At 42.8% G+C, this 72,089-nt stretch overlaps 2 protein-coding genes across 4 annotated transcripts; one reads left to right on the forward strand and one right to left on the reverse strand.

The window, feature by feature from the left end:
• Window positions 1-20,905: 20,905 nt before the first annotated feature.
• On the forward strand, window positions 20,906-23,441 carry LOC106566359 (neuropeptides B/W receptor type 2-like). Its single transcript, XM_014134293.2, has 2 exons — window positions 20,906-21,061; window positions 21,207-23,441. The coding sequence occupies exon 2, from the start codon at window positions 21,371-21,373 to the stop codon at window positions 22,403-22,405; it is 1,035 nt and encodes a 344-aa protein (XP_013989768.1). The 5' UTR covers window positions 20,906-21,061; window positions 21,207-21,370; the 3' UTR covers window positions 22,406-23,441.
• Window positions 23,442-24,045: 604 nt separating this feature from the next.
• Window positions 24,046-44,334, reverse strand: LOC106566358 (protein LKAAEAR1). 3 transcript variants are annotated; one of them, XM_014134291.2, is made up of 4 exons: window positions 44,250-44,334; window positions 43,610-43,970; window positions 42,484-42,606; window positions 33,558-34,253 (listed from the first exon to the last, which is right to left on the reverse strand). In XM_014134291.2, the coding sequence occupies exons 2-4, from the start codon at window positions 43,955-43,957 to the stop codon at window positions 34,194-34,196; spliced, it is 531 nt and encodes a 176-aa protein (XP_013989766.1). In that variant the 5' UTR covers window positions 43,958-43,970; window positions 44,250-44,334; the 3' UTR covers window positions 33,558-34,193. The 3 variants fall into 3 exon arrangements, with proteins under 3 accessions (XP_013989767.1, XP_013989766.1, XP_013989765.1); XM_014134292.2 differs by lacking the exons at window positions 33,558-34,253; window positions 44,250-44,334 and adding an exon at window positions 24,046-24,829 and having other exon boundaries at window positions 43,610-44,242; XM_014134290.2 differs by lacking the exon at window positions 44,250-44,334 and having other exon boundaries at window positions 43,610-44,242.
• Window positions 44,335-72,089: the final 27,755 nt, after the last annotated feature.

Raw genomic sequence — 72,089 nt, forward strand, 5'->3', positions numbered from 1 at the left:
ACACACGCACACACACAAAAATAAACACACTAAACCTGAAAGGTTCCAGTCATCTATCAAGTTGAATAAAAGACAAACAGCATTTATCATCCAGCCAGGTGAGTGGTCCACTACACTACTATAGTAAATACCACATCACTATGGTCCACTACACTACTATAGTAAATACCACATCACTATGGTCCACTACACTACACTACTATAGTAAATACCACATCACTATGGTCCACTACACTACTATAGTAAATACTACATCACTATGGTCCACTACACTACACTACTATAGAAAATACCATATCACTATGGTCCACTACACTACACTACTATAGTAAATACCACATCACTATGGTCCACTACACTACACTACTATAGAAAATACCATATCACTATGGTCCACTACACTACACTACTATAGTAAATACCACAACACTATGGTCCACTACACTACTATAGTAAATACCACAACACTATGGTCCACTACACTACACTACTATAGTAAATACCACATCACTATGGTCCACTACACTACTATAGTAAATACCACAACACTATGGTCCACTACACTACTATAGTAAATACTACATCACTATGGTCCACTACACTACTATAGTAAATACCACATCACTATGGTCCACTACACTACTATAGTAAATACCACAACACTATGGTCCACTACACTACTATAGTAAATACCACATCACTATGGTCCACTACACTACACTACTATAGTAAATACTACATCACTATGGTCCACTACACTACACTACTATAGTAAATACCATATCACTATGGTCCACTACACTACACTACTATAGTAAATACCACATCACTATGGTACACTACACTACACTACTATAGTAAATACCACATCACTATGGTCCACTACACTACCATAGTAAATACCACAACACTATGGTCCACTACACTACTATAGTATATACCACATCACTATGGTCCACTACACTACACTACTATAGTAAATACTACATCACTATGGTCCACTACACTACTATAGTAAATACCACATCACTATGGTCCACTACACTACACTACTATAGTAAATACCACATCACTACGGTCCACTACACTACTATAGTAAATACCACATCACTATGGTCCACTACACTACTATAGTAAATACCACATCACTATGGTCCACTACACTACACTACTATAGTAAATACTACAACACTATGGTCCACTACACTACACTACTATAGTAAATACCACATCACTATGGTCCACTACACTACTATAGTAAATACCACATCACTATGGTCCACTACACTACTATAGTAAATACTACATCACTACGGTCCACTATACTACTATAGTAAATACTACAACACTATGGTCCACTACACTACTATAGTAAATACCACATCACTATGGTCCACTACACTACTATAGTAAATACCACATCACTATGGTCCACTACACTACCTACTTTGTAAATACCACATCACTATGGTCCACTACACTACACTACTATAGTAAATACTACATCACTATGGTCCACTACACTACTATAGTAAATACCACAACACTATGGTCAACAACACTACTATAGTAAATACCACATCACTATGGTCCAATACACTACTATAGTAAATACCACATCACTATGGTCCACAACACTACTATAGTAAATACCACATCACTATGGTCCACTACACTACTATAGTAAATACCACATCACTATGGTCCACTACACTACTATAGTAAATACCACAACACTATGATCCACTACACTACTATAGTAAATACCACAACACTATGGTCCACTACACTACACTACTATAGTAAATACCACATCATTATGGTCCACAACACTACACTACTATTGTAAATACCACAACACTATGGTCCACTACACTACTATAGTAAATACCACATCACTATGGTCCACTACACTACACTACTATAGTAAATACCACATCACTATGGTCCACTACACTACTATAGTAAATACTACATCACTATGGTCCACTACACTACTATAGTAAATACTACATCACTATGGTCCACTACACTACACTACTATAGTAAATACTACATCACTATGGTCCACTACACTACACTACTATAGTAAATACCACATCACTATGGTCCACTACACTACTCTACTATAGTAAATACTACATCACTATGGTCCACTACACTACTAAAGTACTACATCACGATGGTCCACTACACTACACTACACTACTATAGTAAATACCACATCACTATGGTCCACTACACTACACTACTATTTATTTATTTTTTATTTATTTCACCTTTATTTAACCAGGTAGGCAAGTTGAGAACAAGATCTCATTTACAATTGCGACCTGGCCAAGATAAAGCAAAGCAGTTATACAACATACAAAAACACATGTACCATAACATGTACTATAGTAAATACCACATCACTATGGTCAACTACACTACACTACTATAGTAAATACTACATCACTATGGTCCACTACACTACTATAGTAAATACTACATCACTATGGTCCACTACACTACACTACTATTGTAAATACCACAACGCTATGGTCCACTACACTACTATAGTAAATACCACATCACTATGGTCCACTACACTACACTACTATAGTAAATACTACATCACTATGGTCCACTACACTACACTACTATAGTAAATACTACATCACTATGGTCCACTACACTACTCTACTATAGTAAATACTACATCACTATGGTCCACTACACTACTATAGTAAATACCACATCACTATGGTCCACTACACTACTCTACTATAGTAAATACTACATCACTATGGTCCACTACACTACTATAGTAAATACTACATCACTATGGTCCACTACACTACTATAGTAAATACCACATCACTATGGTCCACTACACTACTATAGTAAATACCACAACACTATGGTCCACTACACTACACTACTATAGTAAATACCACATCACTATGGTCCACTACACTACTCTACTATAGTAAATACTACATCACTATGGTCCACTACACTACTATAGTAAATACTACAACACTATGGTCAACTACACTACTATAGTAAATACTACATCACTATGGTCCATGACACTACTATAGTAAATACTACAACACTATGGTCCACTACACTACTATAGTAAATACCACATCACTATGGTCCACTACACTACTATAGTAAATACCACATCACTATGGTCCACTACACTACTATAGTAAATACTACATCACTATGGTCCACTACACTACTATAGTAAATACTACTACACTATGGTCAACTACACTACTATAGTAAATACTACATTACTATGGTCCACTACACTACTATAGTAAATACCACATCACTATGGTCCACTAAACTACTATAGTAAATACTACATCACTATGGTCCACTACTACACTACTACAGTAAATACCACATCACTATGGTCCACTACACTACTATAGTAAATACTACATCACTATGATCCACTACACTACACTACTATAGTAAATACCACATCACTATGGTCCACTACACTACACTACTATTTATTTATTTTATTTATTTCACCTTTATTTAACCAGGTAGGCAAGTTGAGAACAAGTTCTCATTTACAATTGCGACCTGGCCAAGATAAAGCAAAGCAGTTCGACAACATACAAAAACACATGTACCATAACATGTACTATAGTAAATACCACATCACTATGGTCCACTACACTACACTACTATAGTAAATACTACATCACTATGGTCCACTACACTACTATAGTAAATACTACATCACTATGGTCAACTACACTACACTACTATTGTAAATAACACAACGCTATGGTCCACTACACTACTATAGTAAATACCACATCACTATGGTCCACTACACTACACTACTATAGTAAATACCACATCACTATGGTCCACTACTATAGTAAATACTACATCACTATGGTCCACTACACTACTATAGTAAATACTACATCACTATGGTCAACTACACTACACTACTATAGTAAAAACTACATCACTATGGTCCACTACACTACACTACTATAGTAAATACCACATCACTATGGTCCACTACACTACTCTACTATAGTAAATACTACATCACTATGGTCCACTATACTACTATAGTAAATACTACATCACTATGGTCCACTACACTACACTACTATAGTAAATACCACATCACTATGGTCCACTACACTACACTACTATAGTAAATACTACATCACTATGGTCCACTACACTACACAACACTACTATAGTAAATACCACATCACTATGGTCCACTACACTACACTACTATTTATTTATTTTATTTATTTCACCTTTATTTAACCAGGTAGGCAAGTTGAGAACAAGTTCTCATTTACAATTGCGACCTGGCCAAGATAAAGCAAAGCAGTTATACAACATACAAAAACACATGTACAATAACATGTACTATAGTAAATACCACATCACTATGGTCCACTACACTACACTACTATAGTAAATACTACATAACTATGGTCCACTACACTACACTACTATTGTAAATACCACATCACTATGGTCCACTACACTACACTACTAAAGTAAATACCACATCACTATGGTCCACTACACTACACTACTATAGTAAATACTACATCACTATGGTCCACTACACTACACTACTATAGTAAATACCACATCACTATGGTCCACTACACTACTCTACTATAGTAAATACCACATCACTATGGTCCACTACTATAGTAAATACTACATCACTATGGTCCACTACACTACTATAGTAAATACTACATCACTATGGTCAACTACACTACACTACTATAGTAAAAACTACATCACTATGGTCCACTACACTACACTACTATAGTAAATACCACATCACTATGGTCCACTACACTACTCTACTATAGTAAATACTACATCACTATGGTCCACTACACTACTATAGTAAATACCACATCACTATGGTCCACTACACTACACTACTATAGTAAATAACACATCACTATGGTCCACTACACTACACTACTATAGTAAATACTACATCACTATGGTCCACTACACTACACCACTACTATAGTAAATACCACATCACTATGGTCCACTACACTACACTACTATTTATTTATTTATTTATTTCACCTTTATTTAACCAGTAGGCAATTAAACAAGTCTCATTTACAATTGCACCTGGCCAAGATAAAGCAAGCAGTATACAACATACCACATGTACAATAACATGTACTATAGTAAATACCACATCACTATGGTCCACTACACTACACTACTATAGTAAATACTACATAACTATGGTCCACTACACTACACTACTATTGTAAATACCACATCACTATGGTCCACTACACTACACTACTAAAGTAAATACCACATCACTATGGTCCACTACACTACACTACTATAGTAAATACTACATCACTATGGTCCACTACACTACACTACTATATTAAATACCACATCACTATGGTCTACTACACTACTATAGTAAATACCACATCACTATGGTCCACTACACTACTATAGTAAATACCACATCACTATGGTCCACTACATTACACTACTATAGTAAATACCACATCACTATGGTCCACTACACTACTATAGTAAATACTACAACACTATGGTCCACTACACTACACTACTATAGTAAATACTACATCACTATGGTCCACTACACTACACTACTATAGTAAATACCACAACACTATGGTCCAGTACACTACTATAGTAAATACCACATCACTATGGTCTACTACACTACTATAGTAAATACCACATCACTATGGTCCACTACACTACTCTACTATAGTAAATACTACATCACTATGGTCCACTACACTACACTACTATAGTAAATACCACATCACTATGGTCCACTACACTACTATAGTAAATACCACAACACTATGGTCCACTACACTACACTACTATAGTAAATACCACATCACTATGGTCCACTACACCACTATTGTAAATACCACATCACTATGGTCCACTACACTACACTACTATAGTAAATACCACATCACTATGGTCCACTACACTACTATAGTAAATACTACATCACTATGGTCCACTACACTAAACTACTATAGTAAATACTACATCACCATGGTCCACTACACTACACTACTATTGTAAATACCACATCACTATGGTCCACTACACTACACTACTATAGTAAATACTACAACACTATGGTCCACTACACTACTCTACTATAGTAAATACCACAACACTATGGTCCACTACACTACTATAGTAAATACTACATCACTATGGTCCACTACACTACTATAGTAAATACCACATCACTATGGTCCACTACACTACTATAGTAAATACTACATCACTATGGTCCACTACACTACACTACTATAGTAAATACTACAACACTATGGTACACTACACTACACTACTATAGTAAATACTACACCACTATGGTCCACTACACTACACTACTATAGTAAATACCACATCACTATGGTCCACTACACTACTATAGTAAATACCACAACACTATGGTCCACTACACTACTATAGTAAATACCACAACACTATGGTCCACTATACTACTATAGTAAATACTACAACACTATGGTCCACTACACTACTATAGTAAATACCACATCACTATGGTCCACTACACTACTATAGTAAATACTACAATACTATGGTCCACTACACTAAACTACTATAGTAAATACTACATCACTATGGTCCACTACACTACACTACTATTGTAAATACCACATCACTATGGTCCACTACACAACACTACTATAGTAAATACTACATAACTATGGTCCACTACACTACACTACTATAGTAAATACTACAACACTATGGTCCACTACACTACACTACTATAGTAAATACCACAACACTATGGTCCACTACACTACTATAGTAAATACTACATCACTATGGTCCACTACACTACACTACTATAGTAAATACTACAACACTATGGTCCACTACACTACACTACTATAGTAAATACTACATCACTATGGTCCACTACACTACACTACTATAGTAAATACCACATCACTATGGTCCACTACACTACACTACTATAGTAAATACCACATCACTATGGTCCACTACACTACTATAGTAAATACAACAACACTATGGTCCACTACACTACTATAGTAAATAGCACATCACTACGGTCCACTATACTACTATAGTAAATACTACATCACTATGGTCCACTACACTACACTACTATAGTAAATACCACATCACTATGGTCCACTACACTACTATAGTAAATACCACAACACTATGGTCCACTACACTACTATAGTAAATACCACATCACTATGGTCCACTAAACAACACTACTATAGTAAATACCACAACACTATGGTCCACTACACTACACTACTATAGTAAATACTACATCGCTATGGTCCACTACACTTCTATACTAAATACTACATCACTATGGTCCACTACACTACACTACTATAGTAAATACTACATCAATATGGTCCACTACACTACTATAGTAAATACCACATCACTATGGTCCACTACACTACTATAGTAAATACTACATCACTATGGTCCACTACACTACACTACTATAGTAAATACTACATCACTATGGTCCACTACACTACACTACTATAGTAAATACTACAACACTATGGTCCACTACACTACACTACTATAGTAAATACCACATCACTATGGTCCACTACACCACTATTGTAAATACCACATCACTATGGTCCACTACACTACACTACTATAGTAAATACCACATCACTATGGTCCACTACACCACTATTGTAAATACCACATCACTATGGTCCACTACACTACACTACTATAGTAAATACCACATCACTATGGTCCACTACACTAAACTACTATAGTAAATACTACATCACCATGGTCCACTACACTACACTACTATTGTAAATACCACATCACTATGGTCCACTACACAACACTACTATAGTAAATACTACATCACTATGGTCCACTACACTACACTACTATAGTAAATACTACAACACTATGGTCCACTACACTACACTACTATAGTAAATACCACAACACTATGGTCCACTACACTACTATAGTAAATACTACATCACTATGGTCCACTACACTACTATAGTAAATACCACATCACTATGGTCCACTACACTACTATAGTAAATACTACATCACTATGGTCCACTACACTACACTAATATAGTAAATACTACAACACTATGGTACACTACACTACACTACTATAGTAAATACTACACCACTATGGTCCACTACACTACACTACTATAGTAAATACCACATCACTATGGTCCACTACACTACTATAGTAAATACTACATCACTATGGTCCACTACACTAAACTACTATAGTAAATACTACATCACCATGGTCCACTACACTACACTACTATAGTAAATACCACATCACTATGGTCCACTACACTACACTACTATAGTAAATACTACATCACTATGGTCCACTACACTACACTACTATAGTAAATACTACATCACTATGGTCCACTACACTACACTACTATAGTAAATACCACAACACTATGGTCCACTACACTACTATAGTAAATACTACATCACTATGGTCCACTACACTACTATAGTAAATACCACATCACTATGGTCCACTACACTACTATAGTAAATACTACATCACTATGGTCCACTACACTACACTACTATAGTAAATACTACAACACTATGGTACACTACACTACACTACTATAGTAAATACTACACCACTATGGTCCACTACACTACACTACTATAGTAAATACCACATCACTATGGTCCACTACACTACTATAGTAAATACCACAACACTATGGTCCACTACACTACTATAGTAAATACCACAACACTATGGTCCACTATACTACTATAGTAAATACTACAACACTATGGTCCACTACACTACTATAGTAAATACCACATCACTATGGTCCACTAAACTACTATAGTAAATACTACAATACTATGGTCCACTACACTAAACTACTATAGTAAATACTACATCACTATGGTCCACTACACTACACTACTATTGTAAATACCACATCACTATGGTCCACTACACAACACTACTATAGTAAATACTACATCACTATGGTCCACTACACTACACTACTATAGTAAATACTACAACACTATGGTCCACTACACTACACTACTATAGTAAATACCACAACACTATGGTCCACTACACTACTATAGTAAATACTACATCACTATGGTCCACTACACTACACTACTATAGTAAATACTACAACACTATGGTCCACTACACTACACTACTATAGTAAATACTACATCACTATGGTCCACTACACTACACTACTATAGTAAATACCACATCACTATGGTCCACTACACTACACTACTATAGTAAATACCACATCACTATGGTCAAATACACTAATATAGTAAATACAACAACACTATGGTCCACTACACTACTATAGTAAATACCACATCACTATGGTCCACTATACTACTATACTAAATACTACATCACTATGGTCCACTACACTACACTACTATAGTAAATACCACATCACTATGGTCCACTACACTACTATAGTAAATACCACAACACTATGGTCCACTACACTACTATAGTAAATACCACATCACTATGGTCCACTAAACTACACTACTATAGTAAATACCACAACACTATGGTCCACTACACTACACTACTATAGTAAATACTACATCACTATGGTCCACTACACTACTATACTAAATAATACATCACTATGGTCCACTACACTACACTACTATAGTAAATACTACATCAATATGGTCCACTACACTACTATAGTAAATACCACATCACTATGGTCCACTACACTACTATAGTAAATACTACATCACTATGGTCCACTACACTACACTACTATAGCAAATACTACATCACTATGGTCCACTACACTACACTACTATAGTAAATACTACAACACTATGGTACACTACACTACACTACTATAGTAAATACTACACCACTATGGTCCACTACACTACACTACTATAGTAAATACCACATCACTATGGTCCACTACACTACTATAGTAAATACCACAACACTATGGTCCACTACACAACTATAGTAAATACCACAACACTATGGTCCACTACACTACTATAGTAAATACCACATCACTATGGTCCACTACACTACTATAGTAAATACTACAACACTATGGTCCACTACACTAAACTACTATAGTAAATACTACATCACTATGGTCCACTACACTACACTACTATAGTAAATACCACATCACTATGGTCCACTACACAACACTACTATAGTAAATACTACATCACTATGGTCCACTACACTACACTACTATAGTAAATACTACAACACTATGGTCCACTACACTACACTACTATAGTAAATACCACATCACTATGGTCCACTACACTACTATAGTAAATACCACAACACTATGGTCCACTACACTACACTACTATAGTAAATACCACATCACTATGGTCCACTACACCACTATTGTAAATACCACATCACTATGGTCCACTACACTACACTACTATAGTAAATACCACATCACTATGGTCCACTACACTACTATAGTAAATACTACATCACTATGGTCCACTACACTAAACTACTATAGTAAATACTACATCACTATGGTCCACTACACTACACTACTATTGTAAATACCACATCACTATGGTCCACTACACAACACTACTATAGTAAATACTACATCACTATGGTCCACTACACTACTATAGTAAATACTACATCACTATGGTCCACTACACTACTATAGTAAATACTACATCACTATGGTCCACTACACTACACTACTATAGTAAATACCACAACACTATGGTCCACTACACTACTATAGTAAATACCACAACACTATGGTCCACTATACTACTATAGTAAATACTACAACACTATGGTCCACTACACTACTATAGTAAATACCACATCACTATGGTCCACTAAACTACTATAGTAAATACTACAATACTATGGTCCACTACACTAAACTACTATAGTAAATACTACATCACTATGGTCCACTACACTACACTACTATTGTAAATACCACATCACTATGGTCCACTACACAACACTACTATAGTAAATACTACATCACTATGGTCCACTACACTACACTACTATAGTAAATACTACAACACTATGGTCCACTACACTACACTACTATAGTAAATACCACAACACTATGGTCCACTACACTACTATAGTAAATACTACATCACTATGGTCCACTACACTACACTACTATAGTAAATACTACAACACTATGGTCCACTACACTACACTACTATAGTAAATACTACATCACTATGGTCCACTACACTACACTACTATAGTAAATACCACATCACTATGGTCCACTACACTACACTACTATAGTAAATACCACATCACTATGGTCAAATACACTAATATAGTAAATACAACAACACTATGGTCCACTACACTACTATAGTAAATACCACATCACTATGGTCCACTATACTACTATACTAAATACTACATCACTATGGTCCACTACACTACACTACTATAGTAAATACCACATCACTATGGTCCACTACACTACTATAGTAAATACCACAACACTATGGTCCACTACACTACTATAGTAAATACCACATCACTACGGTCCACTAAACTACACTACTATAGTAAATACCACAACACTATGGTCCACTACACTACACTACTATAGTAAATACTACATCGCTATGGTCCACTACACTACTATACTAAATAATACATCACTATGGTCCACTACACTACACTACTATAGTAAATACTACATCAATATGGTCCACTACACTACTATAGTAAATACCACATCACTATGGTCCACTACACTACTATAGTAAATACTACATCACTATGGTCCACTACACTACACTACTATAGCAAATACTACATCACTATGGTCCACTACACTACACTACTATAGTAAATACTACAACACTATGGTACACTACACTACACTACTATAGTAAATACTACACCACTATGGTCCACTACACTACACTACTATAGTAAATACCACATCACTATGGTCCACTACACTACTATAGTAAATACCACAACACTATGGTCCACTACACAACTATAGTAAATACCACAACACTATGGTCCACTACACTACTATAGTAAATACCACATCACTATGGTCCACTACACTACTATAGTAAATACTACAACACTATGGTCCACTACACTAAACTACTATAGTAAATACTACATCACTATGGTCCACTACACTACACTACTATTGTAAATACCACATCACTATGGTCCACTACACAACACTACTATAGTAAATACTACATCACTATGGTCCACTACACTACACTACTATAGTAAATACTACAACACTATGGTCCACTACACTACACTACTATAGTAAATACCACATCACTATGGTCCACTACACTACTATAGTAAATACCACAACACTATGGTCCACTACACTACACTACTATAGTAAATACCACATCACTATGGTCCACTACACCACTATTGTAAATACCACATCACTATGGTCCACTACACTACACTACTATAGTAAATACCACATCACTATGGTCCACTACACTACTATAGTAAATACTACATCACTATGGTCCACTACACTAAACTACTATAGTAAATACTACATCACTATGGTCCACTACACTACACTACTATTGTAAATACCACATCACAATGGTCCACTACACAACACTACTATAGTAAATACTACATCACTATGGTCCACTACACTACTATAGTAAATACTACATCACTATGGTCCACTACACTACTATAGTAAATACTACATCACTATGGTCCACTACACTACACTACTATAGTAAATACCACAACACTATGGTCCACTACACTACTATAGTAAATAATACATCACTATGGTCCACTACACTACTATAATAAATACTACATCACTATGGTCCACTACACTAAACTACTATAGTAAATACTACATCACTATGGTCCACTACACTACTATAGTAAATACCACATCACTATGGTCCACTACACTACTATAGTAAATACTACATCACTATGGTCCACTACACTATACTACTATAGTAAATACTACAACACTATGGTACACTACACTACACTACTATAGTAAATACTACACCACTATGGTCCACTACACTACACTACTATAGTAAATACCACATCACTATGGTCCACTACACTACTATAGTAAATACCACAACACTATGGTCCACTACACTACTATAGTAAATACAACAACACTATGGTCCACTATACTACTATAGTAAATACTACAACACTATGGTCCACTACACTACTATAGTAAATACCACATCACTATGGTCCACTACACTACTATAGTAAATACTACAATGCTATGGTCCACTACACTAAACTACTATAGTAAATACTACATCACTATGGTCCACTACACTACACTACTATTGTAAATACCACATCACTATGGTCCACTACACAACACTACTATAGTAAATACTACATCACTATGGTCCACTACACTACACTACTATAGTAAATACTACAACACTATGGTCCACTACACTACACTACTATAGTAAATACCACAACACTATGGTCCACTACACTACTATAGTAAATACTACATCACTATGGTCCACTACACTACACTACTATAGTAAATACTACAACACTATGGTCCACTACACTACACTACTATAGTAAATACTACATCACTATGGTCCACTACACTACACTACTATAGTAAATACCACATCACTATGGTCCACTACACTACACTACTATAGTAAATACCACATCACTATGGTCCACTACACTACTATAGTAAATACCACAACACTATGGTCCACTACACTACGCTACTATAGTAAATACCACATCACTATGGTCCACTACACTACTATAGTAAATACAACAACACTATGGTCCACTACACTACTATAGTAAATACCACATCACTATGGTACACTACACTACTCTACTATAGTAAATACTACATCACTATGGTCCACTACACTACTATAGTAAATACCACATCACTATGGTCCACTACACTACACTACTATAGTAAATACCACAACACTATGGTCCACTACACTACTATAGTAAATACAACATCACTATGGTCCACTACACTACTATAGTAAATACTACATCACTATGGTCCACTACACTACACTACTATAGTAAATACCACATCACTATGGTCCACTACACTACTATAGTAAATATCACAACACTATGGTCCACTACACTACTATAGTAAATACCACATCACTATGGTCCACTACACTACTATAGTAAATACTACATCACTATGGTCCACTACACTATACTATTATAGTAAATACTACATCACTATGGTCCACTACACTACTATAGTAAATACTACATCACTATGGTCCACTACACTACTATAGTAAATACTACATCACTATGGTCCACTACACAACACTACTATAGTAAATACCACAACACTATGGTCCACTACACTACTATAGTAAATACCACATCACTATGGTCCACTACACTACTATAGTAAATACTACATCACTATGGTCCACTACACTATACTACTATAGTAAATACTACATCACTATGGTACACTACACTACACTACTATAGTAAATACTACACCACTATGGTCCACTACACTACACTACTATAGTAAATACCACATCACTATGGTCCACTACACTACTATAGTAAATACCACAACACTATGGTCCACTACACTACTATAGTAAATACAACAACACTATGGTCCACTATACTACTATAGTAAATACCACAACACTATGGTCCACTACACTACTATAGTAAATACTACATCACTATGGTCCACTACACTATACTACTATAGTAAATACCACATCACTATGGTCCACTACACTACACTACTATAGTAAATACTACATCACTATGGTCCACTACACTACACTACTATTGTAAATACCACATCACTATGGTCCACTACACTACTATAGTAAATACTACAATGCTATGGTCCACTACACTAAACTACTATAGTAAATACTACATCACTATGGTCCACTACACTACACTACTATTGTAAATACCACATCACTATGGTCCACTACACAACACTACTATAGTAAATACTACATCACTATGGTCCACTACACTACACTACTATAGTAAATACTACAACACTATGGTCCACTACACTACACTACTATAGTAAATACCACATCACTATGGTCCACTACACTACTATAGTAAATACTACATCACTATGGTCCACTACACTACACTACTATAGTAAATACTACAACACTATGGTCCACTACACTACACTACTATAGTAAATACTACATCACTATGGTCCACTACACTACACTACTATAGTAAATACCACATCACTATGGTCCACTACACTACACTACTATAGTAAATGCCACATCACTATGGTCCACTACACTACTATAGTAAATACCACAACACTATGGTCCACTACACTACGCTACTATAGTAAATACCACATCACTATGGTCCACTACACTACACTACTATAGTAAATACCACATCACTATGGTCCACTACACTACACTACTATAGTAAATACCACATCACTATGGTCCACTACACTACTATAGTAAATACAACAACACTATGGTCCACTACACTACTATAGTAAATACCACATCACTATGGTCCACTACACTACTATAGTAAATACTACATCACTATGGTCCACTACACTACACTACTATAGTAAATACTACATCACTATGGTCCACTACACTACTATAGTAAATACCACATCACTATGGTCCACTACACTACACTACTATAGTAAATACCACAACACTATGGTCCACTACACTACACTACTATTGTAAATACCACATCACAATGGTCCACTACACAACACTACTATAGTAAATACCACAACACTATGGTCCACTACACTACTATAGTAAATACCACATCACTATGGTCCACTACACTACTATAGTAAATACTACATCACTATGGTCCACTACACTATACTATTATAGTAAATACTACAACACTATGGTACACTACACTACACTACTATAGTAAATACTACACCACTATGGTCCACTACACTACACTACTATAGTAAATACCACATCACTATGGTCCACTACACTACTATAGTAAATACCACAACACTATGGTCCACTACACTACGCTACTATAGTAAATACCACATCACTACGGTCCACTATACTACTATAGTAAATACCACATCACTATGGTCCACTACACTAAACTACTATAGTAAATACCACATCACTATGGTCCACTACACTACACTACTATAGTAAATACTACAACACTATGGTCCACTACACTACTATAGTAAATACTACATCACTATGGTCCACTACACTACTATAGTAAATACTACACCACTATGGTCCACTACACTACACTACTATAGTAAATACCACAACACTATGGTCCACTATACTACTATAGTAAATACTACATCACTATGGTCCACTACACTACACTACTATAGTAAATACCACATCACTATGGTCCACTACACTACTATAGTAAATACCACATCACTATGGTCCACTACACTACACTACTATAGTAAATACCACATGACTATGGTCCACTAAACTACACTACTATAGTAAATACCACAACACTATGGTCCACTACACTACACTACTATAGTAAATACTACATCACTATGGTCCACTACACTACTATACTAAATACTACATCACTATGGTCCACTACACTACACTACTATAGTAAATACTACATCACTATGGTCCACTACACTACTATAGTAAATACCACAACAATATGGTCCACTACACTAATATAGTAAATACCACATCACTATGGTCCACTACACTACTATAGTAAATACCACAACACTATGGTCCACTACACTACTATAGTAAATACCACAACACTATGGTCCACTACACTAATATAGTAAATACCACATCACTATGGTCCACTACACTACACTACTATAGTAAATACCACAACACTATGGTCCACTACACTAATATAGTAAATACCACATCACTATGGTCCACCACACTACACTATTATAGTAAATACCACATCACTATGGTCCACTACACTACTATAGTATATACCACAACACTATGTCTACGTCCTAACAAACTGAAGCTCTCACAGAATTTGGACATGGAAATCATTGGTGTCCGGTTTCCTTTTGATTAATTTCTTGTGTTGTCCTGCTTCAGTTTCTTCCTGAAGTGCAGTCATACCGAAGTCGTCTCCAAACCTGTTCCTGCATTTTCCCAGCACTTAATTTGGGAAACCTAGTGAAATCTGTTCAGGAACATCGATAGTAACACGTTTTCACAACAAAACATGTTTAATTAAACTGTTGACAGCCCCTCTATCTGCGTGCTGGAGAAAGGAATGAAGGAGAGAGGGGAGGAGATGGAAATGCAAGGTAGTGAGATATTCTTTAGCGAGACACATGAAAAATGGGATGTACTGTAAATAAATAATTGTTTTCTAATGTATAATATGACCTGCATGTCGTCTCATTTCTCTCTCTCTCTCACTCTCTCGCTGTCTCTCAAAATCATATCCAAAATGTATTTTGGCTACATAGTACAGCCATTTTTGTGCCTTTTGTTGGTGTTGGATGGATGGGGACAGAGTGGACTTTAATTTATTTACTTGGATAGAATTTAAGTAAGTCATATTAGATCAGTGTCTAACACAAACTATGAAACAGGCATACTTTTCGCCAACCTTGACCAAAAATAACCTTATTTTGTTAGATTTTACACCCGTTGTTACTCTATAAATACATGTATGTAAAGACATTCTGGGGGCTTTAAAAAAAAATCCTGGGGGAGTATGCCCAGATCCCCCTAAAAGTGGCTTAGCGCCCCTATCCATGAATCTCTAGTGACGTCCCTGGATAACAGTACTGCTGAAGATAATCCTGGGTAACAGTAACCTGGGTAACAGTATCCTGGGTAACAGTACTGCTGAAGAGAATCATGGGTAATAGTGTCCTGGTTAACAGTATCTTGGGTAACAGTAGCCTGGGTAACAATATCCTGGCAACAGTATCCTGGGTAACAGTACTGCTGAAGAGAATCCTGGGTAACAGTATCCTGGGTAACAGTACTGCTGAAGAGAATCCTGGGTAACAGTACTGCTGAAGATAATCCTGGGTAACAGTACTGCTGAAAATAATCCTGGGTAACAGTATTGCTGAAGAGAATCCTGGGTAACAGTATCCTGGGTAACAGTACTTCTAGGTCTTAGGAAGGCAGTAGCAGAGCACTTAGCCATCTGTTACACGTGTGTGCCTCGTTATGGATGCAGAACGAAACTATTAGATGAGAGGGGAGGAGGAGAGGGAGGAGGGGAGGAAGCGAGGAGGAGGGGATGAGGGGAGGAGAGGAGGAAGAGGTAATTGAAAAAGTGAACTATAATGTAGAAAAGTGGATTTGAGTTGACAGTCACAGAGGTAAAGGAGGAGATTGGAGATGAAAGCCAGGGAGGAACGGAAACATTACAGGAATATTTAGGAACTGGGGAAATATGAAAATACCTTTGGGGAAAAAGAAGGTAAAACTTCACTAAGAAAGTTTCTATGCGGCTCAAACTTTGCTTGACATAAATTGAGAGAAAGAGAGAGAGCCCGGAATTCACATGAAGCATCTCACATGATTAGAATGATCAATGTTTGAGGGTCTGACCACCCAAGTGGCTCTGGTTCATCTGTGACCCACAAGACTGTGTTAACCCTCTGCGCTAAATCCTAAAAGACTGTGTGTTAGCCCACTGAGCAATAGCCTAGAATGAACTATGTTTCAACCAAGCCAAACAGAGACCACCCTAACTCAGAAACACCAGAGGTCTGAGGCCATGTGCTGTGACTAACAGATGTAAATAATGTATAAGTCTATATTACAGAGTGGTTATGAAAAGTTTCCTCCCATCATAGACCACCGTAATGTTCCCATCATAGACCACTGTAATGTTCCCATCACAGACCACTGTAATGTTCCCATCACAGACCACTGTAATGTCCCCATCACAGACCACTGTAATGTTCCCATCTTAGACCACTGTAATGTTCCCATCACAGACCACTGTAATGTTCCCATCATAGACCACTGTAATGTTCCCATCATAGACAACTGAAATGTTCCCATCATAGACCACTGTAATGTTCCCATCATAGACGACTGTAATGTTCCCATCATAGACGACTGTAATGTTCCCATCATAGACTACAGTAATGTTCCCATCATAGACCACTGTAATGTTCCCATCATAGACCACTGTAATGTTCCCATCATAGACCACTGTAATGTTCCCATCATAGACCACTGTATTGTTCCCATCATAGACCACTGTAATGTTCCCATCATAGACCACTGTAATGTTCCCATCATAGACCACTGTATTGTTCCCATCATAGACCATTTGTCATGCCCTGATCTGAGAGAGACGTTTTTCTCTGTTTGGTTAGGTCAGGGTGTGACATGGGGTGGGCATTCTATGTTTTGTATTTCTTTGTGTTTGGCCGAGTATGGTTCCTAATCAGAGGCAGCTGTCTATCGTTGTCTCTGATTGGGAATCATACTTAGGCAGCCCTTTTCCCTCCTTCAGTTGTGGGATCTTGTTTTTGTACAGCTCAGTAAAGCCTGCAGAACGTGATGTTCGTTTTCCTTTGTTTGTTGTTTTGATTTAGTGTTCTGAGTTATAATAAATACTAATCATGAGCACATACCATGCTGCACCTTGGTCTCCTCTCTACGACGTGCATCACACCATTGTAATGTTCTCATCACAGACCAGCGTAATGTTTCCCATCATAGACAACAGACCACTGTAATGTTCCCATCATAGACCACCATAATATACCCATCATAGACCACTGTAATGTTCCCATCATAGACCACTGTAATGTTCCCATCATAGACCACTGCAATGTTTCTATCATTGACCACTGTAATGTTCCCATCATAGACCACTAAATGTTCCCATCATAGACCACTGTAATGTTCCCATCATAGACCACTGTAATGTTCCCATTATAGACCACTGTAATGTTCCCATCATAGACCACTAAATGTTCCCATCATAGACCACTGTAATGTTCCCATCATATACCACTGTAATGTTCCCTTCATAGACACCTGTAATGTTCACACTGTAACAACACCAAGCCTTACAGCAAGTCAATCAAGGTAATATTATATTGCCCACATACACTTAGAGTCCAGGAGCAATAACAACTTGTAGGATCTCCATCCATACAGGAGAAAAAGGTTGTCACTCATAGCAGCCATACCACACAGCAATACGCCAACAGTTAAGCCTTACAATAAATACACAAAGTGTCTATGCGGAGGAGTAATATCACCACTTGGCTTTTCCTCAGTACAGGACAGGAAGTATAGCAACACTTCTGGGTACCTACAGCAAGCTGAGTGCCTTCGTGTCTCACTGCGCGCTGTGCTGTGGACTGACGTCACCCGGTCCGGTGTTTCCCTCCGGTCCAACTGGTTGGGACGTGGACATCTCCAGTTCGCTGCTGCTGCTGCTGCTGCTCACCGCCCGCACAGAAGACAGAAAGGAAAAGGAGCGAGCCTCCATCGAGCACGGTAAAGTCCCTAAATTAGCTTTTGTTTTTGTTACTTTTGATTGTGTATTTTAGTACATGGCACAAACATGTTTGCGCACGAAATATTATATGTGTATGGGCGGGGGAAAACAAAAAAAATGAAAAAAATGAAATATTATTATTGTTGAAAATGTATTTCTGCACTCTGTTTAAAATAATATTTATAATTGTGCTCCTATTACAGGTTATAATTCGAATAACAGTGCGTCACCACCGGGCGCACGCTGGTTAAATCAACGTTGCTTCCACATCTTTTTTTTTCTTCAATTAAATTACTTTCAACCAACGTGGAGCTGGCTGGTAATATACGTTGAATTGACGTCTGTGCCCAAGTGGATATATTCGTGTAGGTGGGTGTTGTGTTTCTCCAATCCATTATGATAAATGAGGGTTAAATTAGGATATAATGTGTTGTGAATAAACTATTAACAGCAGAAGAGGTTTGTTGTGATGTACTGCTTTTCATTTTGTATTCAATATTTCTGCTCTCCATAGATTTCGTGATGCGGAATGCATGCGTAAAATCAGACAGAGGCGACCTACACAAGAGCCAACATGACACTTCACCACTGCTTGTTTTACCTCTAAACAAACATGCATCCTGAACGACGTGCTTTCCTCTATTCTTACGTGCAATAATACATTAGAAGACTTAGAAGATGGAGAATATATCTATCTCGAACACCCGCAGGGTATTTCCGGTGGTGTGTAACGAATCCACGGACTATTATTATCTGAGCGCGACTAACCGGACAGATCTGAACTGCACTCCCCAATCAGAGTTCTACTTTTACGCGGACCTCTATGTAGTCCTGCCTGTGATATATTCGGTAATATGCGCCGTGGGGTTAACGGGGAACACGGCCGTTATTTACGTTATCCTCAAAGCGCCCAAAATGAAGACCGTGACCAATATGTTTATCCTAAACTTGGCGATAGCCGACGACCTGTTTACCTTGGTCCTACCCATCAACATCGCCGAGCATCTGCTCCACTACTGGCCCTTAGGAGAGGTGCTGTGTAAGATCATCCTGAGCATAGACCACTATAACATCTTCTCCAGTATCTACTTCCTGACGGTCATGAGTGTGGACCGTTATCTGGTCGTCCTGGCGACGGTGCGTTCAAAGCGTATGCCATACCGCACGTACCGCGCGGCCAAGATAGTGAGCCTGTGCGTCTGGATCCTCGTGATTCTCATCGTGATGCCGTTCACTGTATTCGCCGGGGTCTATATCAGTCCCGATGACTTGGAACGGAAAAGCTGCGTTCTCAGCTTCCCAAGCCCAGAGAGTTTGTGGTTCAAGGCGAGCCGGATATACACCTTGATCCTCGGCTTCGCCATCCCTGTGTCGACCATATGTATTCTCTACACCATGATGTTGTACAAACTACGGAACATGCGCCTCAACTCCAACGCCAAGGCTCTGGACAAGGCTAAAAAGAAAGTAACTATTATGGTGTTTATAGTCTTAGCGGTGTGTCTGTTCTGTTGGACAGGGTTTCACCTCAGCACCATAGTGGCTCTCACCACCGACCTGAGGACCACTCCGCTGCTCATCGGGTTGTCCTACTTCATCACCAGCCTCAGCTACGCCAACTCTTGTCTGAACCCTTTTCTTTACGCCTTCCTGGATGACAGCTTCAGGAAAGCGTTCAAAAAGATGCTAGAATGTAGACCGGCAGGAATGTAGTCGCCTACAGGTTTAGTGGATTCATGTCAATATGGTATGTTAATATTGATGCCATTCAAAACAAACTATGATCATATTATTTATGTTTGCTTGAATCTACATTAGGTGATTATTATTGTTGCCATGGTATGACTTAAATATTTAATATGGTATATATAATATGGAATATATCATATGGAATCATATAGATTCTGGCCAGGATTGGAGGGGAGTTTTTCTTTTTCATGGACATTTGTCTCCCCCTGGTGTCCTGAGAGGGCAGGTAGTCTACACTGTAGTGAGGGCAGGTAGTCTACACTGTAGTGAAGGCCGGTAGTCTACACTGTAGTGAAGGCAGGTAGTCTACACTGTAGTGAGGGCAGGTAGTCTACACTGTAGTGAGGGCAGGTAGTCTACACTGTTCTGAGGGCAGGTAGTCTACACTGGAGTGAAGGTAGGAAGTCTACACTGTAGTGAAGGCAGGAAGTCTACACTGTAGTGAGGGCAGGTAGTCTACACTGTAGTGAAGGCAGGTAGTCTACACTGTAGTGAAGGCAGGTAGTCTACACTGTAGTGAAGGCAGGTAGTCTTCACTGTAGTGAAGGCAGGTCGTCTACACTGTAGTGAGGGCAGGTAGTCTACACTGTAGTGAAGGCAGGTAGTCTACACTGTAGTGAGGGCAGGTAGTCTACACTGTAGTGAAGGCAGGTAGTCTACACTGTAGTGAGGGCAGGTAGTCTACACTGTAGTGAGGGCAGGTAGTCTTTGCTGTAAATATATAGGCGTTATTCTGGCCTGTCATTGTGAACCATAGACAAACTGGGTCAACTATAGTGGATAGTCCTAATACAACTAAAGATGTGAACTAATTCTACCTTTCAGTCAGTCTATCTTACGGATAATAATAACAATATCAACATATTTCCATGTTCAAGTTCAAATAATCATTTGTGTTGACATGACACACTTTGAAAATGACTTGTTGCTTTTCCGATACCAAGAGAGTCCACATGTTGTGTTCATAGGTAGCAGTTATACACTGTATCATACAGACATAAATTCATTGATTTTTTTTTTTTTTATATCTGCTGACAAATAAAACATAAGCAAACAACTGTGTGGTTTATTTGTAGTAGGGCTGTCGTTCATAATGGACCTTAGAGAGAACACTGTGTTTTATTTGTAGGAGGGGAAAAATAGGCCATCATTTATAATGGACCTTAGAGAGAACACCTTGTTTATTTGTAGGAGGGGAAATATAGGCCATCATTTATAATGGACCTTACAGAGCACCCTGGGGTTTATTTGTAGGAGGGCAATATACAGTAGGCCATCATTTATAATGGACCTTACAGAGAACACTGGTTTATTTGTAGGAGGGCAATATAGGCCATCATTTATAATGTACCTTAGAGAGAACGCTGTGTTTAATTTGTAGGAGGGGAAATATAGGCCATCATTTATAATGGACCTTAGAGAAAACACTGTGTTTCATTTGTAGGAGGGGAAATATAGGCCATCATTTATAATGGACCTTAGAGAAAACACTGTGTGGTCTCATGTCGACCACATCCCACGTCATGTGATGTGTAGATTCAGCTGTTAATCAAATCACAGTTTATTCGTCACGTTCATAGGATAAAGGGTGCAAATGGTAACAGTGAAATGTTTACTTACAAGCTCTCAACAGTGCAGTACACTTTAAGAAAAAAATATTCACAAATATTCAATAAAAAAGTAGTAAAAAAAATAGTATTGTATTGTATACACAATAAGAAAATACAGTATAAAATGAAATGTGCTTAATAAATTGAAATGAATGAATAATGCAATTAGATATAGGCAATGTTTAATTCCATCCTTTATAAATCTCAGCAGTCATTACAGTACAAGTAGATTCATTCTTACACTTTACTTATTCATTGGATATGATTTATCTGCTGACTGTCACATAGACTTACATACCAGAAATACAAAAATGTTTAAATATACAGAACCAAAAATATAAACGCAACACGCAACAATTTCAACGACTTCAATGAGTTACAGTACCAGTTCATATAAGGAAATCAGTCATTTTAAAATAAATTCATTAGGCCCTAATCTATGGATTTCACATGTCTGGGCAGGGGCGCAGACGTTGACTGTTCATTTATCTACCATAAGCTTTCTTCCAACGTCGTTTTAGAGAATTTGTCAATACGTCAAACCAGACTCGCACCCCGAAGACCCCGTGTAACCACAGGGGTGCCAGGCCCAGCCAATCAGAACAAGTTTTTCCCCAACAAAAGGGCTTTCTTTATTACAGATATAAACACTCCTCAGTTTCATCGGCTGCCCAGGTGGCTAGTCTCAGACGATCCCGCAGGTTAAAGAAGCCAGATGTGGAAGTCCTGGGCTGGTGTGGTTACACGTGGTCTTCGGGTTGTGAGTCCTAAATTATTTCTTATTAAAAATAAAAGAAACAATCATGTCCAATGATACACTGTGCTAACCTAGATATCTCCAGAGTCATATAGTGTATTTAGAGAGTTGAGCCAACTCTAGACATTCAATAGACCAGCCTGGTTGCCAGTCTGTTTAGAAAACATTCCACTCCTTGTAGGCCTACTCCTTGACAAGGACTGGAATGTTATCTAAAAATACTGTCAACCAGGCTAGACATCCAGTTACATAACATCATTTAAATAATATAAAATGTATTCTATTGCCATGTTATGTTAATGGTATGCTAATATTGGTGCCATAGAATTTTACAATGTCATGTTAAATCAAAATCAAATTAAGAAAAATGGTCACATGCGTCGAATACAACACGTGAGATTTCACCCAACAGTGAAATGCTTACTTACAAGCCCTTAACCAACAATGCAGTTTTTAGAAAAATACCTTACAAAATAAGAAATAAAAGTAACAAATAATTAAAGAACAGTAGTAAAATTCACAATAGCGAGTCTATATACAAGGGGAGTCAATGTGGTACAGAGTCAATGTGCGGGGGCACCCAGTTAGTCGAGGTAATTGAGGTAATATATACATGTAGGTAGAGTTATTAAAGTGACTTATGCATAGATAATAACACATCATAATGCAGAAACCTCAATGTCCCAACTCTGTAAACCCATGACTCTGGACAGCTCTATATGAAGCTGGGCTGACTTACAAAATGACTGTTATTAAGGGTGTTATTTCTGAAAGCCATAACTGGTGAAACAGAGAGTAAAACACGTCCTCTCCTTTTCCACCGACTCGCTCTCTCTAATACAACTGTTGTGAAAACACAGTTAAGCTTGTTATCAATATGACACATCATTCAGTGCAACATATAAATGCAATCTCTCTCTCTCTCGTGGTTTGATAGGTCGGCAGGTAGCCTAGCGGTTAGAGCGTTGGGCCTTGTAACCGAAAGGTCGCTGGTTTAAATTTCCACAAGGTGTTGATCAACCGTTGAACGAGACACTTAAAACCCTAATTTGCTCCAGGGACTATGCTAAGGCTGATCCTGTAAAAACAGGGGTGTCAAACTCATTCCACGAAGAGCCGAGTGTCTGCGTGGTTTTTTGTTTCGTCCTTTTCAATGAAGACCTAGACAACCAGGTGGGGGGAGTTCCTTACTTAATTAGTGGCCTTAATTCACCAATAAAGTATAAGGGTGGAGCAAACACCAGCAGACACTTGGCCCTCCTTGGAATGAGTTTGACGTGTTGTAAAACAATACATTTCACCAATACAGTTTCAGTGATAATAAACAACAAATAATAATAAACTGTGTTATTTTTATTTTTTTATATAACCATTCCATTTATTACATTTTAGCCAATATAATGAGCCTGTCTGCCGATATGTCCACATACCAGCCACCGCTGACACACTTGCACACACACAAGAACACACGCACACACACACGCACGCACGCACGCACGCACACACACACACACACACACACACACACAACCCATGCACACACCCATCCACACACACACACACACACACACACACACACACACACACACACACACACACACACACACACACACACACACACACACACACACACACACACACACACACGAGTCCATGGTGTCCTTAAAGTGACAGTGAGGAGAGAGAGAAGACGAGTGGAATGATGTCCCCACCATGTTACTTTTAGGTGTTAAAATACATTTTATCAAGCAGCAGGTAGCCTATCAGTTCCAGAATTCGGACGGTAACCGAAAAGTCACTAGTTCGAAACCCTGATCTGACAAGGTGAAACATCTGCCCATGTGCCCTTGAGCAAGGCACACAACTCTAATGGCTCCTTGGTGGCCGTTGATTTAAAAAAAAAAACATTTTTAGTCATTTAGCAGACGCTCTTATCCAGAGCAGTGAATAGTGAGAGTAGTGAATGCATACATTTCATTAAAAAAACTTCCCGTACTGGTCCCCCGTGGGAATCGAACCCACAGCCCTGGCGTTGCAAACACCATGCTCTACCAACTGAGCCACACGGGACCCTTTGGTCATGGCTGTAACCTGGCTGTGAGCCCACTCTCGAGGAGCCTCACAGCAACAAAGAGGAGGAGGAGGAGCCTCACAGCCACATAGAGGAGGAGGAGCCTCACAGCCACAAAGAGGAGGAGGAGGAGCCTCACAGCCACATAGAGGAGGAGGAGCCTCACAGCCACAAAGAGGTGGAGGAGGAGCCTCAAAGGAGGAGGAGGAGCCTCACAGCCACAAAGAGGAGGAGGAGCCTCACAGCCACATAGAGGAGGAGGAGGAGCCTCACAGCCACAAAGAGGAGGAGGAGGAGCCTCACAGCCACAAAGAGGAGGAGGAGGAGCCTCACGGCCACAAAGAGGAGGAGGAGGAGCCTCACAGCCACATAGAGGAGGAGGAGGAGCCTCACAGCCACAAAGAGGAGGAGGAGCCTCACAGCCACATAGAGGAGGAGGAGCAGCCTCACAGCCACAAAGAGGAGGAGGAGGAGCCTCACAGCCACATAGAGGAGGAGGAGGAGCCTCACAGCCACAAAGAGGAGGAGGAGGAGACTCACAGCCACATAGAGGAGGAGGAGGAGCCTCACAGCCACATAGAAGAGGAGGAGGAGCCTCACAGCCACATAGAGGAGGAGGAGGAGCCTCACAGCCACATAGAAGAGGAGGAGGAGCCTCACAGCCACATAGAGGAGGAGGAGCTTCACAGCCACATAGAGGAGGAGGAGCCTCACAGCCACATAGAGGAGGAGGAGGAGCCTCACAGCCACATAGAGGAGGAGGAGCTTCACAGCCACATAGAAGAGGAGGAGGAGCCTCACAGCCACATAGAGGAGGAGGAGCTTCACAGCCACATAGAGGAGGAGGAGGAGCCTCACAGCCACATAGAGGAGGAGGAGAGCTTCACAGCCACATAGAGGAGGAGGAGGAGCCTCACAGCCACATAGAAGAGGAGGAGGAGCCTCACAGCCACATAGAGGAGGAGGAGCTTCACAGCCACATAGAGGAGGAGGAGCCTCACAGCCACATAGAGGAGGAGGAGGAGCCTCACAGCCACATAGAGGAGGAGGAGCTTCACAGCCACATAGAGGAGGAGGAGCCTCACAGCCACATAGAGGAGGAGGAGGAGCCTCACAGCCACATAGAGGAGGAGGAGACTAACAGCCACAAAAAGGAGGAGGAGGAGACTAACAGCCACAAAGAGGAGGAGGAGCCTCACAGCAACAAAGAGGAGGAGGAGGAGCCTCACAGCGACATAGAGGAGGAGGAGGAGCCTCACAGCTACATAGAGGAGGAGGAGCCTCACAGCCACATAGAGGAGGAGGAGCCTCTCAGCCACATAGAGGAGGAGGAGGAGCCTCACAGCCACATAGAGGAGGAGGAGCTTCACAGCCACATAGAGGAGAAGGAGGAGCCTCACAGCCACAAAAAGGAGGAGGAGCCTCACAGCCACATAGAGGAGGAGGAGGAGCCTCACAGCCACATAGAGGAGGAGGAGCTTCACAGCCACATAGAGGAGGAGGAGCCTCACAGCCACATAGAGGAGGAGGAGGAGCCTCACAGCCACATAGAGGAGGAGGAGACTAACAGCCACAAAAAGGAGGAGGAGGAGACTAACAGCCACAAAGAGGAGGAGGAGCCTCACAGCAACAAAGAGGAGGAGGAGGAGCCTCACAGCGACATAGAGGAGGAGGAGGAGCCTCACAGCTACATAGAGGAGGAGGAGCCTCACAGCCACATAGAGGAGGAGGAGCCTCTCAGCCACATAGAGGAGGAGGAGGAGCCTCACAGCCACATAGAGGAGGAGGAGCTTCACAGCCACATAGAGGAGAAGGAGGAGCCTCACAGCCACAAAAAGGAGGAGGAGCCTCACAGCCACATAGAGGAGGAGGAGGAGCCTCACAGCCACATAGAGGAGGAGGAGCCTCACAGCCACATAGAGGAGGAGGAGGAGCCTCACAGCCACATAGAGGAGGAGGAGGAGCCTCACAGCCACATAGAAGAGGAGGAGGAGCCTCACAGCCACAAAAAGGAGGAGGAGGAGACTAACAGCCACAAAGAGGAGGAGGAGCCTCACAGCCACATAGAAGAGGAGGAGGAGCCTCACAGCCACAAAAAGGAGGAGGAGGAGACTAACAGCCACAAAGAGGAGGAGGAGCCTCACAGCCACATAGAGCAGGAGGAGGAGTCTCACAGCCACAAAAAGGAGGAGGAGACTAACAGCCACAAAGAGGATGGGAGACTAACAGCCACAAAGAGGAGGAGGAGCCTCACATCCACATAGAGGAGGAGGAGCCTCACAGCCACAAAAAGGAGGAGGAGGAGACTAACAGCCACAAAGAGGAGGAGGAGCCTCACAGCAACAAAGAGGAGGAGGAGGAGCCTCACAGCCACATAGAGGAGGAGGAGGAGCCTCACAGCCACATAGAGGAGGAGGAGGAGCCTCACAGCCACATAGAGGAGGAGGAGGAGCCTCACAGCCACATAGAAGAGGAGGAGGAGCCTCACAGCCACAAAAAGGAGGAGGAGGAGACTAACAGCCACAAAGAGGAGGAGGAGCCTCACAGCCACATAGAGCAGGAGGAGGAGTCTCACAGCCACAAAAAGGAGGAGGAGGAGACTAACAGCCACAAAGAGGATGGGAGACTAACAGCCACAAAGAGGAGGAGGAGCCTCACAGCCACATAGAGGAGGAGGAGCCTCACAGCCACATAGAGGAGGAGGAGCCTCACAGCCACATAGAGGACGAGGAGGAGCCTCACAGCCACATAGAAGAGGAGGAGGAGCCTCACAGCCACATAGAGGAGGAGGAGGAGCCTCATAGCCACATAGAGGAGGAGGAGGAGCCTCTCAGCCACATGGAGGAGGAGCCTCACAGCCACATAGAGGAGGAGGAGGAGCCTCACAGCCACAAACCTCCACCCCACTATAACCTCCACCCCACTATAACCTCTACCTCTACCCCACTATAACCTCCACCCCACTATAACCTCCACCCCACTACAACCTCCACCCCACTATAACCTCCACCCCACTATAACCTTCATCCCACTATAACCTCTACCCCACTACAACCTCCACCCCACTATAAACTTCACCCCACTATAACCTCTACCCCACTATAACCTCTACCCCTCTATAACTACCCCACTACAACCTCCACCCACTATAACCTCCACCCCACTAAAGGCTCCACCCCACTACAACCTCCACCCCACTACAACCTCCACCCCACTACAACCTCCACCCCACTATAACCTCTACCTCCACCCCACTATAACCTCTACCCCACTATAACCTCTACCTCCACCCCATTATAACCTCCACCCCACTATAACCTCTACCCCACTATAACCTCCACCCCACTATAACCTCTACCCCACTATAACCTCCACCCCACTATAATCTCCACCCCACTATAACCTCCACCCCACTATAACCTCCACCCCACTACAACCTCCACCCCACTACAACCTCCACCCCACTATAACCTCCACCCCACTATAACCTTCATCCCACTATAACCTCTACCCCACTATAACCTCTCCCCCACTATAACCTCTACCTCCACCCCACTATAACCTCCACCCCACTATAACCTCTACCCAACTATAACCTCCACCCCACTATAACCTCCACCCCACTATAACCTCTACCCCACTGTAACCTCCACCCCACTATAATCTCCACCCCACTATTTCCTCCACCCCACTATAACCTCTCCCCCACTATAACCTCTACTTCCACCCCACTATAACCTCCGCCCCACTATAACCTCTACCCCACAATAACCTCTACCCCACAATAACCTCTACCCCACTATAACCTCCACCCCACTATAACCTCCACCCCACTATAACCTCTACCTCTACCCCACTATTACCTCCACCCCAATGTAACCTCCACCCCCCTATAACCACCAGCCCACTATAACCTCCACCCCACTATAACCTCCACCCTACTATAACCTCCACCCCACTATAACCACCACCCCACTATAACCTCCACCCCACTGTAACCTCTACCCCACTGTAACCTCCACCCCACTATAATCTCCACCCCACTATTTCCTCCACCCCACTATAACCTCTCCCCCACTATAACCTCTACTTCCACCCCACTATAACCTCCGCCCCACTATAACCTCTACCCCACAATAACCTCTACCCCACAATAACCTCCACCCCACTATAACCTCCACCCCACTATAACCTCTACCTCTACCCCACTATTACCTCCACCCCAATGTAACCTCCACCCCCCTTATAACCACCAGCCCACTATAACCTCCACCCCACTATAACCTCCACCCTACTATAACCTCCACCCCACTATAACCACCACCCCACTATAACCTCCACCCCACTATAACTCCCTCTGGCTCAGTTGGTAGAGCATGGTGTTTGCAATGGTGTTTGCAACACCAGGGTTGTGGGTTCGATTCCCACGGGGGGCCAATACGAGAAAGTAATATTTTTTTAAATGTATGAAATGAATTGAAATGTATGCATTCACTACTGTAAGTCGCTCTGGATAAGAGCGTCTGCTAAATGACTAAAATGTAAAAAATAACCTCCACCCCACTATAGCCTCCACCCCACTATAACCTAAATCTTTTTTAAGTCATCTTTATTTTAAATACTATTTTTTTTTTTACAACTGACTGCTAAATAAATATAACAGAAATCAACTACAGTTCACCCCTGTGTTGTAATTGCACACTACTACCACCAGAAAGCAGTATAACTCCTTGCAGTACTCAGTACTACCACCAGAGAGCAGTATAACACCATGCAGTACTAAGTACTACCACCAGAGAGCAGTATAACACCATGCAGCTCTCAGTACTACCACCAGAGAGCAGTATAACACCATGCAGTACTAAGTACTACCACCAGAGAGCAGTATAACACCATGCAGTACTCAGTACTACCACCAGAGAGCAGTATAACACCATGCAGTACTAAGTACTACCACCAGAGAGCAGTATAGCACCATGCAGCACTCAGTACTACCACCAGAGAGCAGTATAACACCACACAGTACTCAGTACTACCACAAGAGAGCAGTATAACACCACACAGTACTCAGTACTACCACCAGAGAGCAGTATAACACCATGCAGTACTCAGTACTACCACCAGAGAGCAGTATAACACCATGCAGTCCTCAGTACTACCACCAGAGGGCAGTATAACACCATGCAGTACTAAGTACTACCACCAGCGAGCAATATAACACCATGCAGTACTCAGTACTACCACCAGAGAGCAATATAACACCATGCAGTACTCAGTACTACCACCAGAGGGCAGTATAACACCATGTAGTACTCAGTACTACCACCAGAGAGCAGTATAACACCATGCAGTACTCAGTACTACCACCAGAGAGCAATATAACACCATGCAGTACTCAGTACTACCACCAGAGGGCAGTATAACACCATGCAGTACTCAGTACTACCACCAGAGAGCAATATAACACCATGCAGTACTAAGTACTACCACCAGAGAGCAGTATAACACCATGCAGTACTCAGTACTACCACCAGAGAGCAATATAACGCCATGCAGTACTCAGTACTACCACCAGAGAGCAGTATAACACCATGCAGTACTCAGTACTACCACCAGAGAGCAGTATAACGCCATGCAGTACTCAGTACTACCACCAGAGAGCAGTATAACACCATGCAGTACTCAGTACTACCACCAGAGGGCAGTATAACACCATGCAGTACTCAGTACTACCACCAGAGAGCAGTATACCTCTATGTTGGCTTCAGGGCTAAAAGCAGACAGGAGTATTACTATCAAAGTCAAACACTAGATGGCACTTGTATATCAATGTGTGTTTGTGTGTGTGTGTGTGTGTGTGTGTGTGTGTGTGTGTGTGTGTGTGTGTGTGTGTGTGTGTGTGTGTGTGTGTGTGTGTGTGTGTGTGTGTGTGTGTGTGTGTGTCGTGTGTGTGTGTGTGTGTGTGTGTGTGTGTGTGTGTGTGTGTGTGTGTGTGTGTGTGTGTGTGTTGTGTGTTCTGTCTCTCATGTTATGTATCCTGTCCATGATTTAATGTTTGGCTTCCTCTCTTCAGCCATGCAGACAACCATTACGATAACATCACGTTTCTAATGTCCACCAGATCAACAGAAATGAAGGTAATGATTAGGTCTGTATGCAGAGAGAGAGAGAGAGAGAGAGAGCGAGAGAGAGAGAGACAGAGACAGAGAGAGAGAAAGGCCGCCGTAGGCAGACATGTCTCTCAAGAGAAGACAGGCCATATGCACATTGCCCACAAAATGTGGTGGAAACTGACCTGCACTTCCTAACCTCCTGCCAAATGTATGACCATATTAGAGACACATATTTCCCTCAGATTATAAAGATCCACAAAGAATTTGAAAACAAACCCAATTTTGATAAACTCCCATATCTACTGGGTGAAATACCACAGTGTGCCATCACAGCAGCAAGATGTGTGTCCTGTTGCCACAAGAAAAGGTCAACCAGTGAAGAACAAACACCATTGTAAATACAACTCATATTTATGTTTATTTATGTTCCCTTTTGTACTTTAACTATTTGTACATTGTTACAACACTGTATATATACATAATATGACATTTGTAATGTCTTTATTCTTTTGAAACTTCTGTATATGTAATGTTTACTGTTCATTTTTATTGTTTATTTCACTTTTGTATATTATCTACCTCACTTGCTTTGGCAATGTTAACATATGTTTCCCATGCCAATAAAGCCCCTTGAATTGAATTGAGACAGAGAGAGAGAGAGAGAGAAGCTCTAGTGGACATGAGGTCTCCTCAATGGATGAGTCCCACATGGCACCCTATTCCCTATTCCCACTACCATAGGGCCCTGGTCTAAAGTAGTGCACTACCCTATGGGCCCTGGTCTAAAGTAGTGTACTACCCTATGGGCCCTGGTCTAAAGTAGTGCACTACCCTATGGGCCCTGGTCTAAAGTAGTGCACTACCCTATGGGCCCTGGTCTAAAGTAGTGCACTACCCTATGGGCCCTGGTCTAAATTAGAGCACTATAAAGGGAATAGGGGGCCATTTGAGGGACAATGTTCTCCAGGAGGCTTCCACAGCAAGCCAGCCGGTTATCAGCAGCAGAAGCAAACCAACTGCAGCAGTAATGGAGAAAGGGTTGTTTAGAAACTTCTAGGTGCTTGTTAGATGTAGTAGTGTTTGGAGGCTTTTGAAACTGCAAGAAAATGCCAGAACAGTTTCTATGAAACCGGTGCAGAAAATTGAAATGACAGTTCCCTTTTTGTTAAAAGTCAAAGCAGAGGACAGCAGGTCTCAACTCTCAACGGCGGGTTATCGTCAATCCTTTCTCGTCGTCTAGGATCTCCTCGACTCGCTTTCTCTGTGTAGAGAGAAAAATAATATGAAGATGGGAAGAACTACCAGGCAGAGAGAGAAAGAGAGAGAGAGAAAGAAAGAGAGAGCGAGTGAGAGGTAGAGGGAGGGAGATAGAGAGAGAGAGAGCTAGACAGAGAGAGAGATAGAGGGAGAGAGAGCGAGACACAGCGAGAGAGACAGAGGTAGAGAGAGAGAGAGAGAGATGGAGAACAAGAGAGAGAACAAGAGAGAGAGAGACTTTGAGGGAGAGAATCATCTTTCGAGACCCACATCTGTCTGACAACAGCTGATAATCAGCTGAGGGGATGCGCTGTGCCAAACTGAACAAATTATGGAAATCAACAGGAAAGAGAGAGAGAGAGAGAGAGAGAGAGGTGAGAGAGAGAGAGAGAGAGAGAGAGAGAGAGGGCGAGAGAGAGAGAGAGGGTGAGAGAGGGCGAGAGAGAGAAAGGGCGAGAGGGCGAGAGAGAGAGAGGGCGGGAGAGAGAGAGAGAGAGAGAGCGAGAGAGAGTGAGTGAGTGAGAGGTAGAAAGGGTGAGAGAGAGAGAGAGAGAGAGAGGTGAGAGAGAGAGAGAGAGAGAGAGAGAGAGAGGGCGAGAGAGAGAGAGTGAGAGAGGGCGAGAGAAAGGGCCAGAGGGCGAGAGAGAGGGCGAGAGAGAGAGAGAGAGAGAGAGAGAGAGAGAGAGCGAGTGAGTGAGTGAGTGAGTGAGTGAGTGAGTGAGTGAGTGAGTGAGTGAGTGAGTGAGTGAGAGGTAGAGAGGGTGAGAGAGAGAGAGAGAGAGCGAGAGGGCGAGCGAGAGAGAGAGGGCGAGAGAGAGCGAGAGAGAGAGAGAGAGAGAGAGAGGGAGAGAGAGAGAGAGAGCGAGAGCGAGTGAGTGAGAGAGAGGTAGAGAGGGTGAGAGAGAGAGAGGGAGAGCGAGAGAGAGAGAGAGAGAGAGAGGGCGAGAGAGAGAGAAAGAGGGCGAGAGAGAGAGGTGAGAGAGAGAGGGCAGAGAGAGAGAGAGAGAGAGAGAGAGAGAGAGAGAGAGAGAGAGAGAGAGAGAGAGAGCGAGTGAGTGAGAGGTAGAGAGGGTGAGAGAGACAGGGCAAGAGAGAGAGAGAGAGAGAGAGAGAGAGGGCGAGAGAGAGAGAGAGAGGGCGAGAGAGAGAGGGCGAGAGAGAGAGCGAGTGAGTGAAAGGTAGAGAGGGTGAGAGAGAGGGCGAGAGAGAGAGGGAGAGAGAGAGAGAGAGAGAGAGAGAGAGAGAAAGAAAGAGGGCAAGAGAGAGAGTGAGAGGGCGAGAGAGAGAGAGAGCGAGTGAGTGAAAGGTAGAGAGGGTGAGAGAGAGAGGGCGAGAGAGAGGGCGAGAGAGAGAGGGCGAGAGAGAGAGAGAGAGAGAGAGAGAGAGAGCGAGGGCGAGAGAGAGAGAGAGAGAGAGAGAGAGAGAAAAACAAGTTTTAAAAAAACAGAATGCATACTGTAGAGCTTAAGCCCGGGGAGACCGCCGTGACAACCCTTAATGATGAGTTCGTAGTGCACAAAACATCCTGCCACACAGGATTCTCTTGCCTTGTTGTCATAGTATCCCCATTCTCCTCTCGTCCTCCACATCCCCCTCTCATCCCTCCAAATCAAATGTATTCATGAAACCCTTTTTACATCAGTATTTATGAAACCGTTTTTTTTTACAAGTGCTTACACAGAAACCCACCCTAAAATTCACGTTTGACTAGGATTAAGCTCCTAGAAAGGCAGGAACCTAGGAAGAAACCAAGCTTTCCCTCTGTCTGCCTCTCCTCCTCCTCCCATCCACACAGGCTTCTCTGGCCTTGCTGTCACAGTACCCCCCCCTCCGGTCACATTTTGTTTAGCATTCTTCTTCTGGTAAACCAAAAGAATAGTTAAACACGTCCACACATACCCACACGTATACTCACACACACCACCCACACATAAACAATAGTACCTTTAACATTCCACTCCATGTACTTCGTGTCATATGCCGTTTGTCTTATACAGAGTGTAAGAGCTCAATAGAGAGACTGGCAAACCACACAGACACACACACACACACACACACACACACACACACACACACACACACACACACACACACACACACACACACACACACACACACACACACACACACACACACACACACACACACACACACACACACACACACACACACACACACACACACACACACACAGACACACACACAGACACACACACACACACGGAGATAGGAGGTCCTTGTAGAACCGTCTGTGTGACTAATGTCTCTGTATGTCAGTGAAATGTGGTCAGCATGCTGCCAAGTTTCACCTGTCTGTCACTGTTCAATTTCCATATTTACATTTTCTAAAGTTCCTCGGCTTTAGAAAATGTGGAATACATCATAGTTATTCACATTCAAATCAAAGTCATTCACATTCCCTTCTCTTCACCTGCTGAGCTGAGATATTTTAAATGCCTTTCTCTCTCTCCTTTCTCTCTCTTTCTCTGTCTCTCCTTTCTCTGTCTCTCCTTTCTTTCTCCGCTTTCACTGTCTCCCCTTTCTCTGTCTCCCCTTTCTCTGTCTCTACCTTCTCTGTATTTCTCTGGTCTCTACTTTCTCTGTCTCTCCTTTCTCTGTCTCCCCTTTCTGTCTCTGCTTTCACTGTCTCCCCTTTCTCTGTCTCTACCATCTCTGTATTTCTCTGTCTCTCCTTTCTCTTTCTCTCCTTTCTCTCTCTGCTTTCACTGTCTCCCCTTTCTCTGTCTCTACCATCTCTGTATTTCTCTGTCTCTCCTTTCTCTTTCTCTCCTTTCTCTCTCTGCTTTCACTGTCTCCCCTTTCTCTGTCTCTACCATCTCTGTATTTCTCTGTCTCTCCTTTCTCTTTCTCTCCTTTCTCTCTCTGCTTTCACTGTCTCCCCTTTCTCTGTCTCTACCATCTCTGTATTTCTCTGTCTCTCCTTTCTCTTTCTCTCCTTTCTCTCTCTGCTTTCACTGTCTCCCCTTTCTCTGTCTCTCCTTTCTCTTTCTCTCCTTTCTCTCTCTGCTTTCTCTGTCTCTACTTTCTCTGTCTCCCCTTTCTCTTTCTCTCCTTTCTCTATATTTCTCTGTTTCTCCTTTCTCTCTCTCCCCTTTCCCTGTATTTGTCTGTCTCTCCTTTCACTGTCTTCCTTCCTGTCTCTGTCTGTCTTCCCCCCTCTCTCTCCCTCTCCCTTTGTCTTTCCCTCTCTATCCATTAATTTCAATGTATTAGCATGACGTACAGTCAGGGAAAAAAGTATTTGATCCCCTGCTGATTTTGTACGTTTGCCCACTGACAAAGAAATGATCAGTCTATAATTTTAATGGTAGGTTTATTTGAACAGTGAGAGACAGAATATCAATCAAAAAAATCCAGGAAAACGCATGTCAAAAATGTTATAAAATTATTTGCATTTTAATGAGGGAAATAAGTATTTGACCCCTATGCAAAACATGACTTAGTACTTGGTGGCAAAACCCTTGTTGGCAATCACAGAGGTCAGACGTTTCTTGTAGTTGGCCACCAGGTTTGCACACATCTCAGGAGGGATTTTTTGGGGGTCACTGTATTTTAGATGTTTCCAAAAACTGAATTGCTTTAAAAAAAAAAATAGTATTATTAGTGGATATTGGCCTAATTCTGCCCTGCATGCATTGTTTATAGTTTTCCTCTGGACATGTAGGAGACTCTTACAGAACTCTGCATGCAGGGTTTCAATGGGGTGTTTGTCCCATTGCAAGTGGACCCCACACCTCACTGCCATAATGTGCATATTGCTCTCTCTCCATCTCAGGCTCTGTCCCTCCTCTCTCTCTCTCTCTCCGTCTCACCCTCTGTCCCTCCTCTCTCTCTCCATCTCACCCTCTGTCCATCCTCTCTCTCTCTTTTTCACCCTCTGTCTCTCCTCTCTCTCTGTCTCACCCTCTGTCCCTCCTCTCTCTCCGTCTCACCCTCTGTCTCTCTCCGTCCCTCCTCTCTCTCTCTCTCTCTCTCTGTCTCACCCTCTGTCTCTCCTGGTATCTACAGCCCTGACAGTGGTGGCAGGCCTTTGATCGGTAACATCAGTAGTGTTGTGACTCATTAAGAAGACTGTCAACTCAGGTGTAGCCTCCAGAGTGCTGTGTGTACATGCGTGTGTATCACTTATCATATCAACACTGAGACAGAACAGAAATAACAGAAATAACAAACATCTTGATGTAATCTTCCCATACAGAAATGTGCACCTCATTTGACTTGATGTAATCTTCCCATACAGACATGTGTACCTCATTTGACTTGATGTAATCTTCCCAGACATGTGTACCTCATTTGACTTGATGTAATCTTCCCATACAGACATGTGTACCTCATTTGACTTGATGTAATCTTCCCATACAGACATGTGTACCTCATTTGACTTGATGTAATCTTCCCAGACACGTGTACCTCATTTGACTTGATGTAATCTTCCCAGACAGAAATGTGTACCTCATTTGACTTGATGTAATCTTCCCAGACACGTGTACCTCATTTGACTTGATGTAATCTTCCCAGACACGTGTACCTCATTTGACTTGATGTAATCTTCCCAGACACGTGTACCTCATTTGACTTGATGTAATCTTCCCAGACATGTGTACCTCATTTGACTTGATGTAATCTTCCCAGACACGTGTACCTCATTTGACTTGATGTAATCTTCCCAGACACGTGTACCTCATTTGACTTGATGTAATCTTCCCAGACACGTGTACCTCATTTGACTTGATGTAATCTTCCCAGACGCGTGTACCTCATTTGACTTGATGTAATCTTCCCAGACAGACATGTGTACCTCATTTGAATGCAAATCATCAAAGACAAGACGAGGGAATTCAGTTAAAAGACTCAGTAAAAAGTGGCAATAAAAATCTGTCAGTTTAAGCGAGAGACATCTTTTTTCATTGGATGTGTCTGAATCCATCACATCCACCGATGTAAGACTTCTGCATCTGTGGTGAAAGGTAGCAGAGCTGGAGCGGTGTTTGTCAGACCATGAGACATCTGGTGAAAGGTGACAGAGCTAGAGCGGAGTTTGTCAGACCAGGAGACATCCCATCTGTGGTGAAAGGTAGCAGAGCTAGAGAGGAGTTTGTCAGACCAGGAGACATATGTGATGAAAGGTGACAGAACTAGAGCGGTCTTCTCACGAAAACATCTGTAGCTGCCTACATACTATTATGATGTTGCGTTCTACGACCCCCACAAGTGTCACTTGTCTGAAGTCGGTAACGCTGATGTGCCAACTTCTGTCTGTAGCGTCCGAACCGTTTGAGCTGCAAACTAATATGACTCTAACGAACAAGATGGTGTTCTCCGTTTTTGGTAGCCAATACAAAACAAAGGGAAGCATGGAGGTAGTTCTCTGTTTTGGTAACCCATACAAATGAATGGAAGCATGGAGGTAGTTATCCGTTTTGGTAACCCATACAAACAAAGGAAAGCATGGAGGTAGTTCTCTGTTTTGGTAACCCATACAAATGAATGGAAGCATGGAGGTAGTTCTCCGTTTTGGTAACCCATACAAATGAAGGGAAGCATGGAGATAGTTATCCGTTTTGGTAACCCATACAAACGAAGGGAAGCATGGAGGTAGGTCTCCGTTTTGGTAACCCATACAAATGAATGGAAGCATGGAGGTAGTTATCCGTTTTGGTAACCCATACAAATGAATGGAAGCATGGAGGTAGTTATCTGTTTTGGAAACCCATACAAATGAATGGAAGCATGGAGGTAGTTCTCCATTTTGGTAACCCATACAAATGAATGGAAGCATGGAGGTAGGTCTCCGTTTTGGTAACCCATACAAATGAATGGAAGCATGGAGGTAGTTCTCTGTTTCGGTAACCCATACAAAACGAATGGAAGCATGGAGGTAGTTCTCTGTTTTGGTAACCCATACAAAACGAATGGAAGCATGGAGGTAGTTCTCTGTTTTGGTAAACCATACAAAACAAAGGGAAGCATGGAGGTAGTTCTCCGTGTTGGTAACCCATACAAATGAATGGAAGCATGGAGGTAGTTATCCGTTTTGGTAACCCATACAAACAAAGGAAAGCATGGAGGTAGTTCTCTGTTTTGGTAACCCATACAAATGAATGGAAGCATGGAGGTAGTTCTCCGTTTTGGTAACCCATACAAATGAAGGGAAGCATGGAGGTAGTTATCCGTTTTGGTAACCCATACAAACGAAGGGAAGCATGGAGGTAGGTCTCCGTTTTGGTAACCCATACAAATGAATGGAAGCATGGAGGTAGTTATCCGTTTTGGTAACCCATACAAATGAATGGAAGCATGGAGGTAGTTATCTGTTTTGGAAACCCATACAAATGAATGGAAGCATGGAGGTAGTTCTCCATTTTGGTAACCCATACAAATGAATGGAAGCATGGAGGTAGGTCTCCGTTTTGGTAACCCATACAAATGAATGGAAGCATGGAGGTAGTTCTCTGTTTCGGTAACCCATACAAAACGAATGGAAGTATGGAGGTAGTTCTCTGTTTTGGTAACCCATACAAAACGAATGGAAGCATGGAGGTAGATCTCTGTTTTGGTAAACCATACAAAACAAAGGGAAGCATGGAGGTAGTTCTCCGTGTTGGTAACCCATACAAATTAATGGAAGCATGGAGGTAGTTCTCCGTGTTGGTAACCCATACAAATGAATGGAAGCATGGAGGTAGTTCTCTGTTTTGGTAAACCATACAAAACAAAGGGAAGCATGGAGGTAGTTCTCCGTTTTGGTAACCCATACAAATGAATGGAAGCATGGAGGTAGTTCTCCGTGTTGGTAACCCATACAAATGAATGGAAGCATGGAGGTAGAACTCTGTTTTGGTAACCCATACAAACGAAAGGAAGCATGGAGGTAGTTTTCCGTTTTGGTAACCCATACAAATGAAGGGAAGCATGGAGGTAGTTCTCTGTTTTGGTAACCCATACAAACGAATGGAAGCATGGAGGTTGGTCTCCGTTTTAGTAACCCATACAAATTAATGGAAGCATGGAGGTAGGTCTCCGTTTTGGTAACCCATACAAATGAATGGAAGCATGGAGGTAGTTATCCGTTTTGGTAACCCATACAAATGAAGGGAAGCATGGAGGTAGTTATCCGTTTTGGTAACCCATACAAATGAATGGAAGCATGGAGGTAGGTCTCCGTTTTGGTAACCCATACAAATGAATGGAAGCATGGAGGTAGTTATCCGTTTTGGTAACCCATACAAATGAATGGAAGCATGGAGTTAGTTATCTGTTTTGGAAACCCATACAAATGAATGGAAGCATGGAGGTAGTTCTCCATTTTGGTAACCCATACAAATGAATGGAAGCATGGAGGTAGGTCTCCGTTTTGGTAACCCATACAAATGAATGGAAGCATGGAGGTAGTTCTCTGTTTCGGTAACTCATACAAAACGAATGGAAGCATGGAGGTAGTTCTCTGTTTTGGTAACCCATATAAAACGAATGGAAGCATGGAGGTAGTTCTCTGTTTTGGTAAACCATACAAAACAAAGGGAAGCATGGAGGTAGTTCTCTGTTTTGGTAACCCATACAAATTAATGGAAGCATGGAGGTAGTTCTCCGTGTTGGTAACCCATACAAATGAATGGAAGCATGGAGGTAGTTCTCTGTTTTGGTAAACCATACAAAACAAAGGGAAGCATGGAGGTAGTTCTCCGTTTTGTTAACCCATACAAATGAATGGAAGCATGGAGGTAGTTATCTGTTTTGTTAACCCATACAAACGAATGGAAGCATAGAGGTAGTTTTGTGTCAACAGAAATAAGGGGTTAAATATGTGTACAAACAAACTAACATATGTCCTGATCTTTCTTTTATCTCCTAGATATAGGACAGACACTTCAAAACCTTATTCCTTATTATCATTTTTCGGAGTGTATTTTTTGCCATTTATGAGTGTGTTTTTAAAAAAAAATGTTTTTTCATTCCTAAATGGGTCCTAAAATACTAAATCAAATAGCAAAATGACCCATGGTATGACCATCTTAAAACAATTCCATATGTCAGTGTAGTACCCCCAATGGCTTAGACTGTCAGAGCTATTATACACAGAGGCTCCTTCCTGCAGCTCACACACACACACACACACACACACACACACACACACACACACACACACACACACACATAGGAGGGATGGAGATATGGAGGGAAGAGGTTTGGGAGGGAGGGGCTGTTTAACCCACCTGCAGTTTGTCCAGACAATCGATGGTATTTATCTTGCTTTCCTCCGTTGGCAGCAGCAACTCAAGACGGACGGCGGTCTGGGCGCTGGACTGGCACGAAATCATTAGATTGATTTCCTGGGTCTGCATGGACGGATAGACGGATGGAGGGATGGATGGGTGGGGGGGGTGGAGGGACGGATCGATGGAGGGAGGGAGGGAGATATGCACAAACAGGGAAACATAGTATTCAGGTCCATGGAGCAGAGACCTTGAAGTATTGTGGTTCAGACCTCACGGAGTAGAGACCTTTTAGTATTGTGGTTCAGGCCCAGTAATTGACATCATAATGATTGATAATACCACTCTGGTGAAGAGGGAGAGCAGCGGAAGGGTAAACAAACAATTACAATAGAATAGGATAATAGGCTTACATGTTTCTCACATGAAACTTCTACAGTGGATTTCTAGTATGCTAGCTTCATTGTTATTGTGTGCAGAGGGGAATTATAGCCTAGCAAATTATAATGGAGCAGTTCAATTAATCTTAATTTAAAAATGTTTTTAAAAATACTATGTGAATATGATGACAAGAGGTGCTTCCTAAATTAGATTGATTTCCTCGGTCTGCACGGAGGGATGGATTGAGATATGCACAGACAGGGAAACATATTATTCAGACCTCATGGAGCGGAAGCCAATTAGTGATGTGGTTCAGGTCCAGTAATTGACATCATGACATCATAATTAAGAGGGATGGCAGAGGAAGAGGAAGAGAAAAAAAACAGAAGATAATTGACTTCTTACCACAGGAACTTCTAAACGTGGATTTAAAAGTAGGCTTGTGTGTACAGTCAAAGCATGACAAGAAGCAGTTACATCGATGTGAATAAAAAAAACCTATGTGTGCATATGGAGACAGACGGCACCCTATTCCATATCATTCTGTGTATGAGACAACTTTTGATCAGGGGCCCATAGGAATATTGTCAAAATAAGGGGCACTATATATATATATATATATATATATGGCACCCTATTATATACATACACACACACATATATATATATATATATATATATATATATATATATATATATAATAGGGTGCCGTTTTGGACCAGAACGAGGAGGAGGACATTCTTACCCTCATATTCCGATACTGCAGTCTCATCTGTCGAACTCTGTTACGGGCTTCCGCGGCCTTCAGCTGTCCTATGATCAGGTCTTGCCGTCTCTTCTCTTCCTCGTCCCTGTCGTCGCAGTGATGATGACCGACGGGTGTTTGTCTCTTCCCCCCGGCTGCGGAAGACTCCCAGGCGGACACCCGCTGCCGAGACATCGCCATCCAGGTCTTCGCCTCTTTCGGCGGCTCCTCGTAGGCCAGGTACCGGGCCCGCTGCTGCGGACACATCCGCTTCACATCCTCTTTAGTCGCGCTTGATCTCCTCCGGTTGCCACAGGTGCTGGGCTTATTGTCACTTTTTGACGACATATCGATAGGCCTACTGGTATCAAAATGAATAGGTATATCTTACCAAATACAATTTTGACAGTTTGTTTGCTACTTTTTTGAAATGTTGCATATTTTTAAAAACATTGTTGTTTCCACAACAATGTAACGAACTGTTGATACAGTAGCCAGTAGCCAGGTCAGCTACAGAGTAGTAATCACAAAACTGCACTCAATGTCAACATGTATCCTCACGTTAAGTTCAGTAAAAACGCGAGAGATACACTAATTTCATCAACGCATTTCAAGAAAAGTATTGAATTGTTGTTCTAACCTTTTCAGAGAGAGAGAGAGAGAGAGAGAGAGAGGGGGATAATGAAGTTGAGATCACACACAGGGCGCCATGTTGTTTACTGCCGTTGTCATAGAAGCACGCCGTGGCTAAAACGCTTCCGCATTGCGTGCAGCGCTGCTGTGACAAACTGTCTAGTTGGACGCTGATATGGACTTTTGATAAAGTACATTTTGTTGTTGTTGTTGTTGTTGTCATGAGCGATAAAAATAGGATTGATCTATTAGCTTTTCTTCTTTGTGTCTGTTGTGGAGGCACCTTTGTAGTGAAATTAGACTCAGTGTGGAGGTGCATGCAGGTTAGGGTAATTAACATAACAGGTTAGGATAATTAACATAACAGGTTAGGATAATTAACATAGCAGATTAGGATAATTAACGTAGCAGGTTAATGTAGCAGGTTAGGATAATTTAAGTAGAAGGTTAGTCGAATTAAAGTAGCAATTTAGGAAAATTAACAAGGCAGGTTAAGATAATTAGGTTAAGGTTAGGAAAAGGGTTAGGTTTTGCTTTAGCTAAAATGCTACAACTGTAAATACAATTCTAAAACACACAATAAATACAAATAAGAAATAAGAAGAACACAGAAAGTAAGAAGCTACATACAGGGTCAGTTCCAACACCATATTGACAATGTGCAGGGATACTGGCGTGATGGAGGTTGATATGTATAGGGGGAAGGGGACAGGGATACTGGAGTGATGGAGGTAGATATGTATAGGGGGAAGGGGACAGGGATACTGGAGTAATGGAGGTAGATATGTAAAGGGGGAAGGGGACAGGGATACTGGAGTGATGGAGGTAGATATGTATAGGGGGAAGGGGACAGGGATACTGGAGGGATGGAGGTAGATATGTATAGGGGGAAGGGGACAGGGATACTGGAGTAATGGAGGTAGATATGTAAAGGGGGAAGGGGACAGGGATACTGGAGTGATGGAGGTAGATATGTATAGGGGGAAGGGGACAGGGATACTGGAGTAATGGAGGTAGATATGTAAAGGGGGAAGGGGACAGGGATACTGGAGTGATGGAGGTAGATATGTATAGGGGGAAGGGGACAGGGATACTGGAGGGATGGAGGTAGATATGTAAAGGGGGAAGGGGACAGGGATACTGGAGTGATGGAGTGATGGAGGTAGATATGTATAGGGGGAAGGGGACAGGGATACTGGAGGGATGGAGGTAGATATGTATAGGGGTAAGGTGACTAGGCATCAGGATGCATGATAAACAGTAGCAGCAGCGTAAATGAGATATGTATAGGGGGAAGGGGACAGGGATACTGGAGTGATGGAGGTAGATATGTAGAGGGGGAAGGTGACTAGGCGTCAGGATGCATGATAAACAGAGTAGCAGCAGCGTAAATGATGGAGGTAGATATGTAGAGGGGGAAGGTGACTAGGCATCAGGATGCATGATAAACAGAGTAGCAGCATAATAAATGATGGAGGTAGATATGTAGAGGGGGAAGGTGACTAGGTGTCAGGATGCATGATAAACAGAGTAGCAGCATAATAAATGATGGAGGTAGATATGTATAGGGGTAAGGTGAGTAGGCGTCAGGATTTATGATAAACAGAGTAGCAGCAGCGTAAATGAAGATTGTATGTGTGTGTAGAGTCAGTATAAATGTTATGTAAACATTGTATTTCCGTGGTTCGAATTTCATAATCATTTTCGTTTTTTCAGTTGGTAGACCTACTCATGTGTCTCTCCTCACTCGGAAAACCCACTACTCACTGATGCCAATAACAAAGCTGATAATTGTGACTTGATTGAATTAGAATGTGAATAATGCTAATGATGATGAACCCAGTATAACCCAAACCCTTTCATCAGAGGTTATGGTTACTGTCTGTCTCTAATATCACACTGTTTACATTTCTATTGTCATGTGACAAAGAGTCTTTTTTTCAATTAAAAGTCCAATTGTTGGCCTTTTACTAAATAATTTTTTCCCCCAGGTGAAATGTTTAATTTTCGTAACTGGTCAAAATTCAGTCTGCTATAACCTATAGATTAATATCCTGCCCATATCAACACATTTATTTTAGGCCATATAAAGAACAGCTATGCATGATTTAATGAAAACAGCAAACAGACATAATATTTCACATTCTTTAATTAAATACTTTAATAAAAACAGACAATAGGCTATAGAGCAGGCTTCAGTTTCTCTGCCAAAATAGGTCTACGAGGAAACTCGACTTATCTCGAACGACGTTGAGTGCACGAGGGGGGGGGGCTCTACGCTGTGTAGTACCTTCAACAAAAAAGTTTGACAAAAAAGACAACGTACCCCATATAAATGCATCGAATAACAAGAGTCACTACAGGGAACAACAGATCATCTGAAGGAAGTTTGTTCTGAAGTGTCTGTCCTATATCTGAGAGATATGAGAAAGATTAGGAAACAATTGTAAGTTTACAAATTTTGACATGTATTTAATAACCCCTTGATTATGTCAATAAACAGTCTCCATACTTTCATTCATTATTTCAACGGGTACCGTGGGACCTTCAGACAAGTCGTGTGTAGCCCAAACTGTTCGGACGCTACAGACAGAAGTTGGCAGATCGGCTGTACCAGATGAGATGAGATGAGTCATCTCTGCAATGTCTGTACTGTGAGACACCTAAGACGGCGCCATGGGGAGACAGGATGGACAGCTGATCGTCCACGCAGTGGCAGAACACGTGTAACAACACCTGCTCAGGATCGGTACATCCGAACATCACACCTGCGGGACAGGTAAAGGATGGCAACAACTACTGCCCGAGTTACACTAGGAACGCACAATCCCTCCATCAGTGCTTAGACTGTCCGCAATAGGCTGAGAGAGGCTCGACAGAGGGCTTGTAGGCCTGTTGTAAGGCAGGTCCTCACCAGACATCACTGACAACAACGTCGCCTATGGGCACAAACCCACCATCGCTGGACCAGACAGTACTGGCAAAAAGTGCTCTTCACTGACGAGTCTCGGTTTTGTCTCACCAGGGGTGATGGTCGGATTTGTGTTTATCGTCGAAGGAATGAGCGTTACACCGAGGCCTGTTCTCTGGAGAGGGATCGATTTGGAGGTGGAGGGTCCATCATGGTCTGGGACGGTGTGTCACTGCATCATCGGACTGAGCTTGTTGTCATTGCAGGCAATCTCAACGCTGTGCATTACAGGGAAGACATCCTCCTCCCTCATGTTGGATCGGAGGGTGAGGGCTTGGGCCATTCCCCCCAGAAATGTCAGCGAACTTGCAGGTGCCTTGGTGGAAGAGTGGGGTAACGTCTCACAGCAAGAACTGACACATCTGGTGCAGTCCAAGAGAAGGAGATGCACTGCAGTACTTAATGCAGCTGGTGGCCACACCAGATACTGACTGCTACTTTTGATTTTGACCCCCCTTTTGTTCAGGGACATATTGTTCCATTTCTGTTAGTCACATGTCTGTGGAACTTGTTCAGTTTATGTCTCAGTTGTTGAATCTTGTTATGTTCATACAAATATTTACACACGTTAAGTTTGCTGAAAATAAACGCAGTTGACAGTGAGAGGACATTTCTTTTTTTGCTGAGTTTATATAGGTCTACTGTGTAGGTTCCAGCCCACATATATAGTTCTACTGTGTAGGTTCCAGCCCACATATATCGGTCTACTGTGTAGGTTCCAGCCCACATATATAGGTCTACTGTGTAGGTTCCAGCCCACATATATAGGTCTACTGTGTAGGTTCCAGCCCACATATATAGGGCTACTGTGTAGGTTCCAGCCCACATATATAGGGCTACTGTGTAGGTTCCAGCCCACATATATAGGTCTACTGTGTAGGTTCCAGCCCACATATATAGGGCTACTGTGTAGGTTCCAGCCCACATATATAGGGCTACTGTGTAGGTTCCAGCCCACATATATAGGTCTACTGTGTAGGTTCCAGCCCACATATATAGGTCTACTGTGTAGGTTCCAGCCCACATATATAGGTCTACTGTGTAGGTTCCAGCCCACATATATAGGGCTACTGTGTAGGTTCCAGCCCACATATATAGGTCTACTGTGTAGGTTCCAGCCCACATATATAGGTCTACTGTGTAGGTTCCAGCCCACATATATATTGCTACTGTGTAGGTTCCAGCCCACATATATAGGTATACTGTGTAGGTTCCAGCCCACATATATAGGTCTACTGTGTAGGTTCCAGCCCACATATATAGGGCTACTGTGTAGGTTCCAGCCCACATATATAGGTCTACTGTGTAGGTTCCAGCCCACATATATAGGTCTACTGTGTAGGTTCCAGCCCACATATATAGGGCTACTGTGTAGGTTCCAGCCCACATATATAGGTCTACTGTGTAGGTTCCAGCCCACATATATAGGTCTACTGTGTAGGTTCCAGCCCACATATATAGGTCTACTGTGTAGGTTCCAGCCCACATATATAGGTCTACTGTGTAGGTTCCAGCCCACACCTTTCTGGCAAAATAACTCAATCCCCCAATTGACATGATGTAGTTAGACATTTTAAACATGGACAGTCCAGGGATATTTTACCTCTGATGTTGATATGAAGAGAGCATACCAGACACTGTTGATAACATAAATAGGAAACTAATAAAATAATAACAGTAGGCTATACCAACATGTCAAACTCATTCCACGGAATGTTGAGTGTGCGAGTTTTCGCTCCAACCTTGTACTTGATTTGATGAATTAAGGCCACTAATTTAGTAAGGAACTACCCTCACCTGGTTGTCTAGGTCTTAATTGAAAGGAAAAACCACAAACACCTGAAGACACTCGTCCTCTACATCAACAGTTTCCTTTCACACAAAGTGTTGGGGTACGTTGCCACAGTCGATTTGCTGAACAAGGAAATTCTTTATTTCTACTGAAAGGAATGCTTGTCAAATAGATACATCGGCCGTAGTCTGTTTATTTTTTTAAAAGGACTATGTTGTTGCGATGACAATACTAACTAGAGGGTGAACATATCTTGAAATACTTTGATTGCAAGCATCTTTTAGGGAGCTGTAATAAGATGACAAGTAATGTTTGCAATTGAGATCCGCCGTGCAGGTGAATTTAGCACATATCGATGGTTTAACGAGACATCGGCGGGCGATAATAAGGAAGGCTGCTTACGAACGACTCTTTTTTCTTTTTTTTGGACAGATTTTTTTGGGTGAACATAGTGAACATCGGGAACCTGAACTGCATAGGTGAAAGAGCCATTAATTTGTCTCTCTGATTTACCTTCTGCTATGCTGTTTTTTGGAGGTCCTAACATGTTTCTGCAGATACGTTACATATCATTCTCTAAAGAGAGTGAATCCTCGTCAATCTGGTCCACGCTGCTTTTTTTTTCAGAGCTTAAAAAATATATAATTTTTAAATTTCCTTAAACTGTATTTGGGACAGGAGAAGGTAGTGTGGTTTTCCCTGGTTTACGTTCACTCTTCTGCAGGTTTGACTAAATCATCATGTCTTCCATCTAGCCTCATGTCCTCATCTGCTTGAATGTGCCTCCCAGTCCCTGGTTCGAATCCGGGCTGTGTGATACAGCAGTGATGGGCCGTAATTGGCAGTCCCATAGGGCGGCGCACAATTGGCCCGGCGTCGCCCAGGTTTGGCCTGGAGTAGGCCGTCGTTGTAAAAAAAAAAATCATTCTTAACTGACTTGTCTAGTTAAATAAAAGGTCAAATAAATACAAATGTCAAGATGTTTTTATACTTCCCTGTAATGGCCGTCGTTAGAGAAAGACCAACGTGCAGCGGAGGATGTGTTCATCTTGAATGAATTTTAATACAAAAAGAGAACACTTGACAAAATAAACAAAATGACAGCCGACAGTTCTGTCAGGTACTAACAACGAAACGGAAGCACTAAACAGAAACAATCACCCACAAAAACCCAAAGGAAAAACAGGCTACTTATGTGTGACTCCCAATCAGCAACAACAAACTACAGCTGTGCCTGATTGGAAGCCACATGGCCAAAATCAACGAAACAAACCAACATAGAAAAAAGGACATAGAACGCCCATCCAATGTAACACCCTTGCCTAACCAAAATAAAGACCAAAAACCCCTCTCTATGGCCAGGGCGTTACAGTACCCCCCCCAAAGGTGCGGACTCTGGCCGCAAAACCTGACTCTGAAGGGGAGGGTCCGGGTGGGCCTTCTTACGGCGGCGGCTCAGGTGCGGGACGTGGCCTCCTCTCCACCCTCGGCATCGCCCACTTAGGTGGCGCCCCTGGCCGCGCCGGGGGACTGGTGGGCGACCCTGACTGCGCCCGGCTGGTGGGCAATTCTGGTTGCGCCCGGCTGGCGGGCGACCCTGGCTGCGCCCGGTTGGCGGGCGACCCTGGCTGCGCCCGGCTGGCGGCGATTCTGGTTGCGCCTGGCTGGCGGGCGACCCTGGCGGCTGCGGCGGCTCCGGGCTGGCGGGCGGCTCCGGCGGCACTGACCCAGGATTCACCAGGCTGGGGAGACATGAAGGAGGCCTGGCCCTGGGCACAGGCACAGGACTCACAAGGCTGGGGAAACATGAAGAAGGCCTGGCCCTGGGCGCAGGCACAGGACTCACCGGGCTGGCGGGCGGCTCTGGCAGCTCCGGACAGGCGGGCGGCTCTGGCGGCTCCGGACAGGCGGGCGGCTCTGGCGGCTCCGGACAGGCGGGCGGCTCTGGCACTGGACTCACCAGGCTGGGGAGACCCACTGGAGGCCTGGTCCGTGGAGGAGGCACAGGACTGACCAGGATGGGGAGACCCACTGGAGGCCTGGTCCGTGGAGGAGGCACAGGCTTGACCAGTATGGGGAGACCCACTGGAGGCCTGGTCCATGGAGGAGGCACAGGCTTGACCAGGATGGGGAGACCCACTGGAGGCCTGGTCCGAGGAGGAGGCACAGGATAAACTGGGCTGTGGGGGAGCACTGGAGTTCTGGTACGAAGGCTCTTTACCCACACTCCAGGCTGAATGCCCACTTTGGCCCGGCACGGGCGGAGCGCAGGTATTGGGCGAACTGGACCCTCCCAGCGCCCTGGAGACACAGTGCGCAGAGCCGGTGCAGGATAACCTGGACCGAAAAGGCGCACTGGAGACCAGACGCGCTGAGCTGGCACAATCTGTCCTGGCTCGATGCCTGCACTCGCATGGCACTTGCGGGGGGCTGGCCTATAGCGCACCGGGCTATGAACGTGCACTGGAGACACCGTGCGCTTATCCGCATAACACGGTGCCTGACCAGTACTGCGCTGCCTCCAGTAAGCACGGGGAGTTGGCTCAGGTCTACCGCCTGACTCCGCCAATATCCCCGTGTGCCCCCCCCAAAAAAAAATTGGGGGCTGCCTCCCATGTCCATCGCTCTCCCTCGGCAGGTTGTTGCAGTGGTCAAATAATTGATCCCATGTCCAGTCAATCCTTGACTCCAACACCTCCAGCGACCAGGATGACATGACCTCCCGAGCACGCTGCTTCATCCCCTCCTTGTGCTGCTCCTTCCTCCGCTGCTTGGTCCGTTTTTGGTGGGTGATTCTGTAAGGGCTGTCGTCATAATGAGACCAAGGTGCAGCGGAGGACATGTTCATCATTAGAATTTTAATTGACTGAACGAACACAATACAAAACGAAACAAAAACGACCAGAAACAGTCCTGTCAGGAAAACACACTAACAGAATACAATCACCCACAAAAACCCAAAGGAAAAACAGGCTACTTATGTGTGACTCCCAATCAGCAACAACAAACTACAGCTGTGCCTGATTGGAAGCCACACAGCCAAAATCATTGAAACAAACCAACCCAGAAAAAAGAACATAGAACGCCCGCCCAATGTAACACCCTGGCCTAACCAAAATAAAGAACAAAAACCCCTCTCTATGGCCAGGGTGTTACATTCCCTTATTCACTACGCTTTTCCGTGTGCTAACTTTTATTATAAACTGGTTGCTCTCTGGTTTTGTGATGAAACAAAGGTGTGGTTGAATTTATTCAGCCACTCTGTCTTCTTATTGTCTCGTGCCTTTAGGCCTTTATATCACATTATCAAGGCATATGAACTAACAGGTTGTAGAGCAAATAACGCAATTATCACAACACATAGGTTGTACTCTGGCTTTTTTTTCTGGATTGGCTTCCCCCGGTGATTTTACCCACGCACCACTACTACTGGAAACATGATACCGTCAATGCAATCTGTAAAATATACTGAACAAAAACTATAAACGCAACATGCAAAGTGTTGGTCACATGTTTCATAAGCTGAAATAAAAGATCCCAGGAATGTTCCATACGCCCAAAAAATTCTCAACTTTTGTGCACAAATTTGTTTACATCCCTGTTAGTGAGCATTTCTCCATTACCAAGATAATCCATCCACCTGACAGGTGTGGCATATCAAGAAGATGATTAAACAGCATGATCATTACACAGGTGCACCTTGTGCTGTGGGACAATAAAAGGCCTCTCTAAAATGTGTAGTTTTGTCACACAACACAATGCCACAGATGTCTCAAGTTTTGCTGGAGTGTGCAATTGGCATGCTGACTGCAGGAATGTCAATAAAAATGTCATTTTTCTACTATAAGCCGCCTCCGAAAATAATTTTAGAGAATTTGGCAGTACTTCACAACTGCAGACCATGTGTATGGAGTCGTGTGGGTGAGCGGTTTGCTGATGTCAGCACCCTGCCTCTATCCCCGTCAGCCTAATTGTTGTAGGATGCACAGCACCCTGCCTCTATCCTCTATCCTAGGTGTTGTCATTGTTTACACTGTCAGGATGTTCATTTCTAGCTCAATAACTACATTCCCTTGTTGTGATGATTTCTTTGATTCATTCTTGTCTCTCACTTTTACATTTTACATTTATTTTTTTTTTTTACATTTTAGTCATTTAGCAGACGCTCTTATCCAGAGCGACTTACAGTAGTGAATGCATACATTTCATCTCATGCATTTAACATTTTTTTTTTTTTTGGTGTACTAGGCCCCCCGTCTCCCATTGTCTCCCATTATCTATTCAGCTCTCCTATGTCCTGCTCCCAGAGATCCACCAAGTGCAACCCCACCACCTAAACATTTACCCTAAAACAGGTTTGTTTCGTCTACCATACCCAACCTAACCCAACCACCTAAACCTTTACCCTAAACCAGGTTCATATCCCAACCCCACCCCCTAAACCTTTACCCTAAACCAGGTTCATATCCCAACCCAACCCCACCCAACCCCACCCCACCCCCTAAACCTTTACCCTAATCCAGGTTCGTATCCCAACCCAACCCCCTAAACCTTTACCCTAAACCAGGTTCATATCCCAACCCAACCCAACCCCCTAAATCTACACCCTAAACCAGGTTCATATCCCAACCCAACCCCCTAAACCTTTACCCTAAACCAGGTTCGTATCCCAACCCAACCCAACCACACCCCCTAAGCCTTTACCCTAAACCAGGTTCGTATCCCAACCCAACACAACCCCACCCCCTAAGCCTTTACCCTAAACCAGGTTCATAACCTCTACCCAACCCCACCCTACCCCACCCCCTAAACCTTAACCCTAAACCAGGTTCATATCCCAACCCAACCCCTCCCCCTAAACCAGGTTTATAACCTCTACCCAACCCAACCCTACCCAACCCCCTAAACCTTTACCCTAAACCAGGTTCATTTCCCAACCCCACACCCTAAACCTTTATCCTAAACCAGGTTCATATCCCAACCCAACCCAACCCAACCCCACCCCCTAAACCTTTACCCTAAACCAGGTTCGTATCCCAACCCAACCCAACCCCACCCCACCCCCTAAACCTTTACCCTAAGCCAGGTTCATATCCCAAACCAACGCAACCCCACTCCCTAAACCTTTACCCTAAACCAGGTTCATATCCCAAACCAACCCAACCCCACTCCCTAAACCTTTACCCTAAACCAGGTTCGTATCCCAACCCAACCCAACCCAACCCAACCCCACCCCACCCCTAAACCTTTACCCTAAGCCAGGTTCATATCCCAAACCAACGCAACCCCACTCCCTAAACCTTTACCCTAAACCAGGTTCATATCCAAAACCAACCCAACCCAACCCCCTAAACCTTTACCCTAAACCAGGTTCATAACCTCTAACCCACCCCGAAACCTTTACCCTAAACCAGGTTTGTAACTTATACCCTAAACCAGGTTCATATCCCAACACAACCCCACCCCTTAAACCTTTACCCTAAACCAGGTTTGTAACCTCTACCCTACCCCACCCCTTAAACCTTTACCCTAAACCAGGTTCGTAACCTCTACCCTAAACCAGGTTTGTAACCTCTACCCTAAACCAGGTTTGTAACCGCTACCCAATACCCCCCCCCCCCCTCCACTTTGATTGATGAAATTGATGGAATGATCTCATGTACTGCACTGGCTTTTATGTAGGCCTCCTGGTAATGTAAGATACCTTGAGGACCCTGACGTACTGCACTCGGCTCATACTGTATGTAGGCCTCCTGGTAATGTAAGATGCCAAGAGGACCCTGACAGGCCTCCGCCAAATAAAATGGGTTATTATTATTATTATTATTATTATCACAAACATGAGCTCAGCTGATTCACTCACCTGCGAGGAGAGCCATCCTACTGCAGTTTGAACTATCCCTGCTGTCGCTGTTTAGACATTGAGATCTCATATGTATTTGCCTGTTGTCTCTTCTTTGTGGGTTTTGTTTTACACAGTCTTACACAGTCAAATCACATCAAATCAAATCAAATTTTATTGGTCACATACACATGGTTAGCAGATGTTAATGCGAGTCTTGTGAAATGCTTGTGCTTCTAGTTCCGACAGTACAGTAATATCTAACATGTAATCTAACATTTTCCCAACAACTACCTAAATCACACAAATCTAAGGGGGTGAATGAGAATATATACATATAAATATATGGATGAGCAATGGACGAGCGGCATAGGCAAGGTGCAATAGATGGTATAAAATACAGTATATACATATGATATGCGTAAATAAGATATGTAAACATTATATAAAGTGGCATTATTTAAAATGACTAGTGATCCATTTATTCAAGTGGCCAGCGATTGGGTCTCAATGTAGGCAGCAGCCATTCTGAGTTAGTGATTGCTGTTTAGCAGTCTGATGGCCTTGAGATAGAAGTTGTTTTTCAGTCTCTCGGTCCCAGCTTTGATGCACCTGTACTGACTTCGCCTTCTGGATGATAGCGCTGTGAACAGGCAGTGGCTCGGGTGGTTGTTGTCCTTGATGATCTTTTTGGCATTCCTGTGACATCGGGTGCTGTAGGTGTCCTGGAGGGCAGGTAGTTTGCCCTCGGTGATGCGTTGTGCAGACCTCACTACCCTCTGGAGAGCCTTGCGGTTGTGGGCGGAGCAGCTGCCATACCAGGCTGTGATACAGGCCGACAGGATGCTCTCGATTGTGCATCTGTAAAAGTTTGTCAGGGTTTTGGTTGACAAGACACATTTCTTCAACCTCCTGAGGTTGAAAAACGTTCTACCTTTTCCACTGTTGTCCCTTCGATGTGGATAGGGGGGTGCTCCCTCTGCTGTTTCCTGAAGTCCACAATCATCACCTTTGTTTTGTTGACGTTGAGTGAGAGGTTGTTTTCCTGACGCCACACTCCGAGTGCCCTCACCTCCTCCCTGTAGGCTGTCTCGTCGTTGTTGGTAATCAAGCCCACTGCTGTTGTGTCGTCTGCAAACTTGATGATTGAGTTGGAGGCGTGCATGGCCACGCAGTCGTGAGTGTACAGGGAGTGCAGGAGGGGGCTGAGCACGCACCCTCGTGGGGCCCCAGTGTTGAGGGTCAGCGAAGTGGAGATGTTGTTTCCTACTTTCACCACCTGGGGGTGGCCCGTCAGAAAGTCCAGGACCCAATTGTAGAGGGTGAGGTTGAGACCCAGGGCCTCCGCGGGCCGCGGGGGTGGCACTGTATTATCCTTAAAGCGGGCAAAGAAAGTGTTTAGTTTGTCTGAAAGCATGACTTCGGTGTCCGTGACGTGGCTGGTTTTTCTTTTTGTAGTTCCGGGATTTCCTGTAGACCCTGCCACATACGGCTCGTGTCTGAGCTATTGAATTGGGACTCCACTTTGTCCCTGTACCGGCATTTCGCTTGTTTGATTGCCTTGCGGAGGGAATAACTACATTGTTTGTCTGCCATATTCCCAGACCTCTTTCCATGGTTAAATGCGGTGGTTCGCACTTTCAGCTTTGCGTGAATGCCGCCATCCATCCACGGTTTCTGGTTAGGGAAGGATTTAACCTCTTGGGGCTATGTGGGACGCTAGCGTGCCACCCGTGGTGCACCCTATCAACAGCAGGTGCATTTCAAGAGCGGCAAATTTGAAACCAAATAAATGTCAAAATTAAAAATTTTCAAACATACAACTATCTTACACCCTTTGAAAGATAAATATCTCCTTAATCTAACCACGTTGTCCGATTTCAAAAAGGTTTTACGGCGAAAGCATAAAGTTAGATTATGTTAGGAGAGTACATTGACAATAGCTGTGTGTAATGTTTTGTCAATTCAAAGACAGGCGTCACCAAAACCATAAAACCAGCTAAAATGATGCACTAACCTTTGACAATCTCCATCAGATGACACTCCTAGGACATTATGTTAGACAATGCATGCATTTTTAGTTCTATCAAGTTCATATTTATATCCAAAAATAGCGTTTTACTATGGCGTTGATGTTCAGGAAATCGTTTCCCTTCAATAACCGGCAGTCAAGTCAGCACCACAAATTAAATAATTAAAATTAGAAAACATTGGTAAAATATTATATTGTCATTTAAAGAATTATAGATTTACATCTCTTGAACGCAATCGACTTGCCAGATTTAAAAATAACCTTACTGGGAAATCACACTTTGCAATAATCTGAGCACTGCGCCCAGAAAAATACGCTTTGCGATACAGACAAACGGCCATGTTGGAGAGATCTAAAATCGAAAATACTATGTAAATAATCCATTACCTTTGATTCTCTTCATCAGATGTCACTTCCAGGAATCCCAGGTCCATAACGAATGTAGTTTTGTTCAAAAAAGCTCATCATTTATGTCCAAAAAAGCTCCGTGTTGTTAGCACATGATCTAAGCCCGCCGGACTTCACTTCATGAACGAGGGGAAAAAATATATTTACGTTCGTTCAAACATGTCAAACATTGTATAGCATAAATCATTAGTGCCTTTTTTAACCAGAACATGAATAATATTCAAGGTGGACGAATGCATTCTCTTTTAAAACGTATTGGAACGAGGGTACCCAACATGACCTCGCGCGCCAGAGTCTAATCGGCCATCACCGTTCCAAGGCTCTTGTTCGGTCAGATCTCATAGTATAAGACTCAAAACACTTTGTAAAGGCTGGTGACATCTAGTGGAAGCAATAGGAAGTGCCAAAACATTAATCAGCCCCTGTGTGTTTCAATGGCATAGGCTTAAAGGTAATTCAACACATCAGGTATCCACTTCCTGTCAGAAAATGTCTCAGGGTTTTGCCTGCCAAATGAGTTCTGTTATACTCACAGACACCATTCAAACAGTTTTAGAAACTTTAGGGTGTTTTCTATCCATATATTATAAGTATATGCATATTCTAGTTACTGGGTAGGATTAGTAACCAGATTAAATCGGGTACGTTTTTTTATCCAGCCGTGAAAATACTGCCCCCTAGCGCCAACAGGTTAATAGTCACAGTGGGTACAACATCTCCAATGCACTTCTTTATAAACTCACTCATCGAGTCAGCGTATAGATCGATGGTGTTATCTGAGGCTTCCCGGAACATATCCCAGTCCGCGTGATCAAAACATTCTTGAAGCGTGGATTCCGATTGGTCAGACCAGCATTGAATGGTTATAGTCACTGGTACATCCTTTTTGAGTTTCTGCCTATAAGACGGTATGAGCAAGATGGCGTTGTGGTCGGATTTGCGGAAGGGCTTTGTATGCATCGCGGAAATTAGAGTAGCAATGATCGAGTGTATTACTCCATGTGCGTAGTGCAATCAATATGCTGATAGAATTTAGGTAGCCTTGTTCTCAAATTTGCTTTGTTAAAATCCCCAGCTACAATAAATGCAGCCTCAGGATATATGGGTTCCAGTTGACATAGAGTCCAGTGAACTTCCTTGAGGTCTGTCTTGGTGTCTGTTTGAGGGGGAATGTACACAGCTGTGATGATAACTGACGAGAATTCTCTTGGGAGGTAATATGGCCGGCATTTGATTGTAAATAATTCTAGCTCGGGTGAGCAGAAGGACTTGAGTTCCTGTATGTTGTTATGATAACCAGTCTAGTGCAATTTAGAGTTGAAGAGGACCAACTACAGAAACACATTCTTGTTAGAGCATCTCAAAGACTAAATGAAGTGTAGAATCAGTTTAACATGTGACAAACACATGATTTCACTTCTGTACAATACAGTGATGAGAATTCTGTTGGCCCTGTCAGGGAGCCCAGGGTTTTGCTGTAGATAGTAGAGTTCTCATCTCTGGACCACACGATCTAAGGCACTACTGTCTCTCTCTCTACATCCCAAAAAAGATCTCACACTCAATTCGTGTGAGATCAGTGAATTTGAATTTGATACAGTGAATTTGAAAAGTATTCAGACCCCTTTCCCTTTTTTTCCACATTTTTTAAAGTTACAGCCTTATTCTAAAAAAAAATCAATTATTGATTTTCCTCATCAATATACACACAATACCCCATAATGACAAAGCCTGATCAATCTACACACAATACCCCACAATGACAAAGCAAAAACAGGTTTTTAGATTGGAGCCACTCCTCAGTAAAAGAAGGGAGAAGCTTCCAGAAGGACAACCATCTCTGCAGCACTCCACCAATTAGTGGTGAGATGGAAGCCATTCCTCAGTAAAAGGCACATAACAGCCTGCTTGGAGTTTGCCAAAAGACACCTAAAGACTCTCAGACCATGAGAAAAAAGATTCTTTGGTCTGATGAAACCAAGATTTAACTCTTTGGCCTGAATGCCAAGCGTCACATCTGGAGGAAACCTGGCACCATCCCTACGGTGAGGCATGGCGGTGGCAGCATCATACTATGGGGATGTTTCTCAGCGGCAGGGATTTGGAGACTAGTTGAGGGAAAGATGAACGGATCAAAGTACAGTGTGATCGTTGATGAATACCTGCTCCAGAGTGCTGAGGACCTCAGACTGGAGTGAAGGTTGTCCTTCCAACAGGAAAACGACCATAAGCACACAGCCAAGACAATGCTGGAGTGGCTTCGGGACAAGTCTCTGAATATTCTTGAGTGGCCCAGCCAGAGCCGGGACTTAAACCCGAACAAACATCTCTGGAGAGACCTGAAAATAATTGTGCAGCGACGCTCCCCATCCAACCTGAGTTTGAGATGATCTGCAAAGAAGAATGGGAGAAACCCCTCAAATACAGGTGTACCAAGTTTGTAGCGTCATACCCAAGAAGACTCGAGGCTGTAATCGCTGCCATAGGTTCTTCAACAAAGTACTGAGTAAAAGGTACTGAGTAAACAAAGTACTGAGTACCTTTTTTTTTTAAATTTGCAAACATTTCTAAAAACCTGTTTTTTCTTTGTCATTATGGGGTATTGTGATGTCATTATGGGGTATTGTGATGTCATTATGGGGTATTGTGATGTCATTATGGGGTATTGTGTATAGATTGATGAACGGGGCGGATTTAATACATTTTAGAATGAGGCTGTAACGTAACAAAATGTGGAAAAAGTCAAAGGGTCTGAATAATTTCCGAGTACAGTGTATGTACAAAAAGTATTTGACCAGATTTTGTGCATTTCTGTGCATTTATGTCTGGCTTAATTTGTAGGAAAATAACAATTTGGGGGTTCAAACTTTCAGAACAATCTTTTGAAAGTTATTAGAGCAATGCATGATGGACAAAACAGCCTTTTTGTGTGTCCAACATTCATTTATATAAAAAAACAAACGTGTTAACGACTCATATATTGTTAATCAACCAGGTTATCACCGAAATAATTATAATATAATAGTAGCCTTACGTTGTTTTATTTTGCATTAATGCCATCACTTATTTCTATGCTTTTTTTACACTTAAAACTTTGGGATGCTGGTGCACTTGTAGTCAGCAGGGCCTTTTTTTGTGTAGGCAACAGTTTTCTTCAAAACACATTTCACATTTCGTGGAGCCTACATATTACACCATTTTCTTCACAATACATTTAATACAAGGCTATGTCGAATGTTATGAGGGTTGCCAGATTGGAGAAAAAATAAAAAAACATACAGTACCAGTCAAAAGTTTGAACACACCTACTCATTCAAGGGTTTTTATTTATTAATTTTTTTACTATTTTCTACATTGTAGAATAATAGTGAAGGCATCAAATACGCATATGGAATCATGTAGTAACCAAAAAAGTGTTAAACAAATCAAAATATATTTTATATTTGATATTCTTCAAAGTAGCCACCCCTTTTCCTTGATGACAGCTTTGCACACGCTTGGCAAACACATTATCTTTTGACTGGTAATGTATATATGTTTTGGGTATCAATGAAGCTATTTGATTGGGGAATGGCGATACATTTCTATGATGAGAAATCATAACACACACCATAATACACACCCTCTCCTCTCCTCTCCTCTCCTCTCCTCTCCTCTCCTCTCCTCTCCTCTCCTCTCCTCTCCTCTCCTCTCCAGGTCAGTTGCCCCTGCCCTTAACAGCACCACGAAGACACACACACACACACACACACACACACACACACACACACACACACACACACACACACACACACACACACACACACACACACACACACACACTTCGTACTCAAGTTATAGCCAACTCTTGACTTTTGTATGACTCATTTTTAAAAGAATGTTTGTTTCTAGATGGTATGTTTTCATTTATCTTTAACTGGTTAAATGTTTGTAGTTTGCATGTTTCAGTAATGGTTAAATAGTCGTAAATCTCTGCTTGATTTAGCTTTTTTGTATATTTGGCATATTCTGTATTTCCACTGAAGAAAGAAATAATGAATCAACACACTACTGTAAATAAATGGACACTACCAGTTATAAAATGGAAATTGCTCTGTGTAAATAAATGGTGAGGAAATGCTCAGTCTGAAGCCCCATTCGGCAATGGATTTCACAGCCCTATAATAATGATACAATTCTATCAGCTTAAAATGGGTTTATTTACAACCTATGGGGTATAAAATGTTGGGAAAAGTTGTAATGAAGAGTCTTACATATACTGTAACCCCTAACTTGAGTTCAGTCCTCACCAACGAGAACCAAGAGGGGCCTAGCTTTGTCCATCATGACATGGAAAGGCCTTGATTCTAGGCGGTAGATATTCCCGTAGTTTATACCTTGTGTTCTTGTATGTTTGTCACACCCTGACCTGAGAGAGAGGGTTTGTTTCTCTATGTGGTTAGGTCAGGGTGTGGGGTGGGCATTCTATGTTTTTGTATTTCTTTGTATTGGGCCGAGTATGGTTCCTAACCAGAGGTAGCTGTCTATCGTTGTCTCTGATTAGGAACCATACTTAGGCAGCCTGTTTTTCCTTTGGGTTTTGTGGGTAGTTGTTTTCCATTTTAGTTGTACTTTGTGTTCTTGTATGTTCCATTAGAAGTGTTCCTGTATGTTCCATTAGAAGAGTTCCTTTATGTTCTCTATGGTTGGTACTCAGAGTACTCAAAGTTTGTTCAGACTTGGTGATTTTTTTCTCTGTCCGTTGGTGCATAGTGTTCTTGGATACTGTTGTAGGGCCTTTAGAATAGTATTCGACATGACCAGGATTTGACAGGCTACAAGGCTGATGTCTAGGCCGTATCGGCTGGGGAAACAGTCTATTGGAAACAGTCGTTGAACCAACGTGGAATTAGACGTCTGTGCCCAATGGATTGCTCTCCGTTCTCTTAACGTACGAGCCACATTGATAAAACAACATTGGCTTATCTGTTTTTGATGGATACATATTTCCAGTCAGTTGAACACTGTCTGAGGATATGAAGGAAAAACCTTGATGGACGACTACAGCCCCTGGACACTAGTGTATCACAGGGCCTTACCCCTTGATGCACGACTACAGCCCCTGGACACTAGTGTATCGCAGGGCCTAACCCCTTGATGCACGACTACAGCCCCTGGACACTAGTGTATCGCAGGGCCTTACCCCTTGATGCATGACTACAGCCCCTGGACACTAGTGTATCGCAAGGCCTTACCCTCACGCTCTCCTTAATGCTACAAAGCAGAGATGCGTCTAGTCCCATTTTCACAGTCTTTGGTATGACTCGGCCGACTCCCAACCTTCCAATCTCAGGACGGACACTATAACCACAAGGACATTGAGTTGGTAAAACCATGTCATGTAACCATCACTGGCTGATGAGGGTGTTCTGAGGAAATTATTTATTTTATTTTCATAACAACTGCAGAATAAATTGCGACAAGATCGAAATTGGGGAGACAAAAAGGGGGTAAAAAAAAAGGGGTTATAAAGGGTTAATCATTATTAAATGCATTATAAACCATTAATGGGTTATAACAAATTGGTCAAAACAGTGCGATAGCCAGTCAGTGCTTGCCGAATAGTGAGCCACTATTTACCTCCAGCTATTAATAATTTCTATATGCACATACACATGGTATAATAATGAACCCTTACGTATCGTCATGCATCCTTATTTTCAATGGTCGCCCAGTTAAACAATAGTTATTTTCTCACTTTTGGGAGTGATGCATTGTTGCTCTGTCCCAGGAACAGAAATGGTTGGTTTTCAGACCAAAGGGAAACTTCCATGATGCACCTTGCCTCACGTTTAAAACCCTGATAACGCATTGATACATTTATTTATTCCAGCAATGAAGGATTCATCTGAAACCATATGATTGGTTCTCTGGATTTCTGGAAAAAAAATGTGCCCCGACTTTGTGAGATCTGTGAAATGTACTTGAAAGAAAAAAATAACCTGGAATGTGCCCAGAATGTTGCGTTGCCACTGACATCACTCGACAGTGATGGACATGGCTCTGAGAAGTGTGCAAAAGCGCAAAAGAAATGTTCACAAGATCAAAATGTTGACAGAGGAGAGAGGGTAAATTCTCTATGCAATTTTGAATACAGAAGTTCTGCTGGATGATTTAGCACGCTGTAGCCAGCTAGCTAACATTTGTTAGCACCTCTGTACTACCTAATTATCTATCTAAATATATAAACATTCTGCTAAACAATTTAAGACGACAATAATCTTTGGCATGATATAGCTAACTAGCTAAGTAGATCGCATTTGGCTTCGCTAACTAGCAAATGTTAGCTGCCCGCTAGTTAGCTAACATTGACATGACAGAGTCTCCAATTTGTTAAGATAGCTTTTTTGGGGGGATTAGCACGCTAGCTTGCTAGGTATCTAACCTTTGAACTCAGGTAGAGTCCCTAGCTAGGTAGATGGTAAGTTAGCTTACTAGCTGGCATTCTTTGTCAGAAAAATAACATGATTGGTTTAAATTTTAAGACTAACTTACTAGCTAGCTACTGTAGCTAACTGGCCCGTGTATTATAACATATTGTAATAACTAGCTAACGCCTTTCATCCCATAGTAGCTAGCTATTAGTGTTAGAAAGTCATGTTTAACACTAGCTTTTATTATTATTAGCTAGTAGTGGATAACATTGCTAGCTAAGCCTAAATGGTAGAAATCATGCTAATGACGATAGTAGAGTAGTGTCTATGGTAAATTGTCATTAATTCCTCTTCTCTCCCACACATCCAAATAAGGTCTCAGACTTATGGGAAAACGCAAAGAAAAGAAACGGATGAAGACAGAAGGGGACCATGTTTTATTTTAAATAGTTGAAAGAAAGTTTTAAGATATTGGCAATGAGGCCCTGTATCTATTTTCCCAGAGTCAGATGAACTCGTGGATAAAACATTTTAAGCTTTGCGTTCAGTTTGAGGGGAGTCACTAACTAGCGCAATAGCTAACTAGCGCAATAGCTAACTAAATACCGATATAATTCCAGTCAACGCACTACAGTCATTCCTCTTTCTTATTGGTTCCACTGTAAGTGTATGTGTGTGCGTGTGTGTGTGTGTGTGTGTGTGTGTGTGTGTGTGTGTGTGTGTGTGTGTGTGTGTGTGTGTGTGTGTGTGTGTGTAACTAGAGAGAAGACAGCTGTGTAGCCACAGAAACGTGCCTGTTTCTATCACATCAAAGAGTGACTTTGATGTGTGTGGCATATATTCACACACACACACACACACACACACACACACACACACACACACACACACACACACCGGGCGGCAGGTCCGATTAGTGTTCCAGTCACGATGCCTAGCCTGTCAGATGGCATCTGATGACAACCCCTCCCCCTCCCCCTAACTCTCATCCCACTTACCCTCCACCCCCCCTCACAACTCTCCCCCCTCTCCTCTCCCACTCCTAACTCTCCTCTCCTCACCCCCTCTCCTCTCCCTCTCCTAACTCTCCTCACCCTCCCCTCCCACTCCTATCTCTCCTCACCCCCTCTCTTTTCCCAGTCCTATCTCTCCTCTCCTCACCTCCTCTCCCACTCCTATCTCTCCTCACCCTCCTCTCCCACTCCTAACTCTCCTCTCCTCACCCCCTCTCCTCTCCCTCTCCTAACTCTCCTCACCCTTCCCTCCCACTCCTATCTCTCCTCACCCCCTCTCTTTTCCCAGTCCTATCTCTCCTCTCCTCACCTCCTCTCCCACTCCTATCTCTCCTCACCCTCCTCTCCCACTCCTAACTCTCCTCTCCTCACCCCCTCTCCTCTCCCTCTCCTAACTCTCCTCACCCTCCCCTCCCACTCCTATCTCTCCTCACCCCCTCTCTTTTCCCAGTCCTATCTCTCCTCTCCTCACCCCCTCTCCTCTCCCACTCCTATCTCTCCTCACCCCCTCTCCTCTCCCACTCCTATCTCTCCTCACCCCTCTCTCCTCTCCCACTCCTATCTCTCCTCTCCTCACCTCCTCACCTCCTCTCCCACTCCTATCTCTCCTCACTCCCCTCTCCCACTCCTATCTCTCCTCACTCCCCTCTCCCACTCCTATCTCTCCTCACCCCCCCTCTCCTCTCCCACTCCTATCTCTCCTCACCCCCCTCTCCCACTCCTAACTCTCCTCCACCCCCTCTCCCTCTCCTAACTCTCCACTCCCCCTCTCCTCTCTCTCCTCACCCCCTCCCCCTCTCCCTCACCCACTTCTCACCCTCTACCCTTCACCCCCTCCGCCTCCTCTTTCCTCCTCTTCTCACCCTCTACCCTTCTCTTCCTCTTTCCTCCTCTTCTTCTCACCCTCTACCCTTCTGCTCTTCCTCCTCCTCCTCCTTCTCTTCCTCCTCTTCCTCCTCCTCCTCCTCTTCTCACCCTCTACACTCCTCCTCCTCCTCCTCCCCCTTACTCACCCGCTTCTCACCCTCTACCCTTCTCCTCCTCCTCCTCCTTCCTCCTCCTCCTCCTCTTTCCTCCTCCTCTTCTCACCCTCTACCCTTCTGCTCTTCCTCCTCCTCCTCTTCCTCCTCCCCCCTCTCTTCCTCCACCTCCTTCCTCCTCTTCTCACTCTCTATGCTTCTCCTCTTCCTCCTCTCCTCTTCCTGACCCGCTTCTCACCCTATACCCTTCTCCTCATCCTCCTCCTCCTTCCTCCTCCTCCTCTTCTCACCCTCTACCATTTTCCTCCTCCTTACCCCTCTTCTCACTCTCTATGCTTCTCCTCTTCCTCCTCTCCTCTTCCTCACATGCTTCTCACCCTCTACCTTCCTCCTCCTCTTCTCACGCTCTACCTCCTCTTCCTCCTCCTCCTACCCTCTACCCTCCTCCTCTTCCTCACCCGCTACCCTTCTCCTCCTCCTCCTCCTTCCTCCTTGCTTCTTCTCTTCCTACTCCACTTCTCCCCCTCTACCCTCCTTCTCCTCTTTCCTCCTCCTCTTCTCACCCTCTATCTACCCTTCTGCTCTTCCTCCTCCTCCTCCTTCTCTTCCTCCTCTTCCTCCTCCTCTTCTCACCCTCTACACTCCTCCTCCTCCTCCTCCCCCTTACTCACCCGCTTCTCACCCTCTACTCTTCTCCTCCTCCTCCTCCTTCCTCCTCCTCCTCCTCTTTCCTCCTCCTCTTCTCACCCTCTACCCTTCTGCTCTTCCTCCTCCTCCTCCTCCTCCTCCTCCCCATCTCCTCCTCCTCCTCCTTCCTCCTCCTCTACTCACCCTCTACGCTTCTCCTCTTCCTCCTCTCCTCTTCCTCACCCGCTTCTCACCCTCTACCCTTCTCCTTCTCCTCCTCCTCCCTCCTCCTCTTCTCACCCTCTACGCTTCTCCTCTTCCTCCTCTTTTCTTCCTCACCCGCTTCTCACCCTCTACCCTTCTCCTCCTCCACCTTCTTCCTCCTCCTCTTCTCAGCCTCTACCTTTCTCCTCCTCCTCCTCCTCCTTTTCTTCCCTTTCTCTCTGCTTCCTGATATTTCTCCTCTCCACACCCTCCTCTTCCTCCTCCCCCAATTCTACCTCTCAGCCACTTCTCCTCCTCTTCTCCTTCACCTCACCCTCCTCACCCCGGCTCCTATCTCTCCCTCCTTCTCCTCCCCCACTTCTCTCTGCTTCCTCATCCCCAGAGTGAGATGTATCTTATATTTAGTGCTGCCATGTCACTGAACAACCACACTGTCCCCAGTGACCTGTGAGTGATGGCGGCTGCTGTCTCAGCCCCGGTGCAAGGCACGCACCCACACACACCCACACACACACACACAGATACACATGCACAGGCACGCAAGGACACACACTCACACGCGTGCACACACACACAGATACACATACACAGGCACGCAAGGACACACACTCACACACGTGCACACACACACAGATACACATGCACAGGCACGCAAGGACACACACTCACACGCGTGCACACACACACAGATACACATACACAGGCACGCAAGGACACACACACACACACACACACACACACCCTGAGCACACACACACTCACTCACGCATGCATGCATGCACACACACACTCACACATGCACACACACACACACACACACACACACACACACACACACACACACACACACACACACACACACACACACACACACACACACACACACACACACACACACACACACAGCTATTAGCCTTAGTGAGGCGCTGCACGACCCTCTTTATTGGACTACACGTCATCCTGTTGTCTCACTGCAACACAGCCATCTGGCTTTACCACCCAGCAACCACCACGGACAGAGATTTACACAGGCAGGCAGGCGGCCAGGCAGGCATGAAGGCAGCCAGGCAGGCGGGCAGGAAAGCAGGCAGGCAGGCATGAAGGCAGGCATGAAGGCAGTCGGACAGGCGGGCAGGCAAGCGGGCAAGCAGGCATGAAGGGAGCCAGGCGGGCAGGCAGGCATGAAGGCAGGCGGGCAGGAAAGCAGACAGGCAGGCAGGCAGGGTGTGTGTGTGTGTGTGTGTGTGTGTGTGTGTGTGTGTGTGTGTGTGTGTGTGTGTGTGTGTGTGTGTGTGTGTGTGTGTGTGTGTGTGTGTGTGTGTGTGTGTGTGTGTGTGTGTGTGTGTCTGTGTGTGGAGGGAGATGAATTTCCCAGCCGATAAAACAAGAAAAGAGAGGTGACCTGGGTGTGTATAAAGGGTATTCCATATTTTGCTCATTCATAACCTTGGGCCATAAAAACAAAACACACTGATTACCTTGGCGATTATATTTGTTATTTAGGACCGTTTGGAAAATTCAATTAGCAAAATTCCCAGCTTTTCCAGATATCCTGGTTGGAGGATTTCAGATTCCCCAGATTTCAGGGAACTGGGATTTCTGAAAAAGTTACTGGAATTTTGTAACCCTTTAAGGCAGGCGGTTTCAAACTCATTCCACAGTGGGCCAAATGTCTGCAGGTTTTTGTTTTTTCCTTTCAATTAAGACTTAGACAACCAGGTGAGGGCAGTTCCTTACTAATTAGTGAGCTTAAGTCTTCCCTGTAGCTCAGTTGGTAGAGCATGGTGTTTGCAACGCCAGGGTTGTGGGTTCAATTCCCACGGGGGGCCAGCACAGAAACAAAATGTATGAAATTGTAAGAATGTATGCATTCACTACTGTAAGTCGCTCTGGATAAGAGTGTCTGCTAAATGACTAAAATGTAAAATGTAATTCAGCGATCAACTACAAGGGTGGAGGGAATTCCCAAAGGCACTCGACCCTCTGTGGAATGAGTTTGACAGTGGCTTTAGGGCGTTGTAACCTTTCTTTATTCTCTATTATATTTTAACATTTTTGTTGTTGCTTTTAAACCCAACCCGCTGAGAAACACGCACTCACACACTCTAAAAGGCCTGGTGTTTCTTTGTGCGTCCGAATGCCACTTTTTGTCAACAAGCAGAAAATAGATCTATTATGTCGTCCTCTAGTTTACCTCCAATCAGTCTCCTTCAATCTACAGTGCCGTGAAAACTGTTTTGCCCCCTTTCTGATTTTCTACATTGTTTTTGTTGCAGAAGGCAGTTTTCGCCAGGCATAATTGGACACATGTCTTCCAAAAATATCACCTTTTGACTCATCTGTCCATAGAACATTTTTACAGGAGTCTTGACGTTTATCCAGGTGCTTTTTGGAGTTTACTTTTTGGACAACGTGGGTCCCGTTATGCCTGGCGAAAACCGGACACTGCATTCCGTAGTAAGAACCTCATAAGAACAGTCCAGCATGGTGGTGGTAGTGTGATGGTTTGGGGATGCTTTGCCGCCTCAGGACCTGGATGACTTGCCTTAATAGAATAAACCATGAATTCTGCTCTGTATCAGATAATTCTACAGGAGAATTTCAGGCCCATCCATCCGTGAGCTGAAGCTGAAGCACAGCTGGGTCATGCAGACAGACAAAACACAAGGAAGTCTTCATTAGAATGGCTGAAAAGCAACACATTTTACGTTTTGGAATGTCCCGTTCAAAGTCCAGACCTGAACCCGATTGAGATGTTGTGGCAGGACCTAAAATGAGCAATTCAAGGTAGAAAACTGTCAGTGGAATTTTCTATCCCAATGATAATAATTAACAATCAATAAGCCTTGACTAATCCCCAAGGTTTGTAAGAGACTGGGTTAAGAATAATTAGGCAAAGACTCAGCTTTCTGCAAAAGGTCTGTACAGTTTATTCAGAGAATGTTCTGAAGTCCATTACACAAAGACATTCATTTTATGCTCACTCCCTACTTACGCACACACCTCCACACAAACAGTAGATGTCTTACACACATACATACACACGAACAGTAGGTGAGTTGTATCCCTCCCCTGGAGTTCTCACCACTGTTAATCACTACCCAGCGCTGTCCGTTCCTTTCCCCAGAGATTAGAGGAACCTTGAGTGTCACTCCCTTTCTTCTCTAAGTTACTCAAAGTTCCTCAGCTGTCGGGTCAATCACAGTCTACTTGTTGTCGCTATTTTCTTAGGCCCACTAACACACACACACACATTTCTATTCCTTCCGGGCCTCTACTAGACCTTATGGGTCTTTCGTTTAGTTTAGTACTTTAATTATTCATTATACATGCTACATAACTACTAATTACTAATTGGTTACGTGACAGGGTTGGATTCTTTAATCATTTACCTTTGAACATATTATTCCCTTATCAAAAACCTACAAATGTCACTGAGTTAAAGTAGTTATGCGTGGAAGAGTGGGACAAAAGTCCTCCACAGAGATCAACAAGTACAGGAAGCATTTGGTTGCAGTCATTTCAGCGAAAGGTGACAACCAGTTTTTGAGTGTAAGAGGCCAACTACTTGTCACACAGGGGCATTGGGTGTTACATAACTTTGTTTATTAAATAAATTAAATATGTATTACATTTTTTCATGTTATTTGTTTACTCAGGTTCCCTGTATATAATATTAGGTTTTGGTTGAAGGTCTGACAACACTCAGTGCCAAAAATATGCAAAAATAGAGAAAATCTGAAAGGGACCAACAGCAATGAGGAGGTATTGAACCTGTTCTTCAGTCTAGACCAACAGCATTGAGGTGATATTGACCCTGTTCTTCAGTCTGGACCAACAGCATTGAGGAGGTATTGAACCTGTCCTTCAGTCTGGACCAATAGCATTGAGGAGGTATTGACCCTGTTCTTCAGTCTGGACCAACAGCATTGAGGAGGTATTGACCCTGTTCTTCAGTCTGGACCATCAGCATTGAGGAGGTATTGACCCTGTTCTTCAGTCTGAACCAATAGCATTGAGGAGGTATTGACCCTGTTCTTCAGTCTAAACCAACAGCATTGAGGATATTGACCTCTCTATATTAAGGTATTGACCCTGTTCTTCAGTCTGAACCAATAGCATTGAGATATAGACCCTGTCCTTCAGTCTGGACCAACAGCATTGAGGAGATATTGACCCTGTTCTTCAGTCTGGACCATCAGCATTGAGATATAGAACCTGTCCTTCAGTCTGGACCAATAGCATTGAGATATAGACCCTGTCCTTCAGTCTGGACCAATAGCATTGAGATATAGAGCACTAAATATTGAATCGAGTGCCATTAGATGAGTACCGATTGAACCCATTGGTCTTTGTTTTTCTTCTGTAACTTGGAGGTGAAACTAGATTGGTACATAACTCACCCACTCACTTTCTCCGTCCTTTCTGGTCTAGTAATTTTCAGTCTCTACAGAATATGTTAAGAAGCATTGAGAATTGTTGAAGTCTTCCTCTTCTGTAACACACAGACACACACACAGACACACACACACACACACACACACACACACACACACACACACACACACACACACACACACACACACACACACACACACACACACACACACACACACACACACACACACACTTGCTAGCTTATTGTATGTGTGGTTAGCTTTCTTTCTCAAAATGGCGGTAATGCGTCACCCAGGTGGGTGAAACACATTGGTGTTGGATGAGGTGAGTTTACCCCTTATTATGTAAAGTGTCTTCAGTCCCCTCAGTTGTTAGAATCTAGCTATATATATATATATATATATATATATAACCCTCCTCCACTCATCCTTGGAAGGACTCTCGGTTGAATCACTCGCTTGAATCACAATAAAGAAAGGTTGAATAAAGGATATATTATTTAATAAAACATGAATGCACTCTCCATCCAATGTATTATTTCCGTAGCAAAATGAAAATACATGAACCCAGATACAGGGCATTCAGAAAGTATTCAGATCCACATTTTGTTACGTTACAGCGTCATTCTAAAATGTATTAAAATATTTTTTTACTCATCAATCTACACACAATATCCCAAAATTGCTAAGTAAAAAAAAAACGTTTTTATTATTTTTTGCAAATGTATTACCAATAAAAACAGAAATATCATATTTACATCAGTATTCAGATTCATTGCTGTGAGACTCAAAATTGAGCTCAGGTGCATCCTGTTTCCATTGATCATCCTTGAGATGTTTCTACAACTTGATTGGAGTCCACCTGTGGTGAATTCAATTGATTGGACATGATTTGGAAAGGCACACACCTGTCTATTTAAGGTCCCACAGTGGACAGTCCATATTAGAGCAAAAACCATGCCTTGAGGTCGAAGGAATTGTAGGTGGAGCTCCGAGAAAGGATTGTGTCGAGGCACAGATCTGAGGAAGGGTACCAAAAAAATGTCGGCAGCATTGAAAGTCCAAAAGAACACAGTGGCCTCCATCATTCTTAAATGGAAGAAGTTCGGAACCACTAGACTCATCCTAGAACTGGCCGTCCGGCCAA

This window comes from Salmo salar, chromosome ssa13, assembly GCF_905237065.1.
Source record: "Salmo salar chromosome ssa13, Ssal_v3.1, whole genome shotgun sequence".
Taxonomy (NCBI): domain Eukaryota; kingdom Metazoa; phylum Chordata; class Actinopteri; order Salmoniformes; family Salmonidae; genus Salmo; species Salmo salar.

Coding starts and splice junctions, on each gene's coding strand:
- LOC106566358 (XM_014134291.2), bottom strand. CDS start 43,957: ATGTCGTCAAAAAGTGACAATAAGCCCAGCACCTGTGGCAACCGGAGG. Junction 42,607..43,609: donor TGCAGTATCGGAATATGAGG/GTAAGAATGTCC, acceptor CCGTCCATGCAG/ACCCAGGAAATCAATCTAAT. Junction 34,254..42,483: donor ATTGTCTGGACAAACTGCAG/GTGGGTTAAACA, acceptor CTCTCTACACAG/AGAAAGCGAGTCGAGGAGAT.
- LOC106566359 (XM_014134293.2), top strand. CDS start 21,371: ATGGAGAATATATCTATCTCGAACACCCGCAGGGTATTTCCGGTGGTG.